The sequence below is a fragment of the Mirounga angustirostris genome, unplaced genomic scaffold, assembly GCF_029215605.1.
Source record: "Mirounga angustirostris isolate CCGP_5_RB_7025 unplaced genomic scaffold, mMirAng1.0.hap1 SCAF_4, whole genome shotgun sequence".
NCBI classification, from domain to species: domain Eukaryota; kingdom Metazoa; phylum Chordata; class Mammalia; order Carnivora; family Phocidae; genus Mirounga; species Mirounga angustirostris.
In genome coordinates this window covers 67,755,268-67,827,356 of record NW_026991712.1, presented here as the reverse complement: position 1 = coordinate 67,827,356, position 72,089 = coordinate 67,755,268, and the positions used below count along the sequence as shown (strand labels likewise).

General features: G+C 38.3%; 1 long non-coding RNA gene across 1 annotated transcript; it reads left to right on the top strand.

The window, feature by feature from the left end:
- Positions 1–43,046: 43,046 nt before the first annotated feature.
- Positions 43,047–63,089, top strand: LOC135363970 (uncharacterized). Its single transcript, XR_010410415.1, has 4 exons — positions 43,047–43,501; positions 59,287–59,398; positions 60,008–60,095; positions 62,454–63,089. It is a non-coding gene; the product is annotated as an uncharacterized LOC135363970 (long non-coding RNA).
- The last annotated feature ends 9,000 nt before the right edge of the window (positions 63,090–72,089 follow it).

The following is a 72,089-nucleotide window of genomic DNA, read 5'->3' as shown; positions in this document are numbered from 1 at the left end:
GAAGTTAGAATTTTTCTAAAATCATCTCACATTCTCATTGATCTGCAGTTTTCCCCTTCCTGCTTCTTCTGCCATGCTATTTTCCATCTTCTTTCTTACCCATTGACCTTCAGCACTGAGTGCCTACCTACCTTCAACAACCAGCCTAAATACCTCTTTCCTTCAGATGTACGACCTTTTCGTACTAGTTGGAAATCCATCCTTTTCAAAAGAAACTTTATTATACTGAATTTATCATATGCTACTTTTAGTGATTTATGTATTTTTTTTTTTTTAGAGAGAGAAAGAGAGAGAGAGAGAGAGAGAGTTACCATGAGCCAGAGGGAGGGGCAGAGGGAGAAAGAGAATCTTAAGCAGGCTCCAGGCCCAGTGCAGAGCTGGCCGCGGGGCTCGATCTCTTGACCTGGAGATCATGACCTGAGCCGAAATCAAGAGTCTGCCACTTAACCGACTGAACCACCCAGGCGCTCCTATGTAAAAATATTATCCTCTCTACTCAAATATAAGCTCTCCTAGGACAGGGAAATGTTATTTTTGTGTCCTGTACAGTGCTTTCCAACACAGTAGGGACTTAGCAAACTACTGTCGAGTAAAAATCTGGGGCCATAGCTCATGAACCTTCCTTACCCTAAATATACCCATTTTAGCATTCCTCAGAACCATCCCTCTTCCTCCTGGGATAAGTCAAAGTTTGGCCAGGGATTGTTCTGACAAATGTTCTGTTATAAGTGAGTCTTAACCTTTGTTTAAGTAATTGAAATCCAGTCATTCAAAGAGCCTTTACTGAGAGGTTATTAAACCTCAGAGGTCAGTGCACCAGGCTCTGAGGTTACAGAGCTAATAACTGAGACAGTCCTTGCCTGGGAGGTCTAAAGTTCTGTAGTAAAAGCATGTTTGTAATGCTGAGGGAATCCTGAGGAGGGAGCTCTAACCTTGCTTGGGGAAGTAGGAAAAGCACCAAATGCCATGTAACATTTTGTTTGACAATGCAGGTGTTTTCTTAACATTCAATCAACAGAATTTATTGCATATCCAATGCTGTGTTTGCACACTCTGCCTGTAGCTGAAATACATTAATTTTTACCCAATAAACATTTCCATAGAATTCAATAATTTTTAGCTTATTGTATCAGGCATTATTCTAAACATTGCATAGACAGTATCTCATTTAATCTTCTTTTATGGAATATGTACTATTCTATATCAATTTAATAGGTTAAAAAACACGCTAGGCACAAGGAGCATGAGTTAATTGTTTATATTAATTGGCAGGGCTGGGATTTAATAGAGTTATTCTGATTCCATAACCTGTTTTCTTAACGATCATATTACATATTCAAGGAATTCTGGGAGACCGTAAGTTTGGGAAAATTATAGAAAAATCATAGCAATCATTTGACATTTAATGTTTTAAAATTGACTAAAGCAGGCCTAAAAAGACAGCTATTTTTTCTTTAGGATGAAAAATAGTTTCAATGTAGTAAAAAAGCTTTTAAAGGACAAAACAACCAGTAAACCAAACCTTCTCCACGGAATGGTAAGGTTTGTGAAAACATGAGGTTCTTATAAATAGGAGAAGAGAGCAGTGTCTTATATTTCAATTCTGAAAATGGTCATCTTACTTCACTTTCTTATTGCTATATTCACTTCTTGCATTGTTTAAGATTTAACTTCTGTTCAAAACTGCTTACGAGTAGGATTTCTGCTTCTGCAAAAGCTTCAAAATTGTTGTTATTTCTTGCCCTCCTCCTTAGGTGTAGTTTTGATGGGAAGGAAGTCCAGATTTTTTTTTTTAAGGTTATATATATTTTTAAGAAATCTCTACACCCAAAGTGGGTCTTGAACTTATAACCCTGAGATCAGAAGTCAAATGCTCTACCAACTGAGCCAGCCAGGCACCCCAGAAATCTTCAGTTTTTAACATCAGGTCTCTCCAAGTAGAGTTCCAACAGCTCAGAATCCTCCCTTTTCCCTCTGAAGATTAATTTCTTTGGTTCTTAATATTGTGGATTTTGAAAATTTTGTTTTATTATTTTATCAAATGTAGGTCATCAGACCATTCCATTTGTTACTCAATTGGCCTGTAAGGCTTTGATTTTTATCACTTCCCTCTGGGGTGATCAGACTCTAGAGCATGAATTTCCTTTATCTTTTAGACCACAGTGTAAAAGTATTTGTTTACATTGAGAAAAAGAGCCGTTGGTGGTTCAAAATATCATTGTTTCTTCATAAGAAGTAAGCTTGCTTCATAAACAAACATAGAAATCATCAACTTTTTGCTAAGTTACTGAATACTATTTGTTAAAAAGACCTATTTAGATAAGTTTAGAAAGTCAGTCTGCAGGCTTTTTACCAAATTGCTACCATTGGTTATAGGTGGAGGTTGGGCTTATAAATAAGAAGACTTCCCCTTTCTCTATGTTGGATTTTTTTTTTTTTTTTGAAGATGCTGTATAATCAGAAAAAAGAAACACTTTAATACAGATACTTCCACTCTGATAAAAATTTTTTTTTTCTTCTGGATATAATCATAATAAAGAGTACCTATTTGGTCTGTCCCTTCAGAGCAGACCAGGTTAATTGTGGTTTGCAACAAGAATACTCTTTTGTTTGGTCACATGTGGTGTTGCCCTGGCATATGGATATACCCCAACTTTCTTTTTTAAATACCTTTTATCCGTTACCCAAAGTTTTATTCTGCAGAGTATTTATTGACTATCATAAAAAAGAAAAGAGGTAACGAGTATTGGCGAGGATGTGGAGAGAAGGGAACCCTCTTGCAGTGTTTGTGGGAATGTAAACTGGTGCAACCACTATGGAAAATGCTATGGAGGTTCCTCAAAAAATGAAAACTAGAACTACCATATGATCCAGCAATCCCACTTCTGGGCATATATACAAAGGAAATGAAATCACTATCTCAAAGAGATGTTCATTGCAGCATTATTTACAATAGCCAAGATATGGGAACAGCCTAAGTGTTTGTTGATGAATGAATGGGGAAAAAAATGTGGTGTATAAATATATACAATGTAACATTATTCAACCTCGTGAAAGAAGCAAGTCTTGCCATTTGTGACAACATGGATGAACCTGAAGGACATTGTGCTAAGTGAAATAAGCCAGATGCAAAAAAACAAATATTTTATGAACTTATTTATATGTGGAATCTCAAAATTTTAAGAATGGTGGTTACCAGGGGCTAAGGGGAGGGGGCAATGAGGTGATATTGACCAAAGGGTACAAAGGTTCAGCTATGTGGGATGAATAAATTCTGGAGACTTAATGTATCATTAAATGGTGACTATCATTAATAATACTGTATTATAAACTTGGCATTGTTTAAGAGAGTTGATCTTAAGTGTTTTCACCACTTACACCAAAAGACATAACTATGTGAGGTAGTGGATGTGTTAATTAGCTTGATTATGGCAATCACTTCACAAGGTTTACACATATCAAAACATTGTGTTGTATATCTTAAACATACACAGTTTTATTTGTCAGGTAAGCCTCCATAAAGCTGGGGGAAAAAAAGAAAACTCAAAATGAAAATAAAAAAACTTTCAAGTGTTGACAGCGATGGGCTTCCTAGCACTTGGGACGGGAACAAAGAGGGAACCCCTCCCACAAGTTAGAGAAGGTAAAAGCAACAAGGGAAGTGTGGGTAGAACTGTAACTAGAGGTGAGGTTTGAATTAGTGGAAGAGGGAGAGGAAGGGAAAGGAGGAGGAGAAGAATAAGAAGAGTAAGATGAAGGAGGAGTAAAAGAAGAAGGAGAAAGAGAAGAGGAGGAAGAGGAGAAAGAGGGGAAGGAGGGAGAGAGAATTACCCTTACCTGAGCGTCCAAGAGAGAAAGAAGTGTGGTTCACATTTTCGTGTAGGCACAGACACACACATGCACACACATAGCAACTTCAGCACTTTTCTTGAAATTGGCAGGCGCACAAAACCTAGACGAGAGTCAGTCAGTTCGCTATAAGCATGTCAGGTTTGTCATAGTCATGCAGCCTTTAGGAAGCTGTGTTTCAGAGAGCAAAATTTAGGCCCCACTATGAAAGACGGGAAAGAAAGCAGATGGGTGAGTGGTATTTCTAGGAGTTGTCAATCTCTCGGGAATCTTGAAATAGACATTATAGAGGGGGAAGGAACTGCCTGAGAAGACTTGAGAGCATCCGTATGGAGAGAGGCAGGACTAAAAATGGCCTTGTGAAGGGGAAAGTTGATAGAAGGGAACACTATCATGGGGCCAAATAAAGTAGATTAAAGCTAGAGGAAAGGAGCTTAAGATTTTATTTTATTTATTTCTAAAAGATTATTTATTTATTTATTTGAAAGAGCGAGAGAGAGAGAGAAAGCACGAGCAGGGGTGAGGGGCAGAGGGAGAGGGAGAAGCAGGCTCCCCACTGAGCAGGGAGCCCCAGGCAAGGCTGGATCCCAGGACCCTGGGGTCATGACCCGAGCTGAAGACAGACGCTTAACTGACTGAGCCACCCAGGCGCCCCAGGAGTTTAAGATTTTAAAATGCAGTCTTTCCTAACAATTAGGCAGGATATGTGAAATACATGTTATTTTAAAATTTGATAGTCATGATACTGAGACGGCCTTGAGAGGCAGTCATGGGGCCACTTAAGTCATGGGCATTTTTAAATCACTTTTTCCAGGGCTGCTCTGTACAATTTGTGTACTGACTCAGCTTAGTCCTGGTTCTTCAACTTGGAACGTGAGCCCACATGACAAGCTGACAGACAGACATGAAAGATGGGGCTAGTGCCTCAGAGTAAGTGTGTATGGAGTGGGTGCAGACCGAGGAGCCATTACTGATTTCTGTGGGTGCTCTTAGAGGAAGAAGATAACTCTGTAGCACATTCTCCCCGCCCCCAGATTTATGGAGGTATTATTGGCTTACAGCATATACGTTTCATATGAACAGTGTGACGATTTGATACACATATATTACAAAAGGAGTACCACAATCAGGTTAGTTAACACCTCCATCCCTAGAAGTTAATACCCTTTGACGAACATCTCCCCATTCCCCCTGCCCCTGGCAACCACCATTCTAGTCCCTATTTCTATGAGTTTGGCATTTTTAGATTCCAGACAGAAGTAAGATCCTACAGTACTTGTCTTCCTGTGACTTACTTCACCTAGCATAATGTTCTCAAGGTCCGTCAATATTGTCACAAGAGGCACGGTTTCCTTCTTCTTTATGGCTGAATAATATTATAGTGTGTGTGTGTATCACATTTTCTTTATTCATTCATCCATTAATGGACACTCAGGTTGTTTCCATGTCTTGACTATTGTGAATAATGCTGCAACGCACATGGGAGTACAGCTACATCTGATATCCTGCTTTCGTTTCCTTTGGATATATACCCAGAAATAGGATTGCTGGATCACATAGTAGTTCTATTTTTGATTTTTTGAGCAACCTCCATACTATTTTCCACAGTGGCTGCACCAATTTCTATTCCCACTAACAGTGCACAAGGGTTCCCTTTCTTCCACACCCTCACCAACACTTGCAATCTCCTGTCTTCTTGATGACAGCCATTTTAACAGGTGTGAGGTCATAGCACATTGTGGTTTTGATGTGCATTTCCCTGATGATTAGTGATGTTGCTCATCTTTTCATGTACCATTTGGCTGTCTTCTTTTTTTTTTTTTTTAAAGATTGTATTTATTTATTTGAGAGAGAGAGAATGAGAGACAGAGAGCACGAGAGGGAAGAGGGTCAGAGGGAGAAGCAGACCCCCTGCTGAGCAGGGAGCCCGATGCGGGACTCGATCCCGGGACTCCAGGATCATGACCTGAGCTGAAGGCAGTCGCTCAACCAACTGAGCCACCCAGGGGCCCAATAAATAAAATCTTTAAAAAAAAAAAAGAAAGATTTTATTTATTTATTTGAGAGAGAGAATGAGAGACAGAGAGCACGAGAGGGGGGAGGGCCAGAGGGAGAAGCAGACTCCCTGCTGAGCAGGCAGCCTGATGCGGGACTCGATCCCGGGACTCCAGGATCATGACCTGAGCTGAAGGCAGTCGCTTAACCAACTGAGCCACCCAGGGGCCCAATAAATAAAATCTTAAAAAAAAAAAGAAAGATTTTATTTATTTATTTGAGAGAGAGAGAATGAGAGACAGAGAGCACGAGAGGGAAGAGGGCAGAGGGAGAAGCAGAGCCCCCCCCCCCCCCCCCCCCCCCCCCCCCCCCCCCCCCCCCCGCTGAGCAGGGAGCCCGATGCAGGACTCGATCCCGGGACTCCAGGATCATGACCTGAGCTGAAGGCAGTCGCTTAACCAACTGAGCCACCCAGGGGCCCAATAAATAAAATCTTAAAAAAAAAAAAAAAAGATTTTATTTATTTATTTGAGAGAGAGAGAATGAGAGACAGAGAGCACGAGAGGGAAGAGGGCAGAGGGAGAAGCAGAGCCCCCCCCCCCCCCCGCTGAGCAGGGAGCCCGATGCGGGACTCGATCCCAGGACTCCAGGATCATGACCTGAGCCGAAGGCAGTCGCTTAACCAACTGAGCCACCCAGGGGCCCAATAAATAAAATCTTAAAAAAAAAAAAGAAAGATTTTATTTATTTATTTGAGAGAGAGAATGAGAGACAGAGAGCACGAGAGGGGGGAGGGCCAGAGGTAGAAGCAGACTCCCCGCCGAGCAGGGAGCCCGATGCGGGACTCGATCCCGGGACTCCAGGATCATGACCTGAGCCGAAGGCAGTCGCTTAACCAACTGAGCCACCCAGGGGCCCAATAAATAAAATCTTAAAAAAAAAAAGAAAGATTTTATTTATTTATTTGAGAGAGAGAATGAGAGACAGAGAGCATGAGAGGGAGGAGGGCCAGAGGTAGAAGCAGACTCCCCGCCGAGCAGGGAGCCCGATGCGGGACTCGATCCCGGGACTCCAGGATCATGACCTGAGCCGAAGGCAGTCGCTCAACCAACTGAGCCACCCAGGCGCCCTGTCTTCTTTTAAAAGAGGTCTATTCGAGTCTTCTGCCCATTTTATAATCGGATCGCTTGTTTGTTCTGCTCTTGAATTGTATGAGTTCCTCATATATTTTGGATATTAACCCCTTAACAGATGGTTTGAGACATTGTCTCCGCGGGCTGCATGTTCCCTGGGGGGCGTTTTGTACATTTCCACTGCATTCTGTATGTAGGCTGCGTTTCCACGTTGCTTATTGTTTCTTTCGCTGTCTACAAATACTGTGACAGTATGACAGAGTAATCACCACTGCTTATTGTTATCAGTCAGATTTTCCGTGTAATGACTTCGGAATTTTAGTGGCCTCCGAAATAAGCATCCATTTCTCTCTCGTTACATAAAGGCCGTGAGTTGGCTGCCGCTCTGCTCCGCGCTGCCGGCCATCTGTAATTCCGCTCCCCGTGTCCCCTCGTTCCTGGATCCGGGCTGAAGGAGCAGCCCCTGTCTGGGACACGGTGCTCCTGCCGCAGAGAGCAGGGGCACAGAGGCGGTGGCGGCATATTGAAAACTTCCTCGTCCCCTGACGTGCGCAGGCTTAATGGTGGGGCAGAGATGCGCACTCTACCCCCTACCAGGAGGCGTCGCAAGGGCCGAGGTGTACACTCTGCCAACACGGCAATGAAAGGATAATTGGGACAATAGCAAGAGGTACCGTATTAATAGTCAGCTGGGCCTTCAGTTTTATTATACTGGTCTTTGTGGTCCCTGGGGGGTATCACGGGCAGGAAACAAGTCTTTGATTGTCGCTGTGGCAGAGAAGAGGATCTGAAAGTGTCCCCTGTCCATCCATTCCTAATTATCTCGTATCATTTTACCCCTGAAGTTAAAAATGAATTCAATGCTTAAAATGCAAATATAATTAGAAATGCCAAGAATATAACAATATTAAAAATGCAAAGGCATGCAAATGTAAATTATGTAATTTATCTTTTTGACATATCTTGTCTGCAGAGACTTGTGCTGACATAATTTCGTCTTGTTTAGTTTGCAGATAAAAAGATAATCCCTGATACCATGTGAATCACACTGGAGAAAGCTCCTCCGAACCATCATATGGGGAAGGAAATGGCGGGGCTTCCTACACTACCCGCTAGTATTGAAGGAAATGGAAAAAAAATAGTTTGACCTGCCCAGGTCTTTCATCTCGATTGAGTTAGCAATTTAACCCTCAACATCTTTTTCTTTGGATTGCTTACTTAACTATTTTAAAGATGACAGGCAGTGGTTATACTGCAGAAGTATGCTATCAGCAGTCTCCTTCTTCCCCGTAACTACTCTCTGTAACCAACTTCCTGTGATTGAAAAGCCTAAGATATTAAGGTCTGAAAATTGAGGTATTGAATTGAAAGGAAAACACCTCCATTTTAACCATGGTGCAGGACTTTGGCTTTTTAACATAGTGCTATAGGAATCTTTGCAGGGAACGTTTTCAAATTTGAGGTTATTTTTGCCTTGGTTCTTTCAGTAAATGAAATAAGAATACTAAGCTTAAAATGCTATTAAGCTTGATGTCAAGAGGAATGCAGATTTTGGAAGTGTAATCATGTTTCATCGGCTGTCTTCTACCACCAGTGTGAAATTGATGAGATGATGCTATGCATTTGTATTGATTGCTGTGTTTGGGAATTAAGTCGCCAAGTGGCATTTTACCAGACTTTGTTGAAGACCAAACTCAAATCCTGCTCGCAATTCCGAGGTCTTTTCCAATTACCCTCGTCCTCAATGAACTCTCTAAACTGAGATATTATTTTTTACCTTTCCCCCCAAATCGGTCATGTATTCTCCCAGGTAGTATGGCTCATGGGGGCAAGGCCAGACCCAACCTGATTATCCCTGTCCCAGCTCCCATCACAGGCTTAGCAGGCAGTTGGTTCTTAATCGGTATTTGTTGATTGGATGAATGTGTTGATTTGCACTATCATCTGATTGCACATGAGAATGTTACTATCTTCACAGGACTGTAAGTTCCTTGCAGTCAAAGGTCATGTTGTATTCTCGTTGAGCTCCCATGACACCTCACAAAGTATGGGCTGGGCACACAGGGGTATGTATGTGATGTTTGTTGTGATGATTCTCAAAGTTCAGTTATGTTTGAGACTTCCGTGGCACCCCCTCTAAAGATGCCCAGTTTAGTCTTTTAACATGATATAGCTCTGAATACTTTTAGCTAAGGACCGTAAAGTATTCAAATACATTTGTTATGTGCCTCACATGCTACCCCACATCCAGAAGGTCAATTGTAGAAATGAACCGACTTCTTAATTTTAACCGTGATTTAGTACTGCTTGGCTACATTGACAAAATCTATAGCTACTTACAACCCAAATGAAATACCCAACAGTTAATGGCACAAAGAAAAAAATGAGACAATCGATTAGTTAAGTGAGTATAAATATCAATCAGTGCTGAAAGAATATTATATTTGAATCACAGACTCTTTAAAGTAGAAAGAAGTCTTTGAGTTTTCTCCAATACATGTAGGGCATCCATGGGGAGGTATCCAGCAAATTATGAACTCTGACACCAGGTGACCTTGGTTCCAACTCTGGCTCCCCCATGTGTGTGCATGTTCCATTTATTAAACCTCCCTTTGCCTCAAATTCCTTATCTCTAAAATGGTATCACAACAGTATCTACCTCCCAGGACAATGGGGAGGATTACACGAGATAATGCAAGGAAAATACTTAGCCTAGTACCAGGTAGAACGAATGCCATATAAAAATAAGTTATTATGTTTTTGTTGTTGTCACTGTTATTGGGTAACAATACCCATGGTATGTTAAGAACTATGGGCAGACTGCAATAAATAAGGTCTGGCTTCAGGAATTCATTGAGAACAACCCCCAATCAATTTTATAAATGACCATTTACTGAGCCCTTACCTAATAGATGTTATGTCAAATATCGAATCCATTTTGTCAATACTTAGGACAACTCTTTTGTATGTGTGGAAATTGAGACTTAGGAAAGCCACGTAACTTCCCCCAAGGTCACCCAGCAAGCACTTAGAGGAGTCAGGAGTCAGATACAGCGCTCCCGGCTGATTTCTGTGATTTATGCTCTCTGGTAAGGAAAAACCTCCAAAAGTGATGTCGGAGCGAGCAAACAACAGTACTACCACAGAGTAGGTATCTTTAGAAAGGGGAGATCATTTCAGGGTAGGGGGTCATTGTGGAAAATTCCACAGGGAACATGACTTCAGACATGCAGAATTTTAAAGGAGAGAATAGGGATAGAGTTCTAGTCTGGACCCGTCTGAACTCATCATTTTTGTAGGTAAAATATGTCAAACATTGTTATTTTCATAGAGTTCAACCTAGAATAATTTGTGACAGTGGTAATAGCGTGGGCAAAGTTTAAAATATGGAGAATTTGAATCCTCTCCCAGTTTTCCAATGAGGAGTCCTGGATGTTGGAGAGAAAGGAGAAAATAAAAAATGTGTCCAGATTAGGGTATAGGGATTCTGGGAAAAGGAGAATTCATCTTCAATGGGATGAAGTTCACGAAGAAATTACTGATGCCACTGCTGTTAATGTGTGGGAATTTTTAAATCGTTTTGAACATCTTTTGATTTTTTTGGCAATTTCTATAAGATAAAAGCAAACGATGTAATTCAAGCTGTAGGGATGAGTAAGGGCAATGAAGATGCTTTCACCGAGTCATTAGGGTTTCCATGAAAGATTACAGGAGTCATCTGGAAACGTAGCCTTCATTATTTCAGGAAGGGGCATTTATCAGACACCAGTAACATTGCAAACGTTCCTTCTGCTTCCAATTCTCCAAGAATGTTTCCCTAATACAAAAGCATAAGGATTTTACTCCGCGTGGTACAAGGGTGATTTTGCACTTTTCTGATTGAAAACGAGAGACCAAAGTGGACATTTAAAGACTGTAAATATTTCTGTTTCTGGAATGATTTTATATGCTTTGCTGCCCTGCAGTGATTATTTATCTGGAGAGCTAACACATCTGCACTGCACGTTGGTCTGTACCCACATAGCCTGTGTTGCAGGAATAATTCTTCACAAGGAAGCCAGGGTGACATTATTCACAAAAGATGCCCAGTATAGGGCTCTTTACACCCCACCCACACCAGTCTCCCGGAGCTCTTTTAGACTAGCCCCCAAAAGCTATCTTTTATTTCTAGAAACTTCTGGAGAAGAGGCCTGAACGCTATCTGCTGACATTGTTACACACTAGACAATATCCCCGATCCTTTATTTCGTTTAACCTCTCAATAACCTTTTTATGATTATTACTGTTGTTATATCATCATTGTTATTAATCTTCTATGTAAGTTTTACAGATGTAAAAACTGGAGGCTTAGGGGGAAAAAAAGAGGCCTAAATTCACATCATTTCGTCCGAGACTCGGTCTCACTAACTACAAAGCCCATTCTGTCTCCTGGCATCTCTCTGAAGCTCTCCCCCACAGCCAGACATCCTCTGCTCCATCTCAGTTCACCCATCACCATGTGTAACAATTTTTCTACGGACAGCATCCTCATAAATCAATGATTCTCAGCCGGGGGTGGTTTTGCCATCAGGGGACATTTGGCAATGCCTGGAGACATTTTATGTTGTCACAATTGGGGGAGGTGCAACTGGGCAGCTAGGGGGTCCGGCAACGCCGCAGTGCATTCCACAGCGCACATTCCACAGGCGCACAGCAAAGGATTATCAAACCGAAGAGTCAAAAACCAAGGTCCAGAAGCCCTGTCTTAAATCCGCCATGCTTCCTAATCCCCACGCTCATCCCCATGTTTCTCTGTTCTGGAAATCTTTGTCTAGCTTCTGACAACCCATTTTTATTTCTAGACTATTAGAAAAACTGAATAATTAATGTAATCTTCCCACGATCAAACTTTCATTAATATCTATCGGTGGAGGTGATTAGCTAGACACTGCACAGCGCATCAGATCTTGTTTTTCTGTGGGGAGCTTATAACCTTAGGCAGATTTCTTCCTTAAATCCAGAAGAGGAACAGCAGGAATATAATACTGCTAAACTTACATGCATCAACAGGAAAGGCTTTACATTCTTAGAAGTTAATGGGGCAGAAAGATGTCTCTCAGGTGAAGGAGGGCTAAGGGAAGGGCAGTGCCATGTTTCCCTGGGGGAGGTGAGGAAAGTTATCACCTCCTCCCTGCTCAAGGAAGCAGAACCAGGTGGAGGGTGCTGGCTTTCAGAACCCTACCAGCAGGAGGAAGGGATGTGGTCTGGGGGCTGCTCAGGACACACACTGAACTTGTATGTCAAGTACCGACAGACCTACAAACATACCTCTTTCTTGTATAGCTTGTTTTTGGTTTCACCGCTGAATAATCCTGCAAATCATAGAAACTCTCTTGTACTTTGCTTTGCCCATGTAAACCCAGCTACGAGCTCCACAGCCACCCTGTCTGGGCTTGCAGCCTCCTGAACTGTTAGACATTCTTTAAATAAAAAAGCCAGTATTTATTCGCTATGCTTTGCAAAACGGCTTTAATTGGGACACGTGATCACAATCCTCTCAGGACGAATAGCTCTAGAGATTTCAACAAGGCCCCAAACAAGCATAATTTAGGGTAAGACAAGCTTCCCAAATCCTGAATTCCTAGCTTTCGAATTCTCTGAAGTGTGCCTTGTACGGGAGCACAGTCCGAGTCCTTACCTGGTTGCATCACTACAGAGTCGCCACAAGAGGGCGTGTGAAGAACACGATCCTCTTTGGAACTGGGATTCCAGAAGCCATTTCCTTGATGAGGCAGCCGCAGCGTCTGTAGTTTCCTGTATTCCGAGCAGGTGGAAGAGATCCTTAGAGCAGTGACTTACACATCTTTTTAACGTGCTGTCTGCACAGAAAGGGGAAAAAGGGAAGGTTCTGAAGGTGGTATGAGATATTCTGTCCTGGGTTTCCCCACGATCTGGAAGAGGGTCAGAAAAATCAGCTCATTCCGGCATTGCAGTCCATTTGATTTAGTTGGACCTTTCGCCGAGCCAAGGGTCCTGGGATGACTTGGGGTTTGAGTGGAATAAATCGCTCCAAGCTTGAAAGATTTCCCCGCAGTGATTCATTTCTGTCAAAACAAACAAACAAAAACCAACCAACTTGATGATTTAGTTTGCCTTTGGCATTTACGGAAGAAGAGAGAGAATCTTCTCTCTTCTTTAAAATAGTAAGAAAAAAGAATAGAAGTCCGAGTCCCACCCCCCCCACCACCCCGGCCCCATTTACGTGCTACTGTCGCAGGTGGGCGTCCCACGGAATCAGGAGAGCTCAGGTTGCTTCCAAGGATACACAGAAAATTACTGTCAGATAAGGTGCTCTGGGGACGGAGGACAGGGATCAGATATGGGGATCCCACAGGGTGGAGGTTCGCACACTTTGTCATACATCATAATCACCCCGAATACTTGTTCCAACACAGACTTTTAGGCCTCACTATGATCTCCAGGGGGTCTGAGATGGGGCCTGAGGATTTGCATTTCTAACAAATTCTCAGGTGATGCTGATATTGGTTGAGGACCACACCTTGAGATTCCTAAGTCATCAGAATTACTTACTCCTGAGGTTGGACCTGGGCATCTACAGCACACGAGTCCCAGTTAAGGGCCTGAGATTCCATCTGGCTACCAAGGTCCTGAGACTACGCCACACGCAGACCTCCCCTGCTGACTCCTTGCCCCGGAAGGCGACTCTTCTGAACAGAATGAAACCTTTAGGTTGCTTCCCCTCTTCCCCCAGAATACCTCAAACCTCTGTGCTGGAACAAATTCCATAGTCCTGCTGATAGCTATGGCCTCCGTTTTCAAATCCTAATCCATGGGGAAGATACGAGCAAATGGATCCTATACCAAGTAGACACAGTTTACCAGAATTTATAGATTCACTCCATCTCTAAGTGACCTCAACAAGATGCTTACCCTCCGAATACATTCATTTTCTCATCTATGAAGTGAGAACCAGAGCTGCACCTACTTTCCTGGGTGGCTATAGGGTTAAGTGAGTTAATATCTGAACAGTGCTTTGTACGATGACTCACACATTATTCTCAATAAATATCAGCCACGTCATCATCTCTCATCTCTCATCTTTGCTTTTAGTGCCCATTTCCTTATATGGAAACTTGAACTAAGAACCCCCCCTGCCCCCCCAGTTCCTGGGAGTGTACCCTCTTCCTGTGGTATTTACTGGGAGTCCTGAAGATTCATGATGTTGCCTTTAAACCCCTCCCTTGGCTGAATGACATGCCTTTACCAGGATGCAGAGGCCAGAGGTCAGGTATGAAGGTCGATTATAATTTCTAGGTGGTAAAGGTATCCAAACCATATAACTGGTTTAGGGTTTATTAATTTTGGACAATCTGTTGTGCTAACTTGATTGTCTTAGTGATACATTAGAACGTCCTGTGAACTGCCGTGCTCTGTGCCTTGCAATTCGAAGCAGGAAGAGAAAGAGGAAGCATCTTCCTGGTCAGATAAAAGTATTCCTGGCACACTGCTGTGTGACCTGGAGCAAAGTACTTCATATGCTGGTGTTGCTTCCCTAGGTGATAAAATGGGTTTGATGATTCAAAGCTGCCTCAGCATCACCAATCATGCTTTCTGCACATTTCCATATATGATATATGACTAAGTACTATTTAATTACTTGTAGACTTCAAATAAATTTCATTGGTGTGGATATTTATTTTTGCCTCTTTATGTAAAGAAATTATTCACTGAATAGGTAATATATTGTCAGGGTGCAAAATCGGAAAAGCTGAAAAGGATGAACAAGGAAAGAGAAGCTTGCCTTCCATACCTGTCACCCATCTACACAGTGTCCATCCACTGGGATTTTTAAATTTTTTAAAAGATTTTATTTTATTTATCTATGAGAGAAAGTGCATGCATGAGAATAGGGGGAGGAGCAGAGAGGGAGGGAGAGGGAGAAGCAGACTCCTCGCTGAACATGGAACCCAATGGGGAGCTCGATCCCACGACCCTGAGATCATGACCTGAGCTGAAACAAAGTTGGACGCCTAACCGACTGAGCCACCCAGGGGCCCCCACTGCCTTTTTAAAAAATTAATAGACTATTTATTTTTTTGAGTTTTGGTTTTACAGCAAAGCTGATATGCCCCCATATGCCCCCATATGCCCCCATATGCCCCATGCATGCACTGCCTCCCCCACTGACAACACCCCCCACCAGAATTACCATTTGTTACAATCCATGAACCATGAGGGACACATCATTGTCATTCAAAGTCCACAGCTGATGTCAAGGTTCACTCCTGGCATCATAAGTTCTGTGAGTTTCAACAAATATGTAGAGACATGTATCCACCATTACCGTATCATACAGAACAGTTTCACTGCCTTAAAAATCGCCTATGCTCCAATCTGTTCATCTCTGCCTCCCAACCAAACCCCTGGCAACCACTGGCCTTTTTACTGTCTTCATAGTTTTGCTTTTCTCGGAAAGTTATCCACTTGCAGTCACACAGTATGTAGCCTTCTCAGATTCTGGCATCTTCCTGTTAGTAATATACATTTAAATTTCTTCCATGTCTTCATCCACTCATCTGGATGTTCATCTTCATCTGTTTCTATTCACCTATTGAAGGACATCTTGGTTGCTTCCAGGTTTTGGCAATTATGTATGTTGTTATAAACATTTAAATGCAGGTATGGAGGATATAAGTTTTCAGGCTGAAAGCTTTTAAGCAATACTTCTGAGATGTAAAGAAATCTTAGCTACTGCAGGCTAGGACTGTTTCGTATCTCTGACCTGCATCCTATATGGATGTTGGCATCAAACACTTAGGATGATCATGGTCATAGTGCTTTTAATAGAAACATTCCCAGAAATGTGTGACACCCCCCCCACACACCATGCCCAGTGACATTGGTTAAGAGGCCTTCCCCAGCAGGGGACTGGGGTGAAATTGAAATGTTTCCCTTTTGATCACTCTTCTCTTTTTGCCTCCATCTGGGCTTCTGTCCCGCCTCCAGATCCAGGCAAGGCTTGCTACTGTTGGTATGAGGATCACTCCAGTGTTCCAATTTGAATCATCTCCAGTCTGGCTTTTTCCATCTCCAGCTTTCACTTAGCATGTCCAACTCCCACATGGTATATACATTTGTGTCTATATTGATCTGTATCCATATCTGTTTCCCATATTAGACAATAAGCTACCATCTTCTTTCCCTACTTCCAAAATGTTATATAATGATTTGCCCATAAGAGATTTTTAGTCAACATTTATTGGTAGCACAAAACATTGTGTTGCAGTTAAGAACTATTTGACTAATCAGATTCTGTACCCTGTAGAATGAAAGATGGCAGATTCTTTTTTTTTTTTTAAGATTTTATTTATTTATTTATTTATTTATTTGAGAGAGAGAATGAGAGAGAGCATGAGAGGGAAGAGGGTCAGAGGGAGAAGCAGACTCCCTGCTGAGCAGGGAGCCCGATGCGGGACTCGATCCAGGGACTCCAGGATCATGACCTGAGCCGAAGGCAGTCGCTTAACCAACTGAGCCACCCAGGCGCCCAAGATGGCAGATTCTTAAGAAGCACTGCTCTGGGAGTAACAATAGCTAAGATATTCCAATATTTAGTCCATATTAGGCACAATGCTAAGCACTCTCTCATAATATCTCAGTTATCCTCATGAAACTCCCCATTGTTATTATTGCTCCCATTTTATATATGAGGAAACTGAACCTTAGCGAAATTAAGTAACTTGCTTGAGGACTTATGCAAATGGATCCTGTACTATAGGAATTCCAAAATTGCACATCAGGGACTATGGCACATAAAATGCAAAACAAATTTTAATCTGTCACATTGAAATGAATTATGTAATATGAGTCTTCATCAATATCAATTGGTATGTTTCTGTTTATATGATTACTGTCTGTCTTCCCCCAAAGACAGTAAGCTCTATGAAGATAAGAACCACTTTTCTCCATCTATCTCCAGTCCCTAGCAAAATGCCTGGTCCCATTTAGGTATACCTATCTATGAATGATCTCAGTCCTCTGGTGGGTCAACAAGTTCATCTCCTGATACATCAACCCTGCTGTAAGAATAAGGCATTTTGGAAGCTGAGTGTGAGTAGTCACCATAAGAAATGCATCACCATCTCCCAGAAGAATGGTGCCCTATCCCTATCATTCTTCAGATTAATTTCTGTCATAAATCTTTGATGGAGAAAAAGTTGCATCACTATACAAAAGAAGAGATAAACGGGTCAAGGAAAGTACATTTTGTAAATAATTTGTATATTCCTATGAAGGATCTAGAAATTTAGTATTGAAAACCTAACCACCTTTAATGCATGTTTGTTGCTGGGATTACAGGATTGTGCCTATCTGTGAGTTATCAGTTATAACTCAGAAAGGAGGAGTTTATGTCCTCACTATCCCTCTGAACCCAAAGAGGCTATGAGAGATTTGGGTGCTGTCGGAAAGGACAGTGGAAACAAAAACAGACTGTATTATCCCACACTTTTCAAAATCACTGTGCTTTTGCTCTTGATTTCCTATTGTTTAGTGGTTCAGGTTTTAACTTCTCAGCCTGGCATTCGAGAAATTCCATTTTATGACCCTCACTTATAAGTTAAGCTTTATAGAATAGTCCTCAACAGGGGCTCTGGTCCATGGAATGGATTCTGCTGTCCCTCTCCTATGTCAGGATCACTTTAATCTTTCCTTTGCTCAGACAGCATGACTCTCACTTCTTTCTCTATCCATATTTTCTCTAATTCCTTAAAACCAGGGTTAAATGCTGCTTTTTGCTTTCTCCTAATGACTTCAATATATACTATGATTGTGATCATAGTTTAGTAGTGTGGCTAAGGGTTCAGATTCTCAGGTCAGATTTAGAGCAACACAAAGCTTCATTATTTGGTATCTAGGTGATCCTGAGGGAATTATTAACTTCTCTAAGCCTAGTTTCCTCATCTACAAAATGTGAATAGATAAAATGACCTTATAGAATTGTTATGAGAGTTAATGAACTTTTGCATGTAAATGTTTCATCTTGAAAAATCATAATCCTAGATGCTTAAGTATTTTAAACCTGATTTAATTGGAGGTAACATGAGGTTAAAGGAAGAAATAACAGCTTTGGTATACAGACCTTTAGTCAAGCCTGATTGATGCTTCAGTTCATTGCTGTTGCAAACACAAGAGGAGGACTGTTCTATTAATGGTGGTGATGGAGTGAGGATTTTATGTTCAATTTTAGAAATGTGAAGTCAACAAAAGTTTAGGACATTCAAGAAGAAGCAAGTAGGCAGTGGGATTCACAGTTACTTGTGTCTGGGAGGTCACTGAAGCCAGAGGTATATATGGAATCACCTAGGAAGAGAGTACAGAGTACAAAATGGAGAGGATCCATGATCAAGGATTATAAGCTTGTTTGTAGGCTGCATAGAAGATGATTAGTTTGCAAAGAAAGGGGAAAAGTGAGTAGAAAGATAAAAACAAAACAATGCTAGTGCTAAGTCTCCAGTGGAGGAGACTATTTCAAGAAGGTGGGCATGTTTGGTGTTGTCAAATGCTTCTGGTGGGGGCAATAATCTGAGGACTAAAACTAACCATTGTGTTATCTACAGGAGGCCACTGTTGACCTTTGTGGGAGCTGTTGGAGAGTTATTTGGAGTGGATCAAGGGGAGAGTGGGAAATAAAGAAATAGAGACATCAGGTAAAGATAACAATTTTTTTTAAAGTGAGTGTTAAGAGAAGAACAGAGATAGGGGCAGAATATAGAATGAAATGTGAGCCCTGTTAAATGTTTTTAAGGGGAGAGATTTAAGCATATCTGAAAGCAAATGGGAAAGATGCAGATCTGTTATGGGTCGAATTGGGCCCTGCAAAATTCATATATTTAAGTTCTAACCCCGAGTATCTTAGAATGTGACCTTATTTGGAAATAGGTTCATTGTAAATGTAATTAGTTAAGTTGAGGTCATACTGCAGTAAGGTGGGTCCTAATTCAAATGACTGGTGTACTTATTAAAAGTGGAAATTTGGATACAGAGACGCATACAGGAGAATGCCATATGAAGATGAAGACAGAAATTGGGGTGATGATTCAGGAGTGCACCAAGGAGTGCCAAAGATTGCCAGTAAACCACCAGAAGCTAGGAGAGAGACATGGAACATTATCTATAGTCCTTAGAAGAACCCAACTCTGCTGACACCTTGATTTCAGACTTTTAGCCTCTGGACTGTGAGACAGCAAATTTCTGTCGTTGAAGTCACCCCGTCTCACCCCGTCCGTGGTACTTTGTACGGCAACCCTAGAAAACTAATACAAGATCACAGGAAGAAGAATATACAAAGGATAGTTGATAGTGTAAGTTCCTCAGAAAGTAAGTGAAATGGGATCCAAGTTGATAAGGAAGTTGATAGAATATATGAGATATGACTAGGCCTGTGTGTTTGCTATTGAAAAGATTGTGGGTTTCCCATATGATGGCTTCTATTTTCTCTGGAAACTAGGAGGACATATAATGTGGTAAAAGTAAAAGAAAAAAATGAGAGTTTGGAGGACCCATGTGAAGTTGGCAATAGAATTAATCTAATTAGCTAATTGGTTCTGTTGTATGATTCTCGTCAGCAATGCTGAACTCTAGGGTGCAGTCACAAAGAAGTGAGGCTGGGCCACCCAGGTTGGCAGATCAGCAGGACAGGACAACTGAAATATAGAGCATCAAGAAATATTATTGACTAATATTCTATGGAAGCTGAGCTGACAGAATTGAAGATCTGGGTTTGAAGGGTAGAGTTGATGGTTTGAAGAAAGTAAAGGCATCTTACCAAGTCTGTGGAATGTTTGTGGGAAATGTTGAATAAGCCAGTAGAAGAGAGAGATGTGGAGGTGGGGCAATTGATTATGGGTGATGACAAGGCTTAAGATATGCCAATTGGTGTAGCTAGACTGGGACAAAGAACTGAGAGACCATTACACCACCGCGTGGGGTGGATTTGTTTGCTTATTTAACAAATGATAATTGAGTGCCTACTCTGTGCCAGGCACCAATCTACATTCTGGGAATAAAACAGTAGGTAGAATAAACACAGATTTCTGCCTTGCAGAGCTTCCAGTGGAAATAGTCAAGTAATAAATATATGTATGTTAGATAGGTCAGGTTATAATAGTGCATTAGAACAACGAAAGTAATGGCACAGGATGGGTACTGTGTGTGTGTGTCTGTGTGTGTGTGTATTACTATTTTAAGAAAGGTGGTCAGAGATATACTTCTTGATAAGGTGATATTTGACAGAGATTCAAAGCAGTTGAGATAAGCTATGTGTCTATCTGGAAGAACATTTCAGAAAGGGGGAATAGCTCACTGTAAAGGCCCCAAATCCAAGTAATTGCCATAAGATGTCCCATTAACTCCCTCAATGTAAATAGGTCTCCTTCCAAGTGTTTCCCAGGATTTCTGTGGGTTCAGCTCAGGGGAGGCCTCCCAGGTGTCTGTAGAGGTATTCTCACAGGCGTCCTTACAGATGTCCTCACAGCTGTCCTCACAAGAACTCCCTAATGAATCTGCACTTGCTTCTGCTCTGGCCTTCACACCCTCTGCTGCTGATGACCCAGGAAGTCTGTGCTCTGTGGGGCACAGTTAGCTTTCCTGTGGTGGTACCAGATGTCCCGCTGGCTTCCCATCTTAGGTCCAAAGGGTCAATGTCCTTGCTCTTACCCTGTTCCTGTGTTCTACAGACCTGATAACTGCCATCCAGTAGTGGCCTCCCCATGGATGCCCACTTCTTTGCACTGCTGACCTTGTATCTCTAACTCTGGAAAACAGTAGAAACTCCCGTCCCCACTCATCCCCTCCCAGATGGAAGTTAGGGGCAGGTGATGCCCATCACAGGAAACGCAGTGTCTTTCTAGAGAGAGGAGAAGCCCCCAGCCAAGTTTCATCTCATTTCCACTCTGAGAACCACCACTTGGCATATTGATTGTCATCACTATTTCCAGTAGAGGACAGGCTGTGGTTTTGTTATGACACCAAAGAAAAAAAATCAAGAGAGTCTGACATTGGATCATTTCTCAAAGTCTAGGTTATTTGGTCATATTCACAGTTACTGTTTCACTTGTGGGGGAAAAAATCAAATGTGTTCAGCTATTTTTAAAGGATGATGATCAGTTACATAGGTAATTGAGGTTTTATTGTATATCCCACATCATAAAAGGCCTGGTGCTGTGAAGTGGGTACAGCTGAGGGAGCAGTGACTTACTACGTAAGTCAATGTTTATGAATTAATAATTTTATGAAAACTCATCATAGAAACTCAGTATTTAAAGAGCTCCCGTAAAGTTTAATTTTGTAAAGTGATTAGACATCCTTTAATTTATTTGCTAGGTGAATCTGTTCTTTTCATATTTTTGCTCACAATAAATCACATCTTCATGTATATTTATACACGCATGAGCACTTATGTGGGTGCATTTGACTAAGTTTAGTGGGAAACTTAGAATAAATTATAGTTACTATAAATAGTATGAAATAGGGGAATGAGTTGAATTTTCTTTTAATCTCAAGAGGAAAAAAACAGGAGCGTGTTTCATTTACTTTCTAGAAGATGAGACTTTATGTTTTTGAGAGGTTAAGTATTTCAAAATTATTCTAACAACCATAATCTTTATACCTAAGGTGACATTTTTAAAAATAACCAGAGAAATAGACTAGCTCTATAGTGGCCCAAATCTAAAATGTGCAGACTTACACAGCGCGAGCTGAAATTTCCTCCCAGACAGGTAGCTTTGGAGGAATGGAGCCTGGCCTGTGCTCTGACATGGTGCCATGGAAAGGGGCTGGGCAGCCTTCCCCCTTCTCCCATTTTTTCTGGTCTAGGTTTCTCTGTCCTCGGGGCCCTCAGTTCTCAGTTTTTTTTAATACCCTCTGTTTATCTTGTGATCCATACTAATCTCTCCCTGCTCTAGTGACTTGCCTGTTTCAGGATTTGGGGACCACAAAGGCCAGTAAGTCCTTTCTCTTTATAACCTGCCATCCAAAGACATTTTTGATGCTCAGACAATTCCCTGCTGTTTACAACATCAGAGGTGTCCTCCAAATAATTTTCCCCTCTTAACTTCAATAGTCCCATTTCTACTTTTCATCTGACTTGGTAGATAATAAATCAAGAGACAGAAGAGAGAGACAGAAAACCTCCTTTATTGTCGGTTCTTTTATTTTTTTGTTTTGTTTTTCAGGGGTTATTTACTCAAATGTGGTCTTCAGTATGTTCTTACTTTTATATTTTCACATTTTTTGAATTTCTTTCACTTGCTTCTCTTTTGAAAGTGGTTCTATAATTCTGTAGAAAACATTATTGAAAAGTATTTTAATTCTTTGACAGCTTTCTTCTGTCATTAAACTTAATCTAGTCACCTTGGTTTATAAACTCTTGAGAGAATATACATGTTTCTCAAAAATAGGTATCTGTAGCATTAAAAAAATGCAGTAGCGCGCTCTCAAGTAGAACATACAATGATTTGACCATTTCCCCAAGTCACGAGGCTTCTATATATTAGTGAAGATACACTTAGCATCAGCAAGAGAAAGCCCTTACTTAAACTGGCTTAACAATGAGAAACTTGGTCGTCCTGTGTCACAGGAAGCTGAGGAAAGCACAGCATCCAAGGAAGGAGGAGGGGCTCCTGCTTAGCTTGTGTCTTTCTATTGGATTTGTCTCTCCTTGTGTCTCCTTCTTAGGACCAAGAAAAACACTTTTGCAAAAGCCCACAGTTTTTCCTTCACTGGAATTGACTAGGATAGAATCGCATGATCTGATCATTGGCAAAGGGAATTTGAATGCCATGATTGGGTTGGGCTAATCATTTTGGGGGCCTTGACCCTTATTCCAGACTCCTCATTTCACTTACCCACAGTCAGGCTAATCGTTTGGGGTGGCCACATAGCTATGAATTTTTCCTATCATGGGGCCTTCACTTCACTTATTCTGTTCCTTTTTTTTTAATTATTATGTTATGTTAATCACCATACATTACATCATTCATTTTTGATGTAGTGTTCCGTGATTCATTGTTTGCATATAACACACAGTGCTCCATGCAGAACGTGCCCTCTTTAATACCCATCACTGGGCTAACCCATCCCCCCACCCCCCTCCCTTCTAGAACCCTCAGTTTGTTTCTCAGAGTCCACAGTCTCTCATGGTTGGTCTCCCCCTCCGATTTCCCCCCCTTCATTTTTCCCTTCCTGCTATCTTCTTGCTGATATGAGGAATTCTTATACTGTTCCTTCTACTCTGACTCTTTTCCTCTGTTCCTTTATGGCAGGCTCCTGGGCTGGTGTTCCCCCTAGTCATTACTTTTTCATGGTGGCTTTCTCTTCTCACCTTATTTACACAGACCTGCTCCCTTGGAGGAGTGGGGAGGTTGTTCTTTGCCCATGGAGTCTTTTCTCAGTCTGTAATTATGTGCCTTTTTGTTTCCCTATCTGTTCTTTATATCCCTCATTAGACCTGAGGCTCCATGAAGGCAGGGACTATGTGGATCCCAGTCAGTAGGTACTCTATGGATGGGAGTGCAATGAACAAATCCTCTATAAAATGGTGATTCCCCTGAGTCCAGGAAATGTCTCCGTATTCCTAACTGCATCTCCACCACCTAGTATGTCTCAGTACCTGTTTATTATTGAACAAAGGGGTATCTCTTATTAGAACAATAAAAATTAGTATTTGGCTGCAGATTCAGGAAATATGAGAATGGATTTCTCATTATTTGAAGAAATTCAACTGTATCATTAATGAGTATTCAGGAGAGTTTGTGATATTTTTAGGTAAGTTTAGTACAATTCTTGCAAAATGATGCAACACTATTTCCTTAATGAGAAAATATAACACTTGAAGAAAGGAAGTCAGAAGAAAATAATCACAAACAAAGAGACTGGGAGAATCACCTCATCCAAATTTAACTTGATCATATGAAACATCCTAATAGACTCATGGAAGGTTGAAAACAGCCAGAGATAAACCTCTGGTGAGATACAAAGCTAGGCCTTGTCTTTGTTAGGGTCCCATTTTGGACCACCCCATGGCTAGTGAACCTTTTTATCCATGCTGATAAATGCTACCACTTATATAGTATTTGCCATATGTCAAACAATGTTCTAGTGCATTAACTCATTTAATATTTCCACAACCCTACCAGAGAGGTTCTATTATTATGCCTATCTTATTGAAACACAGAGGGATTAAGTGACTTCCCAAAGATAACACGGCTAGCAAGTGGCAGAACTGGATTTCAAACACAGGCCTATCATTTTTTAAAAAATATTTTATTTATTTATTTTAGAGAGTGGGGGAGGGCAAAGGGAGAGGGAGAGAGAAACTCAAGCAGACTCCATGCTGAGCATGGAGCCCATTATGGGGCTCGATCTCACAACCCTGAGATAATGAGCTGAGCCTAAATTAAGAGTTGGTTGCTTAACTGACTGAGCCACCCAGGCACCCCAGGCTTATAATATTTGTATAGCAATATACTCCCTTAGATCACCACCACCCAAGACATAAAAGATGAATGTGAATGAGCTTTATAAATGTTAATGATCACTGCCTTTTGTATGGCCCTTGTTCATTGGGTCTTACAGAAACTTCCAAAGTTTAAAAAATAATTTTAGGCAAGCACAATGTAATATAAACAAGTGAGTATACAAAATATAAAATGAAATGATGGTTTGTATTATAAACAATTTCTTGCATAGTTCCTTAGAATAGAATCCTAGTAGTGCTGTTTGACAGCTGGTCACTATTTGATTAATAAACTAAAGAGAGATGAAGAGACATGTGCCTTCAGGAGAGCTGGCCCAAACTGAGGATACCTGAGCCTACTCTGCCCTGCTTACCTCTGGGACCTTTACTTCTCTGGGTCTTAGATTCTTTAGCAAATTAGGGCACCAGGTTAGATGACCTTAAAGTCTAGCCAACTATAGCCTTGAATAATCCTATACAAAGTTACTAATGTGTTAATGGGATGAAAGGTGCATTAACTATCCTTTTATTTTAGACCAACATTTTCATGAAGCCATCTTAATTCTATCGGTTCTAGCTCTGTAATATTTCCTGCCTAGATAATCATCTTTAGTCTTAACTTCCACCCAACCCACTCTTTACACTGCTACCAGAGAGACTTTTTGGAAATAAAATTCTTGGCTCTGTCATTCCCCTGCTTAAGAATCTTTCGGAGCTGCCCTCTCTTCAATACAAGGTGCTTCTGATTAGACGGGAACAAACCCTGTGCTCTTCTGTACCAAGCCTCAGGGAGCTCTTGGAGCATTGCAAGCTATTCTAGCTCCTCCTGCATTTGCTCTGGTTGCTCCTTCTGCCCGGAATGCTACCTTTCTATGTCCCTTGGTTGTATAGTGAACATTTTCAACACTTAGGAAAATGTCAGCTCCCCCATGAGCCTTTCCTGTCTACACCTCTATGTAGCAGCTTCTCGGTATCCCCCCACCCCACACAGATAGAACTGGCCATTCCTTTTTGGGTGTCTCTACTGCCCCAGACCCAAATTTTCTACCTGAGACATTTCTTTTTTTTTTTTTTTTTTTTTTTTTTAGCACACTAACATTTATTTCAATTTTAAGAACACACTCACCATTCAGGAATTTGTATGAATGCATGCTTTACCTCTATCTGTTACAGGAGGGCAGATGTACATTAAAATAAACACTGCAAACCCTCAGGCATAGAGCACCATAGCACTCACTGGATCTCATGAGTCCCTAAGTGTTGGAGTGGGTGGCTCCCAAGAACACCTCGGAGCTAGAAGAGGCAGCGGCAGGCCCTGCAGGGTGGCCGAGGGGAGCGGGGACAGAAGGGATCAGGCTGACGGTCTGCAATGGGGGAAGGGGACAGAGGGCAGAGCTCTAGGCTGCAGGGTGGTGCAAGGTGCTACCTGAGACATTTCAATACCTTTTGTCTATAGACTCCTTCTAACACTGTTGACAGTAAGAGAATATGTTACATCCACTTTTGCTTTTCTTGTGTTTAGCATGGTGGCTGATAGATGGTAACAGCTCAGTAAATATAAACGGATGAATATAAACGTGAATAGAGTGATTGAGAAAAAATCATCAACTGCCTAAAAAGTCCATCTTGCTTTTAAATTTTAAAGTTTTTGGCCAAATGCATTCAGAGATGGGGATAGATACAAAAAAAGAATGTTTGTAAAGAGTGGAAAATTTTGTCGGGAGGAGGTCTTTCATTCCATTGTCCATACTGTTTTCAGCTGTTTCTGATACTATTATCGCTTCTGGCTCTTACAAATTAAAATTTTAGAATTTTCTGATGTCTGATATGGTATAAGTGCTCCAATATGTCTTTTGAAAATATTCTTATTTCATTTGGACAGAGAACCAGAAATGCTGAATAGGAGTGCATATGCTACATTGGGAATTAACTGGAGAGAATAGTGGCTCAGAATTCAATAATTATTTTAGGCTGCCTTTTCAAATTCAAGAAACCCAGACACTTATATGATTTTGCAATATTGCAGCAAATGGACCAGAGCACAGATTCCAATATGTGAAAGATAGATTTTACACACATGCTTACATTTCTGATTAATTTATTCATTATTCAACTGACATTCATTGAACATCTTTTGCCAAGCACTCCACGAGACGCTTTGGATTATAAAAGTGGATCAGAGGACAGCACTTTGATTATTCTGGACAACGTCCTTGATGTTTGGAGAGGCTTCACATTCGATCGTGGGCGCACGATCACCCCACCTGAACTCCATCTCCTGTTGGATGTCTTGCTGTCTTTATCCCATTTACACAGCCCTCCGCTAGTTCCTTAAATCCCCCAATCTGCTCCCACATTTGGGCCTTTGGGTCTTGCCCTGCTTGTATCCCTCCTGTGAGAGAACGCTACTCCTCTTTTAGGACTTGGTGTAAGAGTCAGTTCCTTAGGGAAGAGTTTCCCGTTCCCAGGACAGCTCAGCTCCTCACACTGTAGCAGTGCCCCACAAGCCTTATTGCAACCACAATTAGTTATTAATGCACGTAGTTGTTTAATATCTGCTTTTCCTGTTGAAATATAATGTAGATGCAGGGACTCTCTGTCTCTTTTCCCTCACGCACTTCCAGAGTTCAGCACTGTGCTGGTATACTGGTATATACATGGATATATACAGTGGCCTTTGATAACCACTTGCTCAACGAGTAAATGAAATGATACTGGGAGAATTGCTAGCATGAACTATTTCTTCCTTGCCACCTCAGGGCTCATACCTGCTGTCCCTTTTTCATATAGAAATGCTTAGTGAGGGAGTCTGGGTGGCTCAGTCGGTTGGGCTTAGGTCATGGTCCCGGAGTCCCGGGATCGAGTACCACATTGGGCTCCCTGCTCAGTGGGGAGTCTGCTTCTCCCTCTGCCTCTCATCCCAATCTCTTGTGCTCTCTCTCTATCACTCTCTCTCTGTTTCCCTCAAATAAAAATAATAAAAATCTTAAAAAAAGAAAAAGAAATGCTTGGTGATGGAAGGACACTCCCTCAGAGAGACTCTCAGGGAGCAACTTCTTTTTCTTAAAGAGTTTTGTTACATATTTGAGCTTAGTGAGAAGGTCCTGTGGCTTCTGGTGACACTCTGGCTGGCTGTCTATACCAGGTCCTTCTCAGATGGAAGGAACAGAGAGGAGGGAGTAACTGCTCACCCTTCCCAATCCAACATAATCTTAGAAGAATAGGAAAAGATCAGCTTTTGGTATAACGATAACGATCTCATTCCCGGCATGGAAGACAGAACTGAGTTGCTCATTTGTGGTTAAAACAGGACTTTTAAAATAACCAATCTAGCAAGGGCAGTGAGAATCAGAAGCAGAAACCAAAACATGCAACAATTTATTTTAGAAAAATGTCCTACAAAGCAATCTCACAGTTGGAACTTGAAAGGCCCCAGATACAATCATGTTCTGTAGAGGCCCTTGAAATTGACTCTGGCACTGACGGGATTCTAAGCAATATTACCCACGGAGAAAGAGGAATGGGGTATCAATCACAATGTCATGTTCTGCCTTCTTCTCAAATTGCAAAGTCGGAAGCAGTCCAGAGTTGAGGAATGGTGTCCTTATTCTGCGTGTATCTACCCTGTGCGGGTTATGAGGGTCGGCTAGGCAGTGCCTTACAAGGGCTTGTTTTCAGAGAGCCCATTTCTCATGATGATCTTGGCTTCCCTTCCTCCCGGCCAGAGAGATGGATTGCCTGTGAGATCTCTTCCTGAATGCCTTCTCATTTCTTTATATCAAGGTGGCTCTAAGTCAGGTTGCCCTAAAATCTCTGAAGTTTTCTTTTTAGAAAGGGTTAGGGAAGTGCCACCAAGCATAAAGGACACAGCAGGACACAGCATCTCCTTCCTCCATGGAGATTTGCAAACTCAAGACGACATAATTTTAGCTGAAGACTTGTCTGCTTACATGACATTTGGAAATCTTATTATAATTAATATCCAGGGACAGTGTATTTTTCTGTTTGTTTTTGTTGTTGTTTGTTTTATTTATTTTATTTTAATTTTTTTAGAGAGAGAGTGGAGAGGGGCAGAGGATGACAGAGAGAGAGACTCTTTAAGCAGGCTCCACATCCATTGTGGAGCCCGACATGGGGCTTGATATCATGACCCTGAGATCATGACCTGAGCCAAAATCAAGAGGAGGAAGAGGAAGCTTAACTGACTAAGACACTCAGGTGCCCCCAGGGACATTGTTTTCTATAATTCTAATCAAAATCAGAGTTGTACCCATTCATTTTTTTGTTAAGATTTATTTATTTATTTGACAGAGAGAGAGAGAGAAAGAGAACACAAGCAAGGGAGCAGCAGAGGGAGAGGGAGAAGCAGACTCTCCGCTGGGCAGGGAGCCCAATACGGGGCTCGATCCCAGGACCCTGGGATCATGACCTGAGCCAAAGGCAGAGGCTTAACCAACCGAGCCACCCAGGTGCCTCGCCGTTCATTTTTTTAAAAGATTTTATTTATTTATTTGAGAGATGGAGAGAGAGAGAGCATGGTGGGGCGGGGCCAAAGGAGAGGGAGGAGAAGACTCCCCACCAGGCTTGAGCAAGGAGCCTGACATGGGGCTCGATCCCAGGACCCTGGGATCCATGACCTGAGCGAAAGCCAGATGCTTTTGGTGACTGAACCACCCAGGCACCCTAGAGTTGTACGCATTCTTATAAGCCATTCTCTTGCATTCCCCAGAGATTCCAAAGGTCCATATTCTTTAGGTGGGGTTTTACCACACCTTTGCAAGCTAAACCCTTTTGGTTTATCTATGTCAATAGCTCAGTGTCACCTAGGGAATCTGAAAATTCTTGGACATCATCTCAGATCTACTGAATCATACACTCTGGGAGTGGGGCTCTGCAGTCTGTGTTTTAACAGATTAGATAGGTCAACTTGTCTGAAGTTTACCTTTGTGTTGACTGAACTAATCAAATTAATAGTTCAAGAAAGATTAGGAGGCAGTGGTTTAAACTTCCCAGTACAAAACTGAATAACACAGTTTAAAGCAACATTATTTACATCATCATAATAAATGACTAATCATAAGTGGTTTTATGAAAGGGGTTAATATGTGTAAAAAACTGAGAATAGTGCCTGGTTCAGAAAACCCTCTACTCTTTCTTTCCAAGGCCCCAGGCTAGAGGTTAGCACCAAAGGTGACTTTGTGAGATGTCAGAACCCCTGGTTATTTGGGCCCCTAAATGCACAAATGACCTTCTTCTCTCCCACTCCCTGTATACTGCCAATGGGATTTGACCAGAATAAAACATAGACTTCTATTGTAGTAAGCCAAAGAGAACTTGAGTTCCTTTGAGTAAAATACCACATAATTGAATTCTGCATCTCTGTAATTCTCCATCATGTGTTTTAACACGAGGATGGTCTGCTTTAAGATTTCACCCAAATGGATTTCTGTGGCAAGGGTCGAAGATGACTACATAAACATGTAAGTATATGAAAAATTCCATGCTTTTCCAGGGCATCATGAATATCCACATTGCAACTACTTGTTCTCTATCAAAATAAAGGTTGTGTTACAGCTGGTGTGGTGGTTAAATGAATGGATTCTGTATTGGAACAGAGATGCATTCAAATTCCACCAGTTACTAGTTACCTAACCTCAGGAAAGCTACTGAACATTTCTAAGGATCAATGACTTCATTAGTAGATGGGGATAGAGTTGTTGTGAAGAAAAATGAGATAAATGTGTTGGAAAGTGCTTATCACAATGCCTAGTATGTAGTCAACACTAACTACTGCTGTTACTTTATATAGATTGGGAATGAAGAGGAGAGAAAGAGATTAACACCCTGTTTCAGAAGCGCCTCACCCAGGCGCCTCCCTTCCCCTCCCCCCAGTTGGAGGGCCCGTGCCTCGCGCTAGAATCATATTGCAGGATAGAGGTTATGTGCCAAGCATGAAGGGAGTGCATTTGTAGGAGAAATAGAAAAAAGACGAAGGGAAACTTTGTCTTTCCATATGCAGACACTTGCATAATATTTCCTTCTTGAGTTCTTGAATCCCAACGAGAGAACTGAGCTGTATGTTTGGGAAGAAGACTCATGAATTAATATTTTTCCCAATAGGGAAGCTCACAGAAACTTTGAAGTGTTTATTAAAGAGTTGATAATGAGGAGAAAACTTTTTGAAAATCATATTAAAAAGTACCTCCCAAACTGCTTCAATAATTTAACCTTGGAATCACAAGACTCTACTGGAATAGAAAGAATACATTTTTCTCTCTCCCCACTGTCCCTGGTGTGTTGCATGCATGCTGAGAGCCATGATGGCCTCTTTCTAGGAGTTGGTGGTGAAATGATACTCTTTTTGTGACCAATCGAATAATTACTGAAGTTGAAATTTGTAATCCTGATACCGAATATTTCATAATGACATCAATTTAAACTTAATACTGCTCTTATCTTTTGACAAAAATAAGGTTTAATATGCCTTTTCTCCTAGAGGGGGTGAAATAAGGAAAGACTTTATTATACAAGATAATTAAAATTCTTCCTGAGGTTAAAAGTGATTTAAAAAGAATCACAACATGAGATAATTAGGCCTTATTAGACACTTTATCTGCTTCACTGAAGTCACTTCTTCCAGGATGATAAAATGTGCCTTTGTCTTTTTTTAGAAAGCTGGATACCAAATTTGGGGAAAAAAATGATCTTTCCTCCTCCTCTTAGACTCAGCACATGACTGTGTGAATGGATTTGGGGAAATAATTTAATGACAGGGTTACAGTTTCCAAAAGCTAGACCTTTATAGAATGTGATGGTTTTCTAATACTTATTCATTTTTCTAGTGGTATTACATTTTATCCTCTATTTTTGGTTGGTTAATAGAAAATGATATGAATTTGTGTTTTCTGATTTTTTTTTTTCCTTGACAGGCAGAATAATAACCGATTAGTTTTGGGATGTTTAACAAAATCCTTTTGTTACTTGACAGACTCGTTTATGCTTTTTTGTGCCATAACAGGTAAGGCAAAGAATGTCAGTGTTTGTATTTTTAATGTCTAATGAACATATAATATAGGTTATTACAATAACTGTGCAGTAGTGGATGGTATTTTTTTAGATGAAAAGTGGTTCAGGCATTTAAAGCACATGATGTTTTTGTAAAAGAAATCAGGTACCCTAGGAGCATGGGAGTTTTGCCAGAGTTCTAAACTGTATCCCTACATGAGGTCTGCTACTGCTTTTTTATTCTGCTTTTAGGCCCAATGATGGGGCTACTGTGACTGCCACCCCTCCTAATGGCTCTTTGGGCTTCCAATGGATTTTAACAATATTCAATGCAACTAGCAATAAGTGAATCAAATAGTGCTTGTTTGTGCTATAAATATCCAATTTATTTTTATCTATTGATAAGTGAATGAAAAGAAACTGTTATACTTGGTCTTTAAGAGAATGTCTCAGTTCTACTGACAATGTTTTGCTCTATAGGTTTATCAAATGGTTCTTTCCTTCTGAGTGACCCTTTCCTTTGGGTAAAGGCTAGTGTATAGATCAGTGCATCAGGTGCCAAATAAAATATACAGATCATTTTGGTTGAAAGCTAGGTGCATAGAATTGTTGAGTCAGAGTCTATTTTAAGGAAAAATATCTAAAGGGATATAGCATGCTTTGGTGGATAAATAGCTTCTGTCATACTTTTACGGGGTCTATTGTAAATGATATAAAGGAAATTGTTGCTTTAATGAGAAACTCAAACATTAAAATAAGGATGGAATTAATCCAAATCATGAGCATCAAGAGTGTCCATTAAATAAGGTTTTAACTATTTTCGTATATAGGTATTGCTGCTTTTCAGGATCCAAGGGCTACACATACATGTTGCCTCTCTACTAAGTTGATAGATCCTTTTAGGAAGCGTATCACATCTTTAAGGTCCTGGTAATGGGTAAGGTTAAAAAAAAGGGTGCACAACACATGAATGTGCAGCTTGACAAATTATTACGAAGCAAATGAACATGTAGCAACTCCCCAGATAAAGAACATTGCCGCACAGTTGATTTTCGTATATTGATTTTGAATCAGGGAAAGTTGCTACATCTTTATTAGTCCTAATAATCAGTGGAATCTTTTGGATTTTTCTGTACACACTTACATCATCCGTGAAAAATGGAAGTTTGGTTTCTTTCTAATCCATTTATCTTTTATTCTGTCTCTGCCTTCTGGCACTGGCTAAAATCTCTAGAATAATGTTGAATAGAGATAACAATAGTATCTTCATCCTTCCCCAATCTCAGAAAGAAATGCTTAATATTTCACCATTAAATACAATGCTTGATATTTTTTGTCACTTGCTAATATTTATCTCGACAAGATGTTGAATTTTATCTGATACTTTTTCTGCCTCTCTGCAGATCATCATAATATTTAGTAAATGCACTGAATTACATTGATTTTCTAACGTTAACTTTGAATTCCTTGGGCAAATCAAAGTTGGTCCTGTTGTATTATTTCTTTGGATAGCTAGATTCAATTTGCTTATATTTTATTTAGAATATTTAAATCTCTGTTCACGAGGGAGATTGGCCTGCAATTTTTTTTTCTTGTCCAGTTTTTGGGACCAAGGTTATCTTGACCTCCTAAAGTTATTTGAAAAGTGTATCCTCTTTTTCTGATCTCTACAAGATTTCTTGTAAGATTAGAGTTATTTCCTAAATATTTAGAATAACTTGTTGGTGAAACCACCTAAGCCTGAAGTTTTCTTCATAAGAATAATTTAAATTCTATTTATTTTTATGTCCGTTTCTTAAGTTGTGTTTTTCTAATAATTGGTCAATTTCACCTAAATTTTGAAAAATTTTGGTGTAAGATTGTGTTTTTCTCCTATTTTCATTTTTAGTGTCTGTAGCATCATCCTCTTCTTTCCTGATATTCTTTGTGCTTTCCCTTTTCCCTCATGATCAGTCTCCCAAGGTGTTGATAAATTGGGCTTTTCTTTGGTCCCTCTATTTATTTGTTTTCTGTTACAATAATTTATGGTCATGCCTTTATTATTTCCTTCCTTTTACTCTTTTTAAGTTTAATTTACTCTTCTTTTTCTATCTATAGATCTGAAAGCTTAACTCACTAAATTTCAGGCTTTTCTCATGTCAGCATTTAAGCATATGTATTTTCCTTCTGCATTCTGTCTTTTCTGAGTTCCATGAGTTTGGATATATACTAGTTGTGTTATCCATGAATTCAAAGTTTTTCTAATTATCTTTGTGATTTCTTTTGTGACCCATTGGTTAATTAGAAGTATATTTCTTATATTAAACCATATGGGAATATTTTTAGAATATCTTCTGCTTATTAATTTCTAACATAATGACATTGTGCTCAGAGAATATACTCTGAGATTTTGATTCTTTTAAATTTGTTGAGATGGTCTTTTTGGTCGAGTGTATTCTTCTCTAAAGCTGTTTCATGTATTTTTGAAAAGGAAGTGCATTCTGCAGTTATTGAGTTTGGTGGTTCTATATTATCCACTAATTCAGGTTTGATAATCATGTTTTTCAAATTTGCTATTTTCTTATTGATTTTTGTTTGCCTCTTCTTTCAAATACTGAGTGAGGTATATTAAGATTCACTAATATGATGGTGATTTAACCAATTTACTTGCATTTCTGCTGCCTTTTGTTTTATTGTAGGGTTATGTTATTAGATGTGTGTGATTTAGAATTGTTTTATCTTTCTGGTGAAATCAACATTTTATCATTACAAAGGAACTTCTTTATCATTACCAGTGCCTTTTTCCTTAAGTTTTATTTTGTGCGGTACTTATATGCTACACAAGCTTTCTTTTGGTTCATGTTTGCATGGTATATCTTGTTATATCCTTTACTTTAAGCATTTCTGTATCCTTATGCTTTAGAAGTCTCTTTTAAACAGTATACATTTTATTTTTTCCTTAATCTAAGGTAACAGGAGTTGTCTTTTAAAAAAGCTTTTTAGTCCAGTTACATTTAATGCACTTACTTATATAGTTGAGTTTAAATCTATCATCTGTCTATGCATTTTTTTGGGTCCTGCCTTTGCTCTCATTTTATTCTTCTTCTTTCACTTGAACATTTTTTAAAACATAATTCAGTTTCTCACCTTTACCTTACAAATTTGGAAGCCTATATACTTGTTTTTTATTCTTTTAGTACTTACTCTTAGAAATTACGAGTCTTCTTGACTTATCAAAGTCTAATGTTAGTCAAAACTTTTACTCTTCTAGATAATACAAGAATCTTAGAACACTTACACTCCATTTGTAATTTACATAAACTTTGTCATATTTTTTGTATATTTCATTCTCCTTCAAAATATACTTTCAATTCCACTAACATTATATATCATTATTATTGTTTTACATAGTCAAAATTTTTACATAGTCAAAACAATATTATTGTTTTATATAGTCAAAATTAACATAACTTTCCAATGCTGATATCCATATATATGTGTAGGTATGCATACACACACACACACACAGAAAGAGAGAGAGAGACAGAAAGATTTATTTCAAGGAATTGACAAGCAGTTGTGGTTGCTGTCAAGTCTGAAGTCCGTAGGGCAGGCTGGCAGGCTGGGAACTCTCAGATAAGAATTGATAATGCTGTCTTGAGACAGAATTTCTTCTGCAGGGAAAACTTAGTTTTGATTTAAGGCCTCTCAACTGACTGGTTGAGGTCCACCCACATTATTGACAATAATCTTTTTTTACTTACATTCGACTTATTGAGATGTCTACCATATTTACAAAATATGTTCATAGCAATACCTACATGAGTGTTTGATTGAGTAACCACATAGCCTAGGCAAGTTGAGGTTGACACATAAAACTAATCACTGGAGACTCCAATTAAACATTTATTAGACAACTTTCAGTATATTCAATGTCTCTTACTGTCTCTTTTATAGTTTTTATCCTTTTGTCTCAATATTAAATTGTAGATTTTTTCTGATATATGTTTAAATGTACTAATTCTCTTTTCCACTACGTCTAGTCTGCTGTTAAATTTATCTACTGATGAAAATATTCTGTCACTTTTTATGGTTTCCCTTTTCCTGCCAAAATTTTCAAGTTAATCTCTTACATTTTTTATACAGAAAACCTACTTGTTTTGCAGAATGTGCCTGTTATTTCCAATATCTCAATTTCTTATTTACCTTTTTGTTTTCTATTTGTTTCTTTTGATATTTTGTAATTTGTCCTGTATCTTTGTACTTGTACTGTTTTTCTAGTTGTTTTTTTTGTGCTGGACATTGTGTTTGAAAAAATACTTTTGGAAATAATTTGAGAGCTAAGATTATGTTATCTTTGTTAACAGGTGAGTTTATTTGCCTGCCAAGTGTCTGGGTGTGATGGTCTTTCAAGATGACCTTAGCCCAAACTTATGGAATAAAATATCCTGAGATATCCAGGTGAAAAAAGACATTCTGAAGACTTTTCCAATGCTGGTTTTAATCTGGTTAACATTTATTTAGATATAGTCTTTAAGGGACTTGGCTCAAAATGGGTTGGGTTATGTACCAAGTTTTCCATCCTGGAAGATAAAACCTTAAGTTTTCCCCTCTAGCCCTGGAAGTCCACCAAAAGTTCATCTTAGTCACTTAGTCTTCTCTTTTTAATGAGCAAAAGCAGCCTTAAGTACTTTTCTCACCTCATCATTCTGGATCACCATCTCATAATTGTGTAATATTGTGTTAGTTAGCTCTTGGAAGTTTTTTGTATTTTGTTGTAGGGAGGAGTGGTCCCTGTCACTCAGTCCACCATTTCTAAAAGAAGTACTTTTATTAACCCATTTTCTGATATAAACAATATCTTATTTGGCTTCTTAGCTAGAACTTTAAACAAATAGTGACTGCTCATAAATAGATTAATTACCTTTGGGTAATTATTCCAAATTTTGCCAATTTTCATTAATTAAATCATATTAAAGATGAGTTGAAGTAACCAGAAAAACTTACGTAAGAAACACCTTGTGATAAATCTTCCCTAGTTATAGAATTTGATCACTGGCTTGGTCTTATGGTCTTAACTCATTGTTTTTCTTTTACCCAGTTTGTTCCTTTTCTGTCTTTTTTATTATTATTATTATTATCTTCATACTCTTGTTGCAAGGGTTTCACACACTGGGTTGACTCATCCTACCTTATTTTCTCTCACCTTCATTTTACATGCTCAGTTTATACTGAGCTGAAGGTTGAAGCAACTTTTGTACTTATAGGTAGAGTTTACAAGCAGTCATTTTTCAGGTTATCTTGTTGCTAGTAAACCTGGAAGAAGAGCTCTAGGAATGTATTCTTTATCTAGATGATTGTCTAATGCAGACATCTAGGTGCCCATTTCTTGATTCTTGTCTTACACTCCATTTCTCTATTGAAGCTGTTTTCCTGCTTTGAGAACAGGAATCTCTTGGCTAGCTCTCTCTAGATAGGGATAGACCCTGTCCCTTCAACTTTCACTTGCTGCTTGGAGTCATACAGCGAGTGAACTGAATTCTTGGAACCATGACATCGCTTCTGCTTGGAACTTTCTATTGCTTTGTTTTGCCTCAGAAAATGAATTTCTACAGCCACTGAAGCTCTTCTGAACCAAGCTGATGTGTACTATACCTCTTTGGACTCTGTGGTTTGGAACACTGGGTACTTGCCCCTCCCGCATTGGAACTGCTTGTCTTGATTTGGTCTATTTCTTACTATCCTGAACTATTAAGGGACCATTAAGATTGAAAAAGTATTATGTTTTCATTCTTAAGTTACTATGGCTTTGTTGCCCTTCCTTGGTATTTTTGCACCTTTATATTTCTTTTTTCTTTTTCTTCTCTTGCAACCTTTCTGTCTTCCGTACATTTCTTACCTTTCACTGCATCGTTACTTTTGATGCTTTTCCTGAAATTCATTCCTTGCAAGTTAGGTTATGTTCATATTATTTCTGTTCTTTGTACTTTGCTATTTTCTGTTGCTCTATGCTTGTGCTTTGGCCACATGTGAGAACAGGTGACTTGGGCCACTAAAGTGTTATATACTAGCCACCTAATTACTGGACTTCCTTGTTATCTACTTGTCACTATGACTTTCATGGGGAGAAACTGGCCATCAAGGAAATTCTTCTCTTTGGAAACAAATGATCCCATTTATCTGAATATCACCAATGTTCTCCTTTTAGAACATCCACCCCTACTGTTCCATAACAGGATTAAAGGAAACACCTGCCATGGTATCGTGATTATTAACAGAAAAGTTTTTTTTCTTTTCCTTTTGAACATTGTTTAAAACAAGCATACAAATAACCCCAACAGAACTCTACAAATCACTTTGTGTTATATAAACAGTCATTGAACTAGAACATTTCGAGGTAACTTTTGGAAAGATATGAAGAAGTTATGAGAGGAGATAATAATAAAAACTTATTCTGGATCATTAACATCTGTGAGGAGCTTGTGCAATGATGTTGTCACTCATAAAATATGTATCAAAATGGTAAGAAAAAAAGGAGGGGTAGCTAAAAACAGTGAAAACATTTTTATTTAAAAATTCCTGCTTCATCCATATAATGCAATTTGTCCTCTTGGAATTACGTGGAGACATGAGAAGAACTGGATTTTTTTCTCCCCCATTTAAATTTGTATGCTCTCTGTCAAACAAGTTGAACAATGATTTAGATGAGAATGATTTTTCTTAGCATTTTATAAACTCTGTTCCTTCTGACTCATTGGGCAATTGCCTGAAAAGAACATATTTAAACAGGAGTGTCAGCAACCTGTTAGAAAGGGCCTCTAAAAAGTGAAAATTAAGGGGAAAGAAAAGAAATGTCCCCAAAGAACTCTGTAAAATTTTCATATCATCAAGAATTACTGTTGTGGTACAGCTTTCTCCTTAGAGGAAGAAGGATTTGTTAACTGTCAGAGGGAAAAGTAAATAAGAAGGTCATGATTGACCACAGTTATAAGTACCTACATACTGCTGCAGAGAGTAGTAAAATAACTAATGATTTCACCACAAATTGATATACATGTGCCCATAAGAATCACCAATACCATAAGCAGCAATGAAATTGAGAAATCACAAGAGAAATGTACCTAATAGAAATGGTTGGAGAATATCATTGTCTCTCAAGAAGTTTTTTACAGAAGAAAGTTAATAAACCTGACTTTGGAAACACAGCTGAGAACATCTGGTTAAGGGTAAAGTGGAAGGAAACAGATGTGATATCACTACTGTGGATGGCTGGGCAGTTAGAGGAAGGGAATGACGCACTCCCATACAAATTATAAAACAGGTGCAGGAATATGATCTGGTTGTGATAAGAAACTTGAACTACCCAGACATCTGCTGAAAGCCTTATTCTGCTGAAAGCAGGGCTTTGATAAACTCTTCAATTGCCTTGATGAGACTTTGTTCTCCAAGAAGACAGAAGTTGTAACATGAAGAACTTTGGAGCTAATGCTTACCAGGAAGGAAGAACTCACTGGTGATGCAGAAGTAATAGAACACATATCAGATTTCATAATAAGAAAAAAATAAGGTAATTCCTGGGATAATCTTACATATGGATTAACGTGGAGGAAATAAAATTAAAACAAAATCAGAGGAAAGTGTAGTTCATTAGCAGGTGTTTATATAGAGGAATGTGGCTTAAGATAGGTAGAAGTCCCCTAAAGTGGAAATTTAGAAAACAAAATACACATAGTCCCAATGCACTATAAAAGGTAAAGAAATATAAAGAAACTAGTGTGGCTGCATAAAAATCTCTTTGCTGAGCTCCAATTTTATAACATATTCACTAATGTTGAAAGGGGACTTATATAACAAAAGACATAAAGTATGATAGAAAACTAAAATCCAGACTTTCCATAGGCTTAAGATGAATGCTGAAGAAACAGAAAGGTACTGTAGCTGGGTTGAGTCTTTCTGGGGGTGGAGGGTGGTAGTCTCAAGTTGGCCCTGTTTAACATCATCCCCTAAATATAGATAGAAGAGCACCTCCTTCAATTATCACTGTTCACTAGATGTCCAGGTTCTACCTTCCTTTCTTTGGCTTTACAAATATGTTGGAACATTGTGGGGGGTAATTTGGACAAGGCCAAAAAATATCAGGTTATGGATAAGCATTACTGTACATTCACTGAACAAGGTGCTAACTGCTTACCAAGGGGTGCGCCCTCATAGGCCCCTGGTGGTTATGACAGCTAGCATAGGCTGGAGATAGGTTGTGAACACCTTAGAGAGGGTTGACTAGTCTGTGGACCATGGCTTAGGTGCCATGTAACTTTTGGTTCCTCAAGCATCTTCTCTCTTTCTGACAAGGACCTTTGCTGAAACATCCCTTATTTCTGTCCCAATTATCTGGTGTTATCTAAGGACTCTTCAATCTCTCCTTTGTTCTCTTGCTTTTCTTTTTTTCTCCAAATTTCCTCATCCCACTCCTTCTCAATGAGGTCAAATTATTCTTAGACTTTGGGGGCATTCCTTTCTCCTTAAACCTAATTATTTCCAGGAGCTTGCCACAAACCTTTCCTGAATCAAGGAGGCAAATGGAGGAAAGATAAGGAGAAATTTTTTTTTCAAAGTTATCTAGACTTACTATTTTTTAAAAACTAAACTTTTTATTTTGAGATAATTGTAGATTCACATGCAGTGACAAGAAATGATACAAGGAGGGCACGTACTGCATGGAGCACTGGGTGTTACATGAAAACAATGAAGCATGGATCACTACATCAAAAACTAATGATGTATTTTATGGTGACTAACATAACATAATAAAATAAAATTTAAAAAAAATGATACAGAGATCCCATATATGCTTTACCAAGTTTTCCCCAATGGTAACATCTTGAAAACTATAGTACAATATCACAACCAGGATATTAACATTTGTCAATTCATCAATCTTAATTCTAACTTCCCCAATTTTCCTTGTACTAATGTGTGTATATGTTTAGTTATATATAATTTTATCACAAGTGTATGTTGACGGAACTATCACCACAGTCAAGATGCATCATCACTATGGAACTTTATAGCCACACCCACTGCCCTCCAGTACCCCCTGCCCAACCCCCGGTAACAATTAATCTGTTCTCCATTTCTAAAAGTTTGTACTTTCATGTTTTTTCAAAAATATTATGCAAATGAAATCATTCAGTATGTAATCTTTTGGGATTTTTTTTTCTTTCTCAGCAATTTGGTATGTTTTAAGGAATTAAAAAAAGAGATAACCTGTATTTGGGAGATAGAGAAAGAAATAAATGCACATTATTTTTGGCATGTTCTCTTTATTGGAAGTAATATTCAAAGTGGAAAGGTTAGAATAAAGCATATGCTGCCAAATTTATATGACCAGTTCCAATCTCTATTCTAAGTTCCAACCCCAGATTTATACTTCCTTCTGGAAAGTTCCACTTGGATCACTTGAAGAAAACTCAAATGCAACATGTTCAAAATCATGTGTCAGATGCCATCTTTTCCCTACAGAAAAATCCTCTGCTCCACCTGTACTTCTTGTCTTAACTATAGGCACCATAGTCTCTAAAATCACCACTTATCTTCATGTCATAGCATCTGTCACTCTTACCACTCATTCCACTCCACCTCATTATCTCATTGTCATTAACACCTTCATTTTTACCTACTACAAAAACCTCTGGTTTGTGCTTCTTTCCATTCCCATTGCCTCTTTCTTAGTAAGACTCTAATATCTTTCATCCAGACTATTGCAAAGCATGTTAACTGCTCTCTTTCAGTCTCTTTTCCTTCAATATCTCATTAACCTCATTGTCCATATTATCTTCATAAAACAATGATCTGATCATATTATTCCTCTAACATTGATCACATTTAGTAAATCTGTAAACAATACAGGCTATTTCATAATGTCATATTTCCCATAGAAGAAAATCCTGGAGTAGATGACTTTCATGGTCCCTTTCAATGGTCATATTCTATAAACCTACATAAGAAACACATTTGAAATCCTAAACCCAACAAGTAGGGATTACAAAAAAGAGAACCACGTCATTTCTTCTAATGGGTGAGAAGTCTTACCCTAGTGATAAAGAATTAAATATACACTCAATCCCCATTAAGGTTTCCACAACATACTGGGCAGGTCAAATCTGGAGAAGCCGGCCTGTTCTGTCTCCTTCAGTGGAAAACTTCTTTATTGTGGTTGCTGGCTGAGGGCACCTTTGCCAGGGTGTCTTTTGGCATAGGTGGCCATTTCCTGTACCTACAGTGTCTACTCTTCCTTACCTTCTTGGACTGGAACTTACCAAAGGGCAACAATCATAGGCAGCCGACAACATTTGAGAAGGTTTGACTCAAAGGCTCTACTCAATATATCATTTTTATCCTTCAGGAATTTGACTTAGAGATATGGGGAAGGAATACAAGAGTTAGCAGAAGAAGTATAAATGGAAAGATATGCCCGGAAAAAGAAATGATAGAGAAAGAACTGAGCCATGTCTACTGATGAGAGCTAGAGTGAACATCAACAAGCTATAGCTGAAAAGCAACAACATAAATTGGGGATTGGAGTTTCTTGGTTTTTAAATATCCATTTTGTCTTTCCAAGAGGCCTGGCTGTATGTCTATTTCTAGATTCTAAGCGACCCTGTCTCCATTATTAGTTAGCATATGTATCATGTTAACTATGCATGAAGTAACTTGAATAAATCTCCATTCCTGTGGCAAACAAGAACATTTACTTAAAAATTGCCTCCAGATAATTAATATTCCTTTCCAAAAGTGACTGGGTAAAGTTGCAAAGTTAAAAATAGGATTGTGTTAAAAAAAAAAAAGGGAATGTGTTGATGTTTGATGCAAAAGCACTATAAAGAGTTGGCTCAGGGTATGGGCCCTAGAGCAGATAGAAGACAATCTCAATTTGTTTTCTTCATTTACTCACTATGTGACCTTGAAAATGTATTTCATATTTCTAAACTGGATTTTTCTTATTTGTAAAATGGAGATAAGAGCAGTCATTGTCTTAGAGATCAGTGGTGAGGTATAAAGGACTTGACATAGGGTTTGGTGCATAGGAAGCACTCATTGGATGTTGAGGGTTAGGGACCTAAAGGATGACTTTCAGTTTTATGTTGGTACTAATTACCCAAAAGGTCTGAGATGACCTTTGGGGTGTCCCACATTGAAGCAAAGTGGCAGGGTCTTTATACCACTGACATCAATGAGTTATCAAATGCAGGCTATCCTGGGAAACCCTAAGGCCAGTGTGTTTCTTCAACTGAGACAGTTACCAGTGAGGGCTGACGTCTAGGAGCTGTTACCCACAACTTTTCCTGAAGCTAGGGGAGTAAGTCACATATGGATTTCCTGAAAGCATCTTCAATTAAGTCTCATTTGGTCTGGTTCTCTTGATATTGGTAACCTGTCTATTTCCTGACCAATATCTGTGGCTAGGGAGTGGAATGTACTATTTCCTAGGCTTACATCATATAATATACCCTGGCCATTGGGATAGTATCAGCAATTCAAGAGGAGGCATACAGATTGAGAATGCCCAGGAATGGTTCTCTGAAATCCAAAGCAGAATACATCTAATACAGGAAAATAAGTGATTGTTGAAGCAAAACAAGGGAAAAAATGTCATTTGCTAGGACATAAGTAAAAAATGTAATGTTAGTGAGTTATTTTTCAGTACTCTAAAAACAAAAGCATTAAATTATTCTCTATGGTCTCGGGAATGGTAATTTGTAAAGGCAACCATAAAGTACCAGGACTGGCTTTTTAAGAAACATAAAAGAATTTATATATTCAAATGAGAATAGTATTTCAAGGTCATTACCTTGAAGATCTATACACATAATAATAATATTACCACTAATTGAATGTCTGCTCTTTCAGGAATTTTAGGAATGTAGCTAAGAGAAAACAACATGACTTTAACTGCTGACCACCAAGTTCTTCTCAGAACCAGCCTCCCTGAGCATAACAAGAATGTCCTTGGGAGTGAGAAGAAAAGGTAATTACATGATTTTCAAAAGATATATAGCAGAAACTTTGGTGGTTGGGAGTTAGAGAAGGAAGTATGAGGAAAATGTTGGGAGTAAGAGGAAGCAATTTTAATAGGAAAGTTGGTTGGGAACAGAAAATAGCTCACAACATCTTTAATATTTATTTTTAAGTCTGTCATTACTCTGTTCATGTCTCCTAGGCATAAATGCCTTGTGTGAGTGGTGGTGCTTTGGAGAAATCAGAGGAAAGGGTTGTGCTTCCTATGGGGTGGCACCGTTAGAGGAAAGAAAATGGTACAGGAGGCAGGATATAAATGAGATAAAATGTTTAGTAGAAACAAGAGATGACCATGGAATTCAGCACCAAGGAGACTCAGAGCAAGTTGGAGACTGGCATTTCCAGAGGTCATAGTGTGAAAAGGAAACATAGCATTAACTGACATCTAAATTAGAAATATATCATTGCTTGCTTTCCCAATAATCCCATGTTAATATCCATGTTTGCTGCTGAGGAAGCAAGGACTCTGAGGGATCAAGTGATTTGTCCAATGTCACACAGTTTATATATTGGAACAGGTAGAATTTAATCTCAGGTCTGATTTTAAAGCCCATGCCCTGATTTTCCTTTTATACTATACTACTTGCCCTTATTTCTTTTTTTGTTCACAACTATTTCGTGTGCTATTTAAATTTGACTTAAGAATTATTTGATATTTGTAACAAGATATATAACTGCCACTGAACTAAAACACTCATATTTGTACGGTCAGTACTTTCTTTTTTTTTTTTTTTTAAGATTTTATTTATTTATTTGACACACAGAGAGAAAGAGTGCTTGCACAAGCAGGAGGAGTGGCAGGGAGAGGGAGAAGCAGACTCCCCACTGAGCAAGGAGCCCGATGCGGGGCTCAATCCCAGGACCCTGGGATCATGACCTGGGCTGAAAGCAGATACCAACTGAGCCACCCGGGGGCCCCTGGTCAGTACTTTCTCTTCCTAAAGGAGGATCCATACAGAAAGCCAATTAAAATCTAGTGGTCAGGAGTGACTTTAGCATCATGGCAACCTAAGATGTCCCATGTTTTTGTCTTCTCCCCCCACAATAATAAAAATTCATCATCCATCTATGGACGAAAATATCTTTGAGGGAGCTCTGGGATCCAGCACCATACGCCCAGGGATTTGAGATGAGTCATACATTGGACAATAGGCAAACAGACCTCAGTCCTAGCTGTGGAATGTGCAGTGGCCTGTGAACTGCTCCAGCCCCTATTGGCCATGGTCTGGAAGCTCCTGGTGAACACTCTTAGACAATCACTCACAGATGAGAGATCCTTTGTGTAAATCCTGGTTTCCAGAGAGGTTCCAGTACTCTACAGGAGAAAAAAAAAAATTACATATTTGATGGCATTGGAGTGGGGAAGAGGAACAGTTTGACTTTATCTATATCATCCCTCTCCCAAGATGACACAGCTAAGGGCCAAGAAAAATCTTTGGCTCATGATTATCTCCTATGGGAAAAAGAAAGAGTGGGTGAGCACCCAGCTTCCCAGCAGTATGGAGGCTGCCAAAGGGGCCCATTTCTCTGTCACTCCATCCAGAGTACTGAATCATGTGATTCGCAGGCAAGAAGAGGCAAGGAGAGTGGCGAATAGAACTCTCAGAGGACGCTAAAGGAACACAGATCCTAACTGCATCATGGATCCCATTAGAGCCTACCCATGTTCCACTGAGAATGCCTCACCTGCAGATCCTCCAAAGGGCCCATGAGCACCCTAATGCTCTGCATGCCTCACCCACTCCCTCCACCTCCTCTCCATCCTGTGGTCAGGTGGAAGAGTAGAAAGAAAAAAACATGTAAACAAGTATAGAAAGTCCATGTGATCTATGGAATACCATCAAAAGGACCAATTTGTGAATATTTAGAGTTCCAAAAGAGAAGAGGAGAAGGGAGACAGAAAGTTATTTTTTGGGGGGGTCTAATTTATTTATTTATTAATTATGTTATGTTAATCACCATACATTACATCATTAGTTTTTGATGTAGTGTTCTATGATTCATTGTTTGTATAACACCCAGTGCTCCATTCAATACGTGCCCACTTTAATACCCATCACCAGGCTAACCCACCCCCCCTCCCCTCTAGAACCCTCAGTTTGTTTCTCAGAGTCCACAGTCTCTCATGGTTTGTCTCCCCCTCCGATTCCCCCACCTTCATTTTTCCCTTCCTACTATCTTCTTCTTTTTTTAACATATAATGTATTATTTGCTGCAAAGGTACAGGTCTGTGATTCAACAGTCTTACACAATTCACAGCATTCACCATAGCACATACCCTCCCCAAAGTCTATCACCCAGCCACCCCATCCCTCCTACCCCCACCACTCCAGCAACCCTCAGTTTGTTTCTTGAGATTAAGAATTCCTCATATCAGTGAGAATTCAGTAAAGTGGCAGGATATAAAATCAATGCACAGAAATCAGTGGCATTCCTATACACCAACAATAAGACAGAAGAAAGAGAAATTAAGGAGTTGATCCCATTTACAATTGCACCCAAAACCATATGATACCTAGGAATAAATCTAACCAAAGAGGCAAAGAGTCTGTACTCAGAAAACTATAAAATACTAATGAAAGATATTGAGGAAGACACAAAAAGATGGAAAAACGTTCCATGCTCATGGATTCAAAGAATAAATATTGTGAAGATGTCAATGCTACCTAGAGCAATCTACACATTTACTGCAATCCCTATCAAAATACCATCCACTTTTTTCAAAGAAATGGAACAAATAATCTTAAAATTTGTATGGAACCAGAAAAGACCCTGAATAGCCAGAGGAATGTTGAAAAAGAGAGATAGTTATTTAAAGAAATAATGCCGTACATTAGAAGCTAATTTAATATTATTTGTCAACTATAAAAAAAGAAAAGAAAAAGTAAAGAAGTAATGGCTAAAAACTCTCCAATCTGGGGAGTGATTTGGTTATCCATGTTAAAAAAGCTCTGAGGTCACCAGACAAAATCACCTTGAAACAGTTCTGTTTAAGACACATTATAATAAACTGACAAAAAGACAAAGGGAGAATCTTAAAAGCAGCAAAACAAACAAACAAACAAAAAACCCCAAAAACCAAAAACCAAAAACTAAGAAAAAAAAAACCCACAAAAAACTTGTACCTCACAAGTAACTCCCCATAAGGCTATCAGTGGATTTCTCAGCAGAAATCTTATAGGACAGGAGAGAATGGAATGATATATTTGAAGTGATGAAAGAAAAAAATGCCAATCAACAATAATTTACTCAGCAAAGCTGTTCTTCAGAAATGAAGGAGAGATAAGACTTCCCTAGGCAAACAAAAGCTGAAGAAATTCATTACTGCTAAAACTGCCTTACAAGAAACGCTGACATTTTCAAGCTGAAATGAAAGGATATTAATTAGTAACATGAAAGCATATGAACATATAAAACATACTGGTAAAGGTAAGTATATAGGCAAATTCAGATATCTCTAATTCTGTATTGTGGAGGATGTTAACCGCTGAACTCATATAAAGATGAAAGGACAAGAGTATTAAAAATAACTATCACAAAAAAATAACTATAGTTACAATAACTTGTTGATAAACACGATATGAAAAGAAGTTTGTGACATCAAAACCATAAAATTAAGGGGGAAGGTAGAAGGGTAGAGTTTTTGTATGTTATCACAGTTAAGTTGTTATCAATGTAAAATAGACTGTTATATATCTAAGATGCTTTATGTAAACCTTATAGTAACCACAGAGCAAAAACCTACACTGGATTCACAAAAGAGAAAGAGCAGGGAATCAAAGAATACCACTATGGAAAATCATCAGTTCAGAAAGGTAAGGCAGAAAGACAAGAAGAAAGAAACAAGGAACCACAAAATGGCCATAAAATTGTAGAATGGCATTAGTTAAGTCTTTACCTATTAATATTTACTCTAAATGTAAATGGATTGAATTCTCCAATCAAAAGACAAAGCGGCTAGATGAATAAAAAAAGATCCAACTGTATGTTGCCTCCAAGAGTCTCACTTTAGCTCTGAGAACAGACATAGGCTCAAAGTGAAGAAATGGAAGAAGATATTCCATGCAAGTAGAGATAAAAGGAGAATAGGGGTAGCTATATTTATACCAGACAAAATAGACCTTAGGCCAAAAGTGGTAACAAGAGACAATGAGGTCATTATATAATGATAAAAGGATTAATTCACCAAGAAGATAGAATAGTTATAAATATATATGAACCCAGTGTCAGAGCACCTAAATATAGTAAGCAAATACAGGTCAGAAGGGAGAGAAATACACAACAATACAATAATAGAAGGGGATGTTAATAACCCACTTCCAATAATTGATAGATCATCCAGACAGAAAATCAACAAGGAAACATTGAGCTACAACCATACTTTAGACCAAATGGACCTAACAGACATATATAAAGCATTCCATCTAAAAGCAGCAAAATACACATTTTTCTCATGCACACACAAAACATTCTCCAGGATAGATCATATGTCAGGCCATAACACAAGTTGTAGCAAATATAAAAAGACTGAGATAATACCAAATATCTTTTCTGACCATGATGGTATCAAACTAGAAATCAATTACAGGGTAAAAGCTGAAAAAACTGACAAATATATGAAAATTAAGCAACACATTTTTGAACAACCAATGGGCCAAAGAAGGAATCAAAAAGGAAATAAAAAAATATCTGGAAACAAATGAAAATGGAAACTCAACATAGCAAAACCTATGGGATGCTGCAAAAGCAGTTTTAAGAGGGAAGTTTGTAGTGATAAATGCCTATATTAAGAAAAAAGAAAGATTTTGATAAATAACCTAACTACATCTTAAGAAATTAGAAAAAGTAGGACAAATTAAACCCAAAGTTAGCAGAATGATGGAAATAAAGATCAGAGCAGAAAAAAAAAATGAAATAGAGAACAAAAACAAAACAAAATAAAACAAAATAAACACAATCCATGAAACTAAGAGATTTTTAAAATGATAAACAAAATTGACAAACCTATAGCAAGATTAACTCAGAAAAAAGAGAAGACTCAAATAAATAAAACCAGAAATGAAAGAGACATTATAACTGATAGCACAGAAATACAAAGGATCATAAGACTATTATAAATAAAATTATACACCAACAAATTGTATAACTTAGAAGAAATGGATACATTTCTAGAAACATGCAATTTACCAAGACTGAACCATGAAGAAGTAGAAAATATGAACAGACTAATAATGAGTAATTCGCAGTCAAAACCTCCCAAAAAGGAAAGCCCAGGATCAGCTGGTTTCTGATGAATTCACTGGTGAATTCTACAAATATTTAAAGAAGAATTAAATCCAATCTTTCTCAAACTCTTTCAAAAAGTTGAAGAAGAGCAAATACTCCCAAAGTAATTTTATAAGGCCAGCATTACTTTTATACCAAAGTCAGATAAGGACACTACAAGAAAAAAAAAATTACAGGACCATATCCCTGATGAATATAGATGCAAAAATTCTCAATAAAATATTAGCAGACTAAATTAAAATCACATTAAAAGGTTCATGCACCATAATCTAGTGAGATTCATCCCTAGGATGCAAGGATGTTTCACATATGCAAATGAATAAATGTGATATACCATATTAATAGGACTAAAGATAAAAATCATACAATCATCTCAATAGATGCAAAAAAAAAAAGCACTTGACAAAATACAACATCATTTCACAATAAAAAACACTCAACAAATTGAGTGTAGAAGGAACATGCTACATTATAATAAAGGCCATACATGACAAGCCCACAGCTAACATAATATTCAGTTGTGAAAAGCAAAAAGTTTTTCCTTTAAGGTCAGGAATAAGATAAGGATGCCCACTTTTATTCAGCATAGTATTTAGAAGTCCTAGGCAGAACAATTAGGCAAGAAAAAGAAATAAAGGCATCCAAATGGAAAAAGAAGAGGTAAAATTGTCACTATTTGCAGATGACATGATATCATATATGGAAAACCCTAAAGACTCCACCAAAACACTTAGAACTAATAAATGAATTCAGTAAAATTGGAGGATACAAAATCAATATTCAAAAATCTGTTGCATTCCTATACACTAATAAGGAAAAATCTGAAAAAGAAATAAAGAATACAATTCCCTTCACAATAACATCAAAAACAATAAATATTCAGAAATAAATTTATCCAAGGAGGAGAAATCTCTATATACTGAAAACTATAAGACTTTGATGAAAGAAATTGAACATGACACCAACAAATGGAAAGATATCCCATGTCAATGGATTAATAGAATTAATATTATTATAATGTCCACACTACACAAAGCCATCTAGAGATGTACTGAAATGCTTATCAAAATTCCAAAGACATTTTCCACAGAAATATTAAATTGTCCTAAAATTGGTATGGAACCAAAAAGGACCTCAGATCACCAAAGCAATTCTGAGAAAGAACAAAGGTGAAGGCATTACACTTCCTTATTTCAAACTATATGCTAAACTGTCCTAGTGTTAAGTGCCTGACAATGAGCTTTTTTGATTATAATTTAAGTGACTGACGTTAAGCTTTTGATTGCTAAGACATCCATTTCAAAGACATCTATCTTGAATAAACACACTGCCAGCTACACAACTAGATAAAGAGCCAGGCTGCCCCATCCATGAATTTCCCTTTTTAGAAAGTCCCGGGAGGCCTAGAAAACTGACTGCTTGCTTTTCCCTTTCTGAATTTTAATTACTGCTCTGATGTTTTAAATTCACTAATCAAGAGTGAACCCCTGAAAGACCTTATCCTTGACTCTAATAGAGATAGAACCCCAGGTCTATGCTCTCTCTCTTGTCTCTTTGTCTCTCTCTCCCTCCTCTTAACTTTGCTCGGTGGCCCTGAGTGTGCCCTGTACCCTCCAGGACTTGTGACAAATAAACCTCATTTTTTCAAAGTTCCCTGCCGGTTGTTGCTGAGGTACATCTTGCAATTATAATTAGAACCACAAGGGCTGGACCAGCCACAACACCAGTTTTGTTCAGGGTAAGATCTGTGGGGGTTTTCCACGAGTAGTATGGGCCCAGGTGAGTGCACCAGGCATTCCTACCTGATAGCATCATTATCAAGAGGTTGAGACTGAAACAAAACAGCTTTAGTAATCAAAGCAGCATAGTACTATTGCAAAAATAGACACATAGGGGCGCCTGGGTGGCTCAGTTGGTTGAGCGACTGCCTTCGGCTCAGGTCATGATCCTGGAGTCCCGGGATCGAGTCCCACATCGGGCTCTCTGCTCAGCAGGGAGTCTGCTTCTCCCTCTGACCCTCCCCCCTCTCATGTGCGCTCTCTCTCTCATTCTCTCTCTCAAATAAATAAAATCTTAAAAAAAAAAATAGACACATAGACTAATGGAATAGATTCTGGAGCCCAGAAATAATCCTTTACATATATGGTCATCTCATATTTGACAAGAATACTCAATGGGGAAATGCTAGTCTTCTCAATAAATGGTGTTGGGAAAACTGAATAAACATATTGAATAAAATTAGACTCATATCACTCACAAAAATTAACTCAAAATGAATTAAAGGCTTAATCATAGGACCTGGAACTATGAAAAAGACATAGGGAGAAAGCTTCTTGATATTGATCTTCACAACAACTTTTTTGGATATGACACCAAAAGCACAAACAATAAAAGCAAAATTAATTATTAAGACTACATCAAACTAAATTAGTGGGAATACATCTTTTGCACAGGGAAAGAAACAATCAATGAATGAAAAAGCAACCCACAAAATGGGAGAAAACATTTGCAAATCATATATCCAATAAGGGATTAATATCCAAAATATATAAAGAACTCCTACAAGTCAATAACAGCAACAACAACAATAAAACAATCTGCTTAATAAAATGGGTAGAGGAATTGATTAGATATTTTCCCAAAGAAGACATACAAATCACCAACAGGTACATGAAAGGTTGCTTGACATCAGTCATCATGAGGGAAATGCAAATCAAAACCACAATGAGATATTACTTCCTACTTGTTAGAGTGGCTAAAATCATGAAGACAAGAGATGAAAACTGTTGGTGAGGTTGTGGAGGAAAGGAAACCCTTGTGCACTGTTGGTGGGAATGCAAATTGGTGCAGCCACAGTGGATTCCTCATAAAATAAAAAATAGAACTACCATGTGATCCAGCAATCCTACTTCTGTGTATGTATTTAAAGGAAATGAAAACAGGATCTCCAAAAGATATCTGCACCCCTATGTTCATTGCAGCATTTATCATAATAGCCAAGATATGGAAACAACCTAAGTGTTCTTCAACAGATGACTATATAAAGAAGACTTGTTACATACGTAAAATGGAATATTATTCAGCAATGAGAAAAAAGGAAATCCTGCCATTTGTAATGACATGGATGGACTTTGAGGGGCTAGTGAATGGGGGAAATGGTGAAATGTTGGTTAAACGGTATAGACTTCCAGATATAAGATGGATAAGTCCTGGGGAATCTAATGGACAGCATGGTGATTATCATTAATAAAACTGCGTTTCATACTTGGAAGTTGCTAAGAGAGTAGACCTTAAATATTATCACTACTAAAAATAAATGGAAATTATGGGAAGGTATGGAGATGTTAGCTAACACTGCAGTAGTAATTATTTTGTAACATATAAATGTATCAGCTCAAAGTGTTGTACCCCTTAAACTTAATGTTATATGTCAATATCTCAATAAAGCTGGAAAAAAATCAAATGGGCAATTGGTAAACATCACGTGATAACAACAGAAATTAGTTAAAATAAATATTCATTTGTATGAGGTTAAGATAGCTTGACATATTCCTTTAATAATGGGAGATAGACTCACCTGTAGAATTTGAAATACTGAGTCAACTGATATCTAACATTTTGCATCTATCTATAAATGAGGGATGCCTTTGTTAACTAGTGTTAAAGATTTTTTTTAAGGATAAAATGATGACTCTCATATAGATATAAAATGAATATATATTAAAGAATTTATACTTATTCAATGAAACAACCCAGCTAGTGTTAAACCTGGTTTAAAAGGAAAGTAAGAAGGTACAAATGTGTATTTGGAATAAAGAAATTGAATTGCAACTGGAGATGAAATGGCTTTCTCCACAGTGGAGGGAAGGGTGGGAGGGTGAGGAAATCAATGGAAATGCTACTAGACAAGACAGAATCAGAATGCTTATCAATATAGAAAGAGTTGCAAAATAGCCCAAAGAAAGTGAATGGCTAGAATCTGACAACGTGGAGGGATGTGCTGTATATAAACATGTTTCTTTCCATTTAGGCACAATTTTTGTTGTAGAACTGAAGTACTTAAAACTTTGATTAAAGCTTCCTGTCCCCTAGGAGGAACATATTGCACATGCTGTTTGCTCTGTATATCACTCTAATGTAGGCTTTCATAGCTGACCAATCCTCCTTTCATATAAAGATTCTTAAAGTATGTTAATATGGCAAATCAGGCTTTACTCCAATCTTACACTCCTTGTAACCCATTTTGTTCTTTCTGTGAAGCTCTACAATCTTGGTCCAATAAATCTCCCTTGCCTCCTAATATATTTGGTTCCTGGGTCTTGGATAGCAAGAACTCAGATAGTGAGGTCTCATAGCTAGTCTAAATCTATTTGATTCCCAAGTTTTGGATAATGAGTAGTAGAAATGAGAATTTAGAGAGGGAACGATCCAAAATTTTATCTGGTGTATTCAAGATAGTACATGTTTAAAAAGAGAGAGCTCACCTTTCAGTTTAGCATCAAAGAGTGATCACAATTTCCTTATTTTCAAGCTCTTAGACTGTTAAGTAGTATCAACAGAAGCTTCAGTTGAGGGGCGTCTGGGTGGCTCAGTCATTAAGCATTTGCCTTCGGCTCAGGTCATGATCCCAGGGTCCTGGGATCGAGCCCCCCGTGGGGCTCCCTGCTCAGCAGGAAACCTGCTTCTCCCTCTCCCACTCCCCCTGCTTGTGTTCCCTCTCCCTTGCTGTGTCTTTCTCTGTCAAATAAGTAAATAAAATCTTAAAAAAAAAAGAAGCTTCAGTTGATGTTCAGTTGCTGTTTAGTTGTTAATGGTGTGATTAAGGTCTGAGGGTCATTGGTAGAGAAAGCTATGGAGCTTTGAGATGAAGGAAGGTGAATTAGTCCGAGGGCTGGCACAATATGGGACATACTTTCTGCCATGTTTCCTGTAAAGTAGATGCTAAAATGCTTTGAGTTGATGCCCTCTTGGTGAAATGGTATGCGAAAGAAAAGACTATATGAAAATAGTGAATTAAAGATACTGGATCTGAATCCTTAAGGTCACTGGTAAAGTGCAGGCATGAACCTTAGAGATCATGAGGTAAAAGCACTGAAGTGGTAATGAGTGGTCTAATGTACTAGAAAGAATCAGGATTAGATGAGCCTTTGAGAAATGAAGGGAAGAGGAATGAGTTTTTCTCATGAATTTGAGGGGGATTTGGGACCATGAATTAAATGACATAGTAGGAATGATCTTCACTTTAGCCTTTGGGGGAATTGGGTCCTTGGATTGCTGGGAAGATATTTTGGAGGAATGAGGGCTTTGATGTGCAAGAGCCTTGTGAGGGGATCTGCATCCATCTACCTGTATGACATTGGTGAGGCCTGATTTACATGACCCAGGACATGAGAGAGACTTGAGTTCCATTGGTCTTTGAGGAACACAGGCTTTTGGCAAATTGAGTTTAATTTCATTCAACTTAATGACTGTCTTGTTTCCAAAGCACAATTCCATTTTCAGAGGTTAAGGATTTGTCATCATCAAGGACATATAGGCAGAGTACATTCTGAGCATTATTACAATAAGGGCATAGCTTTACAAGGTGACTCCTTTGAAGTGGCTAAAAATCATATATATGATTTGTAAAATTCAGTCATACTGCTTTAATACTTTATATCTTTTTATGCTTTATCACTTCTTTATGCATAGTATACTGTATTCTATTTATGATGGTCTGCAGTAAAAATTGGATTAATATATCATTTTAAGATTTGTTTGTCATAAAATCCTCTTTTGTCAAAAGGTACCTTTGTATAAATAGCACCTATCTTATATTAATGTAGTATTAAAAGGTATTGTAACTAAAAGGAAACCCTTTCTCAAATCCCTCTTATCATTTTAAAACAAAGCTTTAAACATAAGCCATTGACCTGCTCTTGTAAAAATTGCCTTGGGGAATCAGGGTACCTGATTCATAGAATTGACTATAATAGCTTCTCCAGTGCCATTGTATCCTGTCAGGCAAATTCTTCTTCAGGGACTTCTCCGAATGCACATGACAGATTCAATTGTTTAAATACGTGCTTAGCGAATTTCTCAGAAGCCTTTGTTGGATCGAGATTGTGTGTACCCTGACATTAAATCCTGTGTAATATGTTATCAATCTCCTGCAAGAGTTTATCATGAAGTTACATGGTATTTGGGGTATTCTTGGTCTTCTGTGCCAGTGGGTTCCCAATTTGGGGCATTGAGTAACAATGCTTTACATAGTGCATTTGAAGATTCATCTTGTCTAAGTAAAATAATGTCTTTTGCTCTTTTTCAATTCAATTAAATATACCAAATTTCTTATTCTTTAACAAAAAGTCTTAAAGTGTTGGTTCAGCTGCTCAGTGATGCCATCAAAGACCTAATGTTTTTCTCTTCTTTTGATCTAATATTATTACCTGTTGGCATAGCTCTAAGCATCACAACCTGGTATAAATATTCCAAGCAGTAAGGAAGGGGCAGAGGTATAATGTTTTGTCCTTATGAAGCTTTGCCATTTTATTCAGGAATGGAAATCTCCCACCATCCCACCCTGCCATTCCTTTGCCCTGACTTTCTCTTAGACCTCATTGGTCAGAATGGGGACAAACGCCTTCCCCTAGACCATTGGCTGGTATAAACCAATCCTAGAGCAGAGGAGGGACCAAAATCCTCTGGGAAATAGTGGTGATGGGAAATGGGAAAGGTGATGATATTGTTGGATAGGCAATAGACAATGTGCAATGTGCAACTGACAGAGGTATGTGAGGAGTTGGTCAAGGGCAAAACTAAGCTGAGGTAAGATTTGTTATTAAGGAGTATAGGTATGCACATTGTAGAGGGATGATGTAGAGACAGTGAGTAGAATTAGGGAAAGCGTGGGTTTATAAGGGCAAAATAATAAGTATCTATATTAGACTGTGGTGGTCAGAATCAAGGAAAAGGAAGTAATCCAAACTTTTGAAGGAAGAAATGATAGCACCTCATGAGGAAATCAATACAAAGATTAAGAAAAGGTGCCCAAAGAGTAAAAGATGTCCCAAAGTTCTTATCCAGGGGTCTAGAAGACAAGTGCTGTCACTAATAGCCTGTGGTGGTTGAAATAGGGAGCGATTTGGGGGAAAGGAATGAATCCAGGCTTAACACTCAATTCAACACAACCTCATTTATTGAGGACTTACCATCTGAAAGCAGTGTGTCAGATTTTCAGGATATGAGAAAAAGGTTGAATATCTATGATTTTCCCATTGGAGAAGAGATCAATCAACCAATGCATGATGTTTAAGAAAATTTTTAGCACCTGATCGTGTACTAAGGTGGGAAGGCTTTAGGTGGGGGCAATCTGTGGCTATGTGGTCTCTTCATATAGTGAGATTTTAGGGGAATCTGCAAAGGACTTTAGAGAAAAACAAAACAAAAATTTCTATTATTAAGGACATATTCTTTGGTGATATGCATCCTTTTATGTCTATTTTAGAATGAAAATACTCTGTAGAGGGGAGACCATGGAAATCTGAAATAACCAACAACTTGGTGTAATGGGGAGTCAGGGAAGGAGAAAAAAAATTGGGAAGAGTCCGAACAGGAAGTTATGAGGATTTTCATCCATGCTGAGGGCAGCCCCATATTCGGGCCCATTACACCCCCTGGTATCTCGTTTATGTGCTTCAACTGTCTAAATTCAGCAAATTCACCAAATAATTTCCAGCTTTCCACTATATGATAGTGATCCAGCTCAGGGAGAAAGGAGGTGCTTGGACAATTTAATGGAAAAGAAGTCTTGATGAGAACAGGTATTTTTAAAGACAGAAAAACAAAAACAAAAGCAAAAAAATCCTGACATTGTAATCAGATTTAGCTAAATGAGACTGGAACCTCAGGAGAAAACCAAAGACCAGCCTGGGATAAAAACAGAAATAGCATTTTTTTATTGGTGTGATAAATTTAGTAAACAAACTCTGCATCATTGTGAGGCATATCTACACTAAAAGAAATCTGTTTTGATTTTAGACATTTTTTAGAAGGTTATTTTAATTTAATTAATGAGAAATCATAGGTTAATTGCCTCCAACTTTAATGTGAGGGTATTATGCATGCAGGCATATTTTATTTATATCTCGACTGTTTGATGTACACAATCAATTCAAAAAGGGATAATGAAGAGGTGTTCTGTTCTGTGTGGAATAATAATTAGGGACTCTAGTACAGAATATTTTTTATTAATTGTGCAGCTCAGTAAACATGTTTGACATAATACTGAGAAATACATAATAAATACATAGTAAAATAAATTTTACTAATATTTTTTCTTTGCTCATTCCTTTTGCTTTTTCTAGCTTTTTTTTTCAGGATCTTTTTCATACTGACCCCATTTTCCTAAGCTAGGAGCCCCCCCAAAAGCCCTAACAGTTTGATTTAGAGACTTAGGACCACCTGCTAAGTTAGTTGCATTTTGAAATTCAGGAAATCATATTGGACATCTGACTGCTGTTTCAACAAGGTTCATCGAAGCTGTTAGGGAAATGGAAATTGGAATTTTTTCATAGATAAGTAGACTACCTCAGTCTATAATGCAGAATAAATAACATTAGTGAAATCTGTATGGTCTTTTGGTTATTGTGTAATTTGCTAGGCAATTTACATATGATCCCTGGTTCCTTAGACAATGTATTTTCTTTACTAAGGATTTGGAAGTGTTATCACAGGTCCATTCCCTGCCGCCCCCCGCCCCATGAAACACAACCATGGATGGCTCTTTGTCCAAAGTACAAACTATGTTTTCAGAATTGTTAATGAAGCTACTTTATAACTCTTCTGCCATGCTTGGGGCATCAGCCAATTTAACAGAACATTTCCCTCAGTTTTAGGAAGTGATTTAAACTCTTGAATGTTCTCTCAACCTCCTGGTGCACATTTATTGATAAATTTGTATTTGAACCTTTTTTTGTGGGCAATAAGCCTGTCTAAAAGTTTTTAAAAGACTTTTTCTTAAAAATCTGTATAGCCAGAAGCAATTTTCAAGGGCTTGGGATATGTAGCCAAAAATGTGCATGCCTTGGCTCCTCTTGCTGCTTTGGCACTTGCCTCTTCTGACAACCATTTTTTACGTTTTTCCCAACCCCCAACTCCATCACCACATTCAAGTCTTTTCCTGTAGCTGATTTTTCTACATTTTTCCTCTCCAAGCTTTCCATAAGGACATCTCAGCAGGTGTAGTATGTCTTGGTTAAGCCAATTGCTTCTAGTTGCCTCACGATGCAGAACTTCTGCTGAGCCACCAATGCCCAGGAATGAGTCTTTGGCCTCTAGGAAGTCATACATGTGAGATTTATAGAGAACCATATTGTTCTGAAAATCAAATGTGAGTTTTACAGCCTTGCCTCCTAATGTCCAGTTCAAATAGATCTGAGGTGAAAGTGACTATAGTAATAACATTCAAATGTTGTCACCATCTGGTGCCTGTTTGGTGGCCTATGTTATATGAGCAGGTGGTCCTGTGTATCTTTGAGTGGCCAGCTGTCCACGTCACAAAAGCCACTGTCACATTTTGTGTTAATTGGCATCTTGGTTGTAATGATCTGTGGAGAGGCCAAAGCTTGAACAGACCTCAGTATATTATTCCTCTTTGTCTTAAGAGCTCTGGGTCAAGGCTGACAAGCATGTCTCTCTGTCCTCCTTATTTCTTATATGAAAGTCCAAAAGGGTTCTAGAATAAAGCATTATCATTCAATTTACTGAACACCAAATACACATATTGTTATGTTAGTTAATTCTTAGCTGAGGTAAGAGATCCACCAAGGAATCTTCAAAGAAACTTCTTGGAATTTAGAAAATGTTAGTTATCTGTTTTGGCTGCCCTGGAGATGATTTGTCTACCTCCTACTTTAAATATTAGGATTTTAGAAATAAAAATAGTCTTTCCTTTAGAAGTTTAACTTGGGGGCGGGGGAGCAAGTCTATAGATAGTGGCTATAAGCAGTGGCTACCAGAAGAACCAGATGGAAAAGAGTCTCATGCTCTACAATGAATCATATACAATTACTGTTATTTTGACCTACACAACTGGCAGTTTCCTATGGCTTAACTTAATACTTCTGCTTTACGGTTTTCAGGTTTTAAGGAAATATCTCTTAAGTGAAATATTGCTGTATCATAAATTCTTGGCCACAGGATTAGTGTTTAAAATAAACTTGCCCAGACTGAGTTGAGTGATGTTTTCTCCGTTGCAGTAGGGTTGGTCATAAGACAGTATTAACACATCTTCCAAAATGATAATGCCTTCTGAGTTCAAGTTACTTGCAAAGAATAAAGAATTTTACTTGCCTGAATTTTAGTTAGAATGGTAAGCTCTATTCAAAGTCAAACACACGCAAATGTTGACATTTAGAGTCAACTTTCAAAAGCAAGCATTAATCTTTTTATCTTATTCCCATCACACAGAGAGAAAGAAAACATACCCAAGAAGTTAAATAATGTTCCAGATGCAGCAGAAAATTTTCTGTTTCGTAGTCAACAAATTGGCTTGAAATGTTTGCATCAAAATAACCCATAGGTAACTGTATAATCCTATCTCTGTTCACTAAGACTTCCATGGATGCTCCAATCCTTGTTTCTCTTTTCTTCAGATGTCTCTAAATATCACTCAATTCTTTGTGCCGCACAATGTAGCTCTTGATTAACTGTTTTGAAAACTTTTTTTGTTTCATATTTACATTTCTTATGTCTCTATCTATATTACTAGATACTTGGAGTGAGGTATTGGTATTTTAATTATTCTGATTCCTTCAAGAAACTAACACTGGGCCAGGTTAGTAGGAGGAAACTATGAATACTAAGCATTTATTAAATATTCATTGAGCAAAAGTACAAGACAGGACAGTGAGCTTGATAAACACATTAAACTTCCTAGGTCAGATTTTAAAAATGGAAATGAATAAAATAAGCCATTTGTACATTAAATGTCTTCAAGATATTGATCTCTGTATCAAAGGTTAGAATTTGGTATAAATTGAACCTTCATAAGAAAAGTAAAATTTAGACTGTCCATCTTTTATGCATTCCACTAAGAATTTTATAGTTCTGAATCAGCACTAACTGCATTAACAAATTATGTATGCTGAATTAGTCACATTACTCAAGTGCTATTCTTTTTCCTCTGCAGAATATTTGTCACACAGATATTTAAATGGAATCGGAGCTGTACATAACCAATGCACAATACTTTGTCAAAAAAGAACAAAGTTAATCAGGTTGGTGAGTAATCACAGACCTCCTTCCCTACCCCGTCTTACAGGCTCACAAGAAGTAGACTTTAAAAGAATAGGTCATTATTAAGGAAATAGAATCAGAGCATCTCAGTAAAATATAGTAAAATCTTAGTCATTAGTCTATGTACGATATTTTAACTCCTTTGACAATTAAGCATTCTTTGTTATAAAAAAGAGGTTCTATTTAGTGTCTGTCAAATAGTTCTTGAAAGAAAAATAAAGTACAATATTTCAGTATGAAACAGAATGAATCATAACTGGCATGAATTAAAAAAACTAAATTAAAGTCAACTTCCAAATTGCCTTATTTGATTCATCAACTTAGGGAACTTCTTGAAAAGGCAGATTGCTACTCTGTAGGCATGCAAAAGAGGAGTGTAGAATATGGTATTTTGACTTTTGCTATTAGTCCTTTTCCTCAAGTTTTCCTTGTTGAGCTGAAGAGTGTTTCGTTATGGTTGCTGCAGGGATATGTTGGCCAAGAGCTTCCCTTCATGTTAAATGACTGCACAGGGATACAAACCCAGGACAGCAAAGAAGGGAAGACTAGGAAGATAATTGTGTTAGCAAGCCCAGACTGCCATACAAATGGCAGCAGAAAATGGAATGCTCTGGGAAGAAAGAGACACTGGAAAAATATGGCTTGATATTACAGAGGAAAATGAATATATTAGGGAAAAATCTTGAGTTCTTAAAATTATGAAAAAGTTAAATAATGGAAAGAAAATAAGAAACCAATTAGGACCTCTAGGAAAAGTTAAAAGTTGTATAAGAAAAAAGGATCATATTATACTATTTGGGCAGGGTGAAAAATAGTTTTGTGGTCATAATTACATATTCACTGCCTTAGATTTTCAACACGTAGGATAAGCTTTTTAGGATAAAATATGGCTTATGTGTCTGTGATTGAAAACAGAATGTAAATGTTATCACCTTGGCAGATGACAGTGTTTGAAAGGAAAAAAGTGGAGAGAGAACTAAAATGAAGGAAAAGGACAGGAATGTTCTCATAATTCAGTGTGATGAGTCAAGAGACACCTATTAGTTGATAGGATAAGAAATAAAGAAGAAACATTATTTACAGTTATGAAAAGCCTAAAAAAAGTGACAAAACTATTTTAAGTGGACGGTAGGTGAAGATTGGGGGTGACAGTGAGCTAAATCTTTATCCATTATAGCAGAGAGTGGACGGTTAATGCATTAAATTCCTGAATTCATAAATAGTATAAACATACTACTTGTCAACATGAACATAATCATGGGGAAAATACAAAAAATGATTTTCCCTGTGGATCTCTCTTAGATGTATAGATAGTGAATTGGGTACTGTTTTTTTTTTTATTTTGTCCTACTCCATGAAGTGATTTTAAAATCATGTTTATGTATAATTTTAATAAGTATTTTTTTTTAAAAAGCTATCAGAAAAATGGAAAACTCTCATTCACTGATGATACAACCACTGCACATTTATTTGCTTCTGTGTGTAGATTTAAACTACTCCAAGCTGGTCAGGATGTGTTCAGCACCATGTCTTTCCTGGAAAAGCTTTCTGTGTATTTAGACCTGCATAAATTTTCCTTTCTTTCCATTCAACTTCAAGAGGTCATCAGTTTTAGGAGGGGAATTAAAAAAAATTATTTAATAATAAATAATGTATTTATCTGATTCAAATTCAAAGGGCAAAAAGGAAATTTAATGAAGTCTGAGCACTATTGAACTGATGAACATTATTTATGCTCCCCATCTACTCAGTGTTAAAATTCTTATTCTTATTCTTATTCTTATTCTTATTCTTATTCTTATTCTTATTCTTATGAATGAGAGGCATCCAGAATTCTTTTATGCACATAGAAGCTAATACCCACACATGCATGAGTACACACAGGAATTTCTGAAAACCTGCTGGATTACAAGTTTTTGGATAGTTGGAGCTTATAATCCATTATTTTTAAAAGGAAAAAAACATTATGTTCTCAGGCAATCAGAAACTCCCAACTTATTTCTCCAGTTGTTATATAGTAATTCACCAAAGATATCTGCACTATAAAATATCAAGAACCAAAATGTTTAACACTTAACGAACACATTAATGAGTATATTTGTGTGCAATGTGCAGTGATAACATTTATTCAAAATATGATCCATGAACTAGCAGCATCAGCATTACCTAAGAGCTTGTTAGAAATACCCAATCTCATACCCAAACCCAAATCTAGTCAATCAGAATCTGTCTTTTGCTGAGATACCCTCTCTCAATTTGCTCTATCATTCAAACTTTTTTCTTATGTATGAGCTTTTCCCTACCTCAGGCTCACCTATTTTCTCCTTTTCCAATTTTAGGAGATATCATTACTTACGGTATGTGGAAGATAATGATAATAACACAGAATTTGGTTGGACAACATCGGCAGAGACTCAGTTTCATCTAGAGAACACCTGAGAAATAATGGAAACTCACTCTAGTCTTGCCTGGAATCAGGCACCATGTTTATTGGTGCTTGCATGTGGATTCATTACAGGGGTTTCAATTTAGGTAGGGAATATTGGATAAACATTTTTGACAGTCATTATAGTGAGTGACTCTTATGAAACTGAGAGATCAGATAGCAAGAAAAATCAGTGATCCTGCCCTTAGCTTAAAAAAAAAAAATCAAATAGTGCAATAATATAAAGACTGTGCTGTACCTTCATTTGTTTCCTTAGTCATCAATAAATGTCAGTACTGAAAGAAACTTCCTCGGCCTTATTTTATGGCCACCAAGCACTCCACTGAGTAGATAAACCATAATTTAATAAAATAGACCCCTTTTGATAGACATTTGGGTTATTTTTTAATATTTTACTATAAGAAAAATTGTCGCATAAATAACTGTACATACGCCTTTTCATATGCATGAAGTTCTGTCTATAGAGAAGAAGAGAGTATTAGGTCAAATGACATGACCGCTTGCAATTTTGATAGCATTGCTAGTTTGTCCTCCACAGATATGTAATTTACACTCTACATGAGTGAACAAGGTAGTTCTCGACACCTTGTTCAATAAGAGTGTGTTATCAAACTTTGGAATTTTTTCCATTCTGAACTGTGAAAAGACATTTCAGTGTATTTTTAATTTATGTCTTTGTTATGAAAAATAAAAATACGTTCTTATGTTTCATTTATGAGCCATTTACTATTCTTGTCCTATAAACTATCTATTCTAATCTTTTGCTTATTTTTCTATTGGGTTGTTGGCCTTTTTCTTAATAATTTGTTGGAATACTTTACATTAGGAAGATCAGATTTTTAAATGTCATGTAAATTAACTTTTCTCCCCAATTTGTTATCCTTTGACTTTTCTTATGGTTGATCTATCATCCATCTATTATCTATCTATCTATCTATCTATCTATCTATCTATCTATCTATCTATCATCTATCTATCATCTATCTACCTATCATCTATCTCAACAGCTTTTGTAATATGTTTAAATATTTTATATTGCTGAATCAATCTCTTCCTAGATTATAGCTGTTTCAATTCTAAGATGGTAAAAGAATTCTCACATAGTTTATTTCTTGTTCATTTGTGGTTATATTTATTTACTTTACTTTTTAGTTTGTGATCCATTTGACTTCACCCTGTTTTAATATGGGGGGTACGGACTCAACTTACTTTTTTTCCCTCAGAGTTTCTCAGTTATCCAAATTCTATTTACTGAATGATACATTTTTACACAAAGAACCTTTCAATAATATAGTTTCCCAGAAGCCACATTCAGATATTAGTATTAATATATTATTTAGTATATTTTGGTGAGGCACCAAAAGAAAGTCCCAGGCCATATGTGAAGTCATATTTGTAAATCATAACAAGGAGGCTCAGTCTGCAAGTGAAGGTGAGAGAATTTTGTTTTTCTTAATGAACATGATCCAAATGATTGGCTGGAAGCCTACCCTTTATTTGGAGAAAGCAGCTGTTCTCCAGAAGAGGCTCAGTAATATATTTGCCTGGATTGGTTCCTATTGATAAGACACAATACCAGCAAATTTATATAGTGATTAGCTACCCCTCAAATGGTTCTTTGAGTTTCTATGGGTGATAGGAGTAGTATCAGTGTTTTCTGAATTAGGACCAGTTGCTGGGTAGATGGAGTAGCAGATCTGAGAATGTTCACAAGACTCACTAACATGTAGGTAGCTTCGCAATGACCTGACATGAAGCATTGATATTCATCCTCGGACACTTATTCCTCAGGCTGGGTAGCATAGTTGACTCATATTGAGGGAAAGTAGGAGTTTATGTACTTGTTTTCTAGCAGAAGTCTTAGCTGAGTATTATCACCATCAGTTAACATCATGCTAATTCTCAAGCCAAGCTGCATCTTGACATGCATGGAAAGCATTAAAAAATATTGACGCTTGGACCCCATCTTTGGTTAAACCACTTTAACTCAGGACCTCTGATTTAAGTCCAGAGCTTCTCCTCTTCCTCTGTATCATAAGCTCCTTCAGCAGAATGAGACAGAAGAAAATGTGAGCATGAGGAAGGTGAGAAAAAAGATCATGTCATAGAGCATCAACATAGTTCTAGAGACTCAGGGGTTTCCAAGAGATGGCAGAAGGGTGCTAAATGGGGCAGGGGAAGGATGCTGAAGATAAACCTCATATTTCAGCACCTTTCTCCTCTGTTTAGAAGGGCGAGTAGGACACTGCTACCTCGTATGTGATGAAGAAAATTGCTCCTTCAGTGGGGGACAAAATGTGGAACAAGTATCCGACTTTTCAGAGAAAATTGCTGATGTTCTCTGTACTTTGTTTTTCAAATGGTGTGCTTCCTCAAGGCCTTGACTTTTCCCCATATTTAGCCCTATAAATACCAAGATGCTTTTTAATGCCTCAGTTCTGAGGACTTGTTTAGGTTTTCTGCAGGACTTGATGTCTCTCATTTTCTTGCAGAAAAATAATGAAATCTTGCTAATTCATAATTCACAGGCTAAAATATTTGCTAAGATTTTGGATGCTCTAAACAAGGGCTTATCTTGGCTTTCCAGCTTGTATTTATAAGGAAGTCTCTAAAATATTTTGCAAACAGTACGTGGGCCTAAGAAACAGTTTAAATTGTGTCATTCCCAGCAGGTCATTGCCTTGTCCTGAGGATCGACCCAATGTTGTGTGCCGAGTAAACATTTATAACACACAATTGTAAGCGTTTAATGAGGCTGAAGTGCTTTTTGATTTTAAAAGATGGCTACTCATTAGATCTGTATCTCATTACAAACCCATTCAGAGAAGCAAAGGGTTGAAGTTGCAGTAGGGTTAAGCCCTTCGTCTGGTTGGTGCAGAGCTGGGGAAGCCCTAGGTAAACTTAGTCAGGCCCCATAGACAGTGCTCCAGTCATGGGGTGACTGACTTCAAACTGGGATGTGGCTGCAGAGGTCTCTTTCCCAATCCTCTCCTGTACTGACACAACTAAGCCTCTCCAAATTCTTCCCTTTCTAGTTCCTAGTTTCTTCTGGTGTCTGAGTCAGTACTGTGGGGTCTCAGCAGTACATCTCCCATCCCACAGCCACAATGTCTGTGTAGCGGGGGGCTTTTTCTTCTTGTTCCCCGTTACAGGTCCCATATCCTTCGTCCACCATAAAAACTGAGGAACCTTATCAAGTCTCCTGAAATGCTGGAAATAGATGTGTCACAGTAGCTGGGACTGGTCAAAACTGCATGGATCTGGCATTTTTTTTTTTTTTTTTTTACTTTGCTCTAAGGCTCTTGCCATTTATGGAGCTGAGAGGATGCCGCTGCTTACAGAGTGGTGTGTTAAATAACGGAGTAATAAAGAGGAGAGGAAAGCCATTTAGAAAAGAAAAACATAGTCACCTGTGAGATAATTCTTATAAGATTCCTATTTAATAATTTCCTCTCCTATTCATATGATCCCTCTTGGCAATGAGTATATGGATTCCCCTCCCCCCATTTAGATTATGAACTATGAGAACAAGGATTTCTTTTTTAATTTTTGTATCCCCATCACCTAACATCCAGCCCATCAGACAGAAAGTTCTCACTAATTATATGTTCAAGAATAAGTGAAAGCCTGGGCTGGCATATTTATTTTTTAAATTCTGACATCTGAATGTTGGACACTGCCATCAGCTACAAGGTCCTCCACACCCCCTGTGGCCTGGCTGAGAAAGTTAACCAAATACCTAGCCTGGAGAAGCTACTTAATCAATTTTAAATATTCACATTTCCACCATTCCTTGGGTGCATACCATGAGCAGGTCTTCGGCCCCGGGCACCTTATATACATTAGTGCCTTTAGTCAGGTCAACAACCTTAGGCAGTAGGTCTTCCTCTTCCTGTTTCACAGAGGGTAAAACTGAGACCTAAGGAATAACAACTAAAAGCCATATAATTGTTACAGAGCAGAACCAGAATTCAAAGACATGGAAAGGAGAACTCCTGCTTAGCACTACTCCCGCACCTGAGTTTTTAAGGGCAACTACAGACTATTTTTTCCCCTTGGAGGCCAGGGAAAGGGGAGAGAAGGACAGACCAGAGAGCTGGGTGAGGGGCCCACAGCGCCCTCTGCTGATACCAGTCACCCCTCGCATTGGCTCTTCCTAGCTGGTAGCTGTGGCTTTCAAAATATCACTTAGTGAGAACATTTGAGAAATCACTTGAGGGGGATAATCTATAGAATGTGATGTAATTATTGCTCACTGAAGGGCGGCCCTGAGGAGTGACAAGGGCCCATATTGAAGCAGTTTGTGAAGAGGACTTGAACGCTGTACCAGCTGCATATCCCTGGCTTCCTCCCAAGAGCTCCTGATGGGATATTCTCCATGATTTTTAAGACCACCTGGAGTTATTAGTCCCTTGAGGACTCCCATAAGACTCATCATTATCGTTTCCTTTGCTCCCCAGGTGCCTTAACTTAGGATCTTATTTATTGTGAGATGAGAAAATCATGCACGTGCAGGTTTTGTCTTAGGTGGCCATAAAAATTCTATTACTGCTGATCCCTACATGTAAATGACACAGGAAAGCTATTTCTTTTTTTTAATTTCTTTTTTTATTTTATTATGTTATGCTAGTCACCATACAGTACATCATTAGTTTTTGATGTAGTGTTCCATGATTCATTGCGTATAACACCCAGTGCTCCATGCAATACACTGTTGATGGGAATGCAAGTTGGTACAGCCACTTTGGAAAACAGTGTGGACATTCCTCAAAAAATTAAAAATAGAGCTACCCTACGACCCATCAATTGCACTACTGGGTATTTACCCCAAAGACACAGATGTAGTGAAAAGAAGGGCCATATGCACCCCAATGTTCATAGCAGCAATGTCTACAGTAGTCAAACTGTGGAAAGAGCTGAGATGCTCTTCAACAGACGAATGGATAAAGAAGATGTGGTCCATATATACAATGGAATATTACTCAGCCATCAGAAAGGAAAGCTGTTTCTTAACGGCAGCAAATCTAATGTCTGTGTAATTCAAGGACCAGAAATCTGAACCCTACTTTTTGGCTAACCAAAAATTGTTCTCATTGTCATACTTAGGACGTGGTTTGTATGCTTTGTCTTATTACAGTAAATTCTGTTAATGTTTTAAAATCTTTAAATTGTTTTTCTTTTTAGACTTGAGTTTTGAGGCAACTTTAAAAGTTTGTTCCTAAGGAGACAAGAGTTGTGTTTCAAAAAAGAAATAAGTCTTTAAGTCACTGGCATTTTTTTTCCATGTATCTTTTCCAACACTGGAGTATTAGAAATATTTTTGAAAATGTTTGTGTAATAAAGGTCTATTTCTAAAAAAAACGGCACTGATGGGAAAGACATGAAATTTATGTAGAAAGAATTTGAAAATAAATGTAAAAACTTTTCACCAAGGGCACACAAAATAATTGGCTGAGAATGTGGTCAGTTTGAGTAATATTACACTAATAATTTCTAACTTACTACACCATGTACACTTTAAATTTTTTATTAACATGAATTCATTATAGAACAAATTGCTGCACTTAAACATTAAAGCTATTTATTTATTTATTTTTTTACCAGTTCTCCTTCTTCCATGGAAAATATGATTCTGAATATAATGAATAAAACCAGAGGTGATTATGCTAATTTTGACAACGTCTGTGGAGTAAGCGCATGCCATTTTCAAAACTGCAATACGTCTTCTTAAAGGTTAGAGGGCTAGGAGAGGAAGGGGAGGGGAACAAAACCATCTTTGCATTTATACTGTGTCTGAAGGCCATGTACTTTGCATGCTATGTCCTCTGTAACCTTCCTCAGAGCCATTCTTGGGCAAGTTTCCCATCTTCCCTTTGAGGGAAAACTGGAATCCAGGCACATGTTTGATGCCAAAGCGCATTTATCCTACTATCCCTCTATGTCTTTATGGGATGCTTCTCTAAAAAAAATTTGATGGAGAAAGGGGAGTAATAAGAATTCTAAATGAAAGTAACTGTTAAGTTCAAAATAGTATAAGTAAGCCTGAATTTTACAATGGGGCTTGATAATAGTTTGCATATCTATGTTTTAATGGAAAGTTAAAAAAAAAAGGTGGTATAAATATAATAATTGCCACCTAACATAAAATGTTGGCAAGCACATAAAGATGAGGGGTTAGGTCTGAGCAAAGAAGAGAAATTAGACAATACTTGAATTAGGTTTTATTTGAATTCTAGGGTCAGTGGTATTTTGGTTGAAATGCAAGGGTTTTAGTCAACTTCTGCATCTCTTCTCCAATCTGATGAAAGCCATGGTAATGTCCGCCAAAAAATGCCCATTAAGACATAATCGTTTTTGCATAAACGTTTTTTGAGGGGGTCACTGATTCCCTAAAGTTCATCCATGACCCCCTTCTGTCACCTTTTCCTGGGGTCCAAGGGTCAACATGGAAAACTTCTTTAAGTGTCATCTCAGATGTCATTCTCTAAAATATTGGCTGAATTTTGTTTTTTTTGGAATTTTGCAAGGCCTGCAAACATAAATCTTTCATTAACACCCTAACTATAGCTGGGTCCTTGTTTAGGGAAGTATACAACTGGGGAAGTAGAAAGATATGGCAATACTAACAGTTCATGCTTATGTAGAGCTGAAGGATGGTTTCTGTGTATTGCAGATGTTTCCTTGTTAATCATTACAACCTCACCATGTAGGAACGTTTAGAGAAGGTTAGTAAGTTGTCCATGGCTTTCTAGCCTGAGAAAAGGGAAACCAGAAATCCAAGAAGTCTGGCCCTGGGGTCTAAGTTCTTCATTATGATACCTTTCTAGGCTGGTTCAAAACACATGTTTTGATACACAATTAATAAATTTACTAATTCATCTGCTATGGATGGTTGGAATTTGGCCCTTAGCGGCAGTTCCCCCCTAAAATGTTATAAATGAAGAAAATTAAAATTCAGTTACCTGAAATTTCAAAATATCTAGATGTCTTGTTGTACATGTGACTGAGCAGATTTATTAGATTTCTATGAGGTGTTGGGCTTTGAGTGCCATAGTTAGTTATATACAGTGGGTGCAAAATTCCCAGGTCAACCAGCGTGTGGACCAGCTGGTGTTCTCTTTATCAATCTCCGTGTGTTCTTCAATCCTTGAATAATAAACACTGAAATGGCAAAAATACATTTTAAAATGACAGATAATTTTAATAGGACATTAACAATTTTTAAAGTTACGATCAGAATTATGTCCCTTAGTAAAAAAGAAATAATAATAACTCTTTTACAAGTATTTCTAGACTCATGGCTCGAACCCAAAAGCAAAACCTCCACTTCAGCACTGGAAGATACGTGAAACAGTTTTCAGAGCACAGAACTCTATGAGCTCATCACCAAGAATTGGTCTGCAAGGTCTTTAGAAGGGCAGGCTATTTGTAAACTTCTTTTGTTTTAGCTGGCAATATGCAAAAAGTCCTTTTTCTGTGGTTAAATGATACTTGAGAAAAGGAAACACGTAGTAAATCTGGGTATTATATCTACTTGAAATACAAATGACTCCCTTATTTCTGCATAAGCACAATATACCACTTATTGGGGAAAAAACCGAATTTATGAATAGGCATAGGAGCAGGTTATGGTGCATTTTCTTATTCCCCACTGGGAGTTATTGCTCAAACACTGTGCTTTTACCTGTCTTATAATACCTGTCATCCTTCCTTGTACTTTAGATGGCACTTCATCAACCTCTGCTATATTCTTAGCTTCTTCAGGGTGCTTATCACATCTTTATTTATCTTTGAACACTCTTCCTATGCCCTGCCCCTTTTCCTGAACCAATTTCTGCTCCCCTTGGAATTTTGTGCTCACAGGTGCACCATGAATAGTTATGAGATTAATTTGAATGGTCTGATACCAATTTGGGAATTTTTTGACCCATTAGTACAAATTTTCAAAATATTCCCTTTCCCACTGAGGTAGTGAAGCTTCTAGATTACTTCTCACTTTTTGCCTCTGAGGATGTGAAGACCAAGGCTGTTACCTCCTCATAATTCCATGTGTCTGTCCTTGATTACCACTATCACTGTGGTCTCTCTCTACTGATTCCTCTTTGACACACCCGTCTTGGGGGTCTTTATAACATAATGGCTTCTGTTGATTCCCATTTTGCTTAAATAGGCATTCATCTAAATAAGAAAGTGATTGTTTTTCTAGTGAGCTAAAGAGCACAGAAATTTGGAGCCTTCTTGTTGTCAGGAGTGGTGATGAGCTGATTCATGAGAAGTATGTCACAACTGTGGTATCTCTTTTCAAAACAACTCTTCTTCCATGTCATAGTGCTTTGGTATAGCTTGTCTTGCATGCCTTCCTCCCTCCCTTTCTTCCTTCTTTTTTCTCTTTTTCTCTTTCTTCCCTCTTTCTCTCCTTCTCTTCTTTCCTTCATTGAGAAAACCATTAAAAATGCTTCAGGTTGTGATTTCATTTTAGAGTCTTTTATTGACTTTCATTTTGGTATGTTAGGGGTTATGTAAAAAAAAATTTTTTTTTTTGGTTTTAAAATGTTCATATTATTTCCTTATTTTTATATTATTTTCATATTAAAATGGTTCTAGATAACTCCAAAACAGAATGCAAAATTCACATGAAACTTTAAAGAAATTTTCTTCTAAGGTACCTTTGGACTATATATCCAGAAAGACTAGAAGCACAAGATCTCCTTCCCTTCCTTTTCCTTTTCTGTCATTAGGGATATTTCTGTGACTTTTTTTTTTTTTTTTTTTTGAGAGAAAGCAGGGTGAGGGGCAGAGGGAGAGAGAGAATCTCAAGCAGGCTCCACGTCAAGGGTCGGATGCGTAACCAGCTGAACCACTCAGGCGCCCCTTCTGTGACATCTTTGAGAAGCATTCAAAACCTCTTTGTTAATGCAAGCTTTTCTTTAGGATCTTACCTCCTTTAGTTTGTGTGTCTCAGGCTCTCGGTAGAATCCCACCATTCTCTCCTCAAAGCCCAGCGGATCTCTGGAGAGCCATGGGAGTAGGTGGTCGGTGGAGGTAGATGGGCTGAGCACACAGTGGTTTGCTGGGGCAGAACCTGTGCTTTGCTGGAGAACCATTGGAAGGGCTCTGGAAGAGCCAATTTTTAGCACTTCTTCCTGACTCCTCTATCAGTGAAATCAAGTTGGTAGCTTGAAATTGACCATGGTGGGAGTTATTTACACCACAGAAATTCGCAAAGGCTATAGATCAGGGTTTTTTTTTTTTTTTTCCCCCCCAAGACCTAGTTGTTAAGTATGTACCAGCACACCCTGTAAGGTTGATGCTTGGTTTAGGTGTCTTTCTTATGCTGCTTTGTATGTTACTGCTGCACCCTCAACCACTATTATGCCTTAGCCTCTGGGGATAAGGGAAGCAATCAACCTTTGCCCCAGGTTTCACAAATGGCTTGGTTATTAATCAAGTGGTCATTTAACTTCGTTCCCTTTGTTCAATGCCATGCTTGCAAGTATGGAAATGTTAGCTCTAGACAGAATCATAGATA